General features: G+C 37.7%; 1 protein-coding gene across 2 annotated transcripts; it reads left to right on the top strand.

The window, feature by feature from the left end:
* Positions 1–7,984: 7,984 nt before the first annotated feature.
* Positions 7,985–57,553, top strand: IL6ST (interleukin 6 cytokine family signal transducer). Of its 2 annotated transcripts, XM_079917116.1 has the most exons (16): positions 7,985–8,198; positions 22,317–22,395; positions 27,978–28,283; positions 29,180–29,300; positions 33,201–33,367; positions 33,919–34,073; positions 35,879–36,038; positions 38,322–38,404; positions 39,609–39,819; positions 40,399–40,581; positions 42,372–42,473; positions 42,659–42,805; positions 43,077–43,217; positions 47,859–47,955; positions 51,638–51,719; positions 52,569–57,553. In XM_079917116.1, exons 2-16 carry the CDS (start codon positions 22,332–22,334, stop codon positions 53,304–53,306), a joined length of 2,757 nt encoding a protein of 918 aa, XP_079773242.1. In that variant the 5' UTR covers positions 7,985–8,198; positions 22,317–22,331; the 3' UTR covers positions 53,307–57,553. The 2 variants fall into 2 exon arrangements, with proteins under 2 accessions (XP_079773242.1, XP_079773243.1); XM_079917117.1 differs by lacking the exons at positions 7,985–8,198; positions 22,317–22,395; positions 27,978–28,283 and adding an exon at positions 28,322–28,390.
* Positions 57,554–64,749: the final 7,196 nt, after the last annotated feature.

The following is a 64,749-nucleotide window of genomic DNA, read 5'->3' as shown; positions in this document are numbered from 1 at the left end:
CCAGGTAGCTTTTTTAGTTTTTCCCTTTATTTACCACAATAGAAAGTGTGGGCTACCTTGAATGTCACTGGGAAATTTTCTACATGACCTATGAGGCTCAGCCCCCAAGTCAATCAACCCCTGGGAAAATATCCAGTTCTAAGCTCTGGCCCCAGGTACTTGAAAGCAAGTTTTCATCTAGTTGATCTCTCCCTTCTCACTACCCACATGGCAGAAATCCGACTAAAGAAGTAGACACTCTTCATTCCAATTTGGGGTTTCTTACCTATGACTGTCTTGGCCAATCTGAGAAGAGGGAGCATAGATTTGGAAGCACAAAAACTTTATTATGGTATATCAAGATATTTTAGTATTCACTCCAAATTATGCTTTTTCTCTCTGCATTCCCCTACTTACTAACTTTCCCCTATTGCTTTAGAAAAATTAGCACATCATTAGCAGAGAATAAAGGTGTCAAATTCTTCCAAGTTCAGAAGCCTTGGTCCAGGTATACGACAGAGATTTGGGAAGAGTGTTTGCTGACCAGTTTTAATTGTCCCTTCTGCTAACATCAACCTCCCACCCACCCCCACCTGCAGATTAGATAGAGACTTTCCAAGTTGAGGAGCACAAAAGGGGATAAATGAGGGTAAGCAAGAGAACTTGAGGTACTGAAGCTGTAAGAAAAGGTCCTCCACAATGCCCCTTACCTTGAGGTTAGATCTAAGGTGGGGAAAGATGATGAAGGCTCATGATGATGTTGGGGATATGTTACCATATGAAATCCTGGGAGGCAGCAGCCTAGCAGATGTTTCTTAGCCCACAATATCGTGACAGTAGTAAGTTAAAGATGGCCACATAGAGTGCCATAGGTAAGGAAAGCCTGAGGCAGCTCCTCTGAATCTCTAGTAGCCCCAGAGAGGCATAGGCAAAGAGAAGAGCAAAAGGCTACATAGTCAAGACAATGAGTCGTGAAAGTGGGAAGTGGAATGGAATATATATCGAGTCCAAGTGGGCCAAAGACATCTCCATAGGTGCCTAATGTGGCAATGATGACACCTAAGAGCCACATAAGGCTATTGTTCATCTCAACAGACACCAGGGCATGTCAAGACAGAGGACAGAAGCCCTCTCCTAATGACCCAGAAGTTAGCTCACTTTGGAAAAAAGGAAGTAGAGGAGATCACCTGGAATCATTTGCATTCATTTTTTAAAATTAATTTATTTATTTTTGGCTGCATTGGGTCTTTGTTGCTGCACATGGGCTTTCTCTACTTGAAGCGAGAGGGAGCTACTCTGCGTTGAGGTTTGCGGGCTCTTCATTACAGTGGCTTCTCCTGTTGCGGAGCATGGGCTCTAGGCACGTGGGCTTCAGTAGTTGCAGCACGCAGGCTCAGTAGCTGTGGCTCATGGGCTCTAGAGTGCAGGCTCAGTAGTTGTGGCGCACGGGCTTAGTTGCTCCGTGGCATGTGGGATCTTCCCAGGCCAGGGCTCGAACTCGTGTCCTGTGCATTGGCAGGTGGATTCTTAACCACTGCACCGCCAGGAAAGTCCCTCATTTGCATTCTTTTGCTGTGAGTTTCTCAGGGCCTAGAGCAGCGAGAAGTCAGAAAAGACTTCTGGAAGGAGGACATAACCTCTAAGACACTGAAGAAAGGTGGTCAAGTTAAATGAAGAAAATGAAGAAGGTGATGATAGGCCAAGGGAACAGCATAAGCTCTTTCTTTGGCATGGAAGCAGGAAACAGTATACTGGAGACTGGCCCAGGAACCATTAGCAAATTGGTAATGTGACAGCCAGGAGTTAGAGGTTATAGTAGAGATAAGGCTGGAGAAGTGAGTAGAGGTCAGGTGAAGGAGGATTTTTATGACATACAAAATGGGCTAAGGTGATAGGAAGGCATTGACAGACCTTCAAAGAATAAGATGGTCAGATTTCCAGCATTGTGCATGACGGATTTGAGGGTTTCATTCTGGTTATTTATTGCTCCTTAACAAAACTTAGTGACTTAAAACAACAAACATTTTACTATATCTCACAATATCGTGGGTCAGGAATTTGAGCAGGGCTCAGCAAGGAAATTCTTCTGCTCTCTGTAGCCCTGATTGGCATCACAGTAGTATTCACCTGGCAACTGATACAGTCTGGAAGTTTTAAGATGGCTTTATTTACATGCCTGGTGCCAGGACAGCTGGGCCACTGTCCCTCTCCATGTCACCTCAGCCCTCTCACATGGTCTATCAAGGTAGTAGGACTTCTTACACGATAGCTCAGGGCTTCTAGAGACCAAGGCAAAAGCTCCTCTTAAGGGCTAGCCCCCCCAACTGGCATAGTGTCACTTTTTCTGTACTCTATTTAATAATCAGTGCAGCACTCAAGCCTACCCAAGTTAAAGAGTAGGGGAAATAGAACTCATCTTCCACAGAGGAGTATTAAAGAATTTGTGGCCATCTTTATTATTATTATTTTTTTTTCGGTACGTGGGCCTCTCACTGTTGTGGCCTCTCCCGTTGCGGAGCACAGACTCCGGACGCGCAGGCTCAGCAGCCATGGCTCACAGGCCCAGCCGCTCCACGGCATGTGGGATCTTCCCAGACCGGGGCACGAACCCGTGTCCCCTGCATCGGCAGGCGGACTCTCAACCACTGCGCCACCAGGGAAGCCCTGTGGCCATCTTTAATCCACCACAAGGTCCGAGGATGTAAGATTGGAGGTAGAGATAAGCACAGAGTTCTTACAATCCCCAGTTTCTGAAGTATTCATGCAGGAGCACTCCCAGAATGCTCTTACATAGAATGCTCTATGACTTTACTATAATTGCTGGTTTATTTCTCTCTCTCTTTCTCTCATTAGACTTTGAGGGAAGAACAACACATGAGTCTTGTTTAGATCCAAATCTCAGTGTCTGGCAGATAGCTGATACTCAATAAATGTTTATGGAAAAAAAATTAACTGAATAAATTGGAATGGTTGAGATCCTCTTAATTCCTGGGTCTTCAGGACACCAGAGCAGCCTCCTGTTTGATATAATTTCCTTCACCAGATACAGATCTTCTTATTGATTTAAGAACTGCTTGATTTGAATATGTAAAAATAACATTCATTATGAACATTTACATGGATAGCTTTGAACTTTTGCCTGCTGTATTAGTCTTCTGTGCTGCATAACTTAGCATCTTAAAACAACACACATTTATCTCAGTTTCTGTGGGTCAGGATTCTGAGTACAGCTTGACTGGATTCCCTGCTTTGGAGTAAAGACAGTCTTTTCCACAAGTGGTGTTGGGAAAGTTGGACAGCCGCATGTAAAGCAATGAAGTCAGAACACAGCCTTACACCATACACAAAAATAAACTCAAAATGGCTTAAAGACTTAAATAAAAATATTACTGAAGAATAATATATATTCAGAAAAATGAGTATACTAAAAGAGTACAACTTGAAAATTTTTCACAAGCTGAACACAGCCATATAACTTGCATCTAGATCAAGAACCAGAACACGACCAGAATCTCAAAAAGCCCCTCCTCCTCCCTTCTAGTTATTGGAAGGCCACTTATAGTTATTGGTGACCATTATTCAGACTTATAATATCATAGTTTTATGACTATCATTTTAAAATTGAGAAGTTAGCAGAAACTTTACTCCATTGTATATTTTTGCTTCCTTTGTGGAAGATTAATTGACCATAGGTGTGTGGATATATTTCTGGGCTATTCTGTTCCAGTTATCCATGTCTGTTTTTGTGCCAATACCACAATGTTTTTGATTACTGTAGTTTTGTATTCAGTAGTATTTTCGAAATGGAGTCATAATGTTGCTAAGTTTTGTTGCTATGAAATGAATTTTTCCTGTTTTCTAGCTTGGAAATTTGGTTACAACTTGATTTAAGTTCATATTTCATTCCAAACTTTTTATTTATTTATTTATTTTTTGCGGTACACGGGCCTCTCACTGTTGTGGCCTCTCCCGTTGTGGAGCACAGGCTCCGGATGCGCAGGCTCAGTGGCCACAGCTCACGGGCCCAGCCGCTCCGCGGCATGTGGGATCTTCCCGGACCGGGGCACGAACCCGTGTCCCCTGCATCGGCAGGCGGACTCCCAACCACTGCGCCACCAGGGAAGCCCCCAAACTTATTAAGTGGTTTATAATGTGCCTTAAGCTGCTTCATTTTTTTGAAACATATATTGAATTAATTACTTTTAATTCTGTTCAGTGAATTAGATGTTATTAGGTTACAAAGATTTTAACACACAGAAAAGCTGTCCCCAACTCTTTGAGTTAATATTTAATTCTTTAAATTTTCTAAGGTATTTTATGCTAATAATGAAAAATATAAAACTAGGGGACTGAACCTGGTAAAGGCAGGACCAAGAACTTAGGAGGAAATCTTTTAAAAGAATAAGATTGTTCTTCCTCTTAGAGGAAAAGAAGATACTCACAAATGATGGTCTTGGTTTTTCCAGGGAATAATGAAACAAGGTTCTGCACTAAGAATAAATGTTGGGATAGAGTTGCTAGTTCAAGAAAAAGGGAAATAGTTAGGAAATAACATTGAGAAGGTAAACATGGCTGAAGGTCAAGGGAATTAAAGACACTAGTGAGAGTGCAGCTAAAATGGTTGATAAAAGGGTTCTCAGAGTTTAGGAAGATAAAAGAAGGTGTGGGAAAAAACTGATAAACTAGGAGAACAAAGATTGGAGGTCACACTGAGGACAAACTACAGACTCAGTGGGAGTAAGTAAGAGAGGTAGAGGGTAGGTGGCTGTGCGTAGAGAGGGAAACTCACAAGCCAAAATTTTGCAGATGGAGTAATTTCATCTGATGACTGGCTTCAAGGTGTGGCTACATCTGTGGGTTCCTGATATGAGTGAAGCTGAAGCTGACTGAAAAAGAGAAGGATGAGAAATTGCGAGGTCAGCGTGCTGAGTTGTTATCATGGATGCTGAAATCATTAGGTTAATGCAGGACAGGAGGATAATTCAAGGCTGACACAGAGTTTCAGAAACACAACTGAGCACAGGCAAGGAAGTCAATGGCCATCCTGGTCAGGGTCAGATTTATGCAAATAGCAAGGCAGGCAGAGTTTGTCTTCAACATTTATCACCTTTGTTCTATAGCATTTTCCCCTAGCTTTGTTCATTTACACTTGAGTAACCTCAGTGTCCTCTTTTTGCCCTCTCACTGTACAGGTTCCCCCTCTGCTGCTGACACATCTAAAATCCCAAATAAGTCCCAAAGCACAAATGGAAAGTTCTCAATTGATATGTCACTTTTCCCCACTTATCTTTGCATTTTGATAGGGCGTGCTAATGACAAATCCTTATCCTGAAAGTGGTTGTTTCAGGACCAGTATCCTACAGAGGTATCTGGAGAGTCATCTAATTCCAGCCAAGGAGAGATGGGCTCTTGCTATCCTGAAAAATCTTTCTCCAATATTGATTCATTGGTTTTTTAATTTATTTTTGGCTGCGTTGGGTCTTCGTTGCTGCGTACAGCCTTTCTCTAGTTGCAGCGAGCAGGGGCTACTCTTCATTGTGGTGCGCGGACTTCTCACTGGGTGGCTTCTCTTGTTGCAGAGCACAGGCTCTAGGTGCGCAGGCTTCAGTAGTTGTGGCAGGTATGCTCAGTAGTTGTGGCTTGTAGGCTCTAGAGCACAGGCTCAGTAGTTGTGGCGCACAGGCTTTGTTGTTCCACGGCATGTGGGATCTTCCCGGACCAGGGCTCGAACTCATGTCCCCTGCACTGGCAGGCAGATTCTTAACCACTGCACCACCAGCGAAGCCCTTGTTTCTTTGTTTTAACCTAGGACTTTAACCATTCTCCACAAAATGTGAGTTTCTTATGGGTTAGTGTTAGCCAATGCAAAGATATCCACAAAAGAACTAACTCAGTCCTTTGCTTTCCTGACCAGTGCATAAGGCAGGCTAGTGTGCTGTGTGATATTGTTCCCCTCTATCTTCTCCCTATGCCAGAGAAGAATCATCATTTTCAATATACACTGCAATACGAAAAGGTCGAGAAAGCACATTCAATAATGGTAACAGCTGACATTTATTGAGCACCTACTATGTGCCAAGCACTTCATGTATTTTAATTCATTTAACCCTCGAAGCAATCCTTTTAGGTTGGTACCATTATTCTCATTTGGTTGATGAAAAATCTGAGAAGACCTGCCCAAGATCATAGACATGGAAAGTAGCAGTACCAGGATTCAAACCCAGGCACTTTGGAAACAGAAGGTACATTTAACCTCTACACATTGTCCCTAAATAAATGTCCAATAGATCTAAATAAAACTTTTAATTTAACAACTTTATTTTTATTTTTCAAAGTATAGTTGATTTACAATATTGTGTTAGTTTCAGGTGTACAGCAAAGTGATTCAGCTATATGTATTTCAGATATTTTCATTTATAGGTTATTACAAAATACTGAGTATAGTTCCCTGTGCTATACAATATGTCTTTGTTGGTTATCTATTGTATATACAGGTAGTAGTGTGTATATGTTAATCCCAAACTCCTAATTTATCTCCTCCCCAATTTAACTTTTTTTTTTTTTTGCGGTACGCGGGCCTCTCCCGTTGCGGAGCACAGGCTCCGGACGCGCAGGCTCAGCGGCCATGGCTCACGGGCCCAGCCGCTCCGCGGCATGTGGGATCTTCCCGGACCGGGGCACGAACCCGTGTCCCCTGCATCGGCAGGAGGACTCTCAACCACAAGGGACTCTCAACCACAAGGGGCCACAAGGGAAGCCCCAATTTAACATTTTATAAGTTTGTTTTAAACACCTCCATAAATGGCAGAGCTACAATACAATCCAGTCACTCTCTACAGGTTAGATAACAGGATGACAGGGAGCAGCAAGAGTGGAACACAGTGGAGCTTTGTCTCTCCTGCAGCGCCAACCCCAAGTTTGCCTGGGACTCCCTTAGCACTAGGCACGTAGCAGGCCCACTTTTCTGTGCCTTTTAAAAATTATCTGATCAACTAAGAGATGATAATTTGGTCTGTGCTTTACTCTATCTGAATCCCAAATATAATGAAGAACCTTATAATTGTTAACTTATGGCTATAATTTGTTCAGGTCCATTAAACCATTATTGCCCTTCTATAGTCTGCCATTCTTCCACAAAAGGTTCTGGCCTTGGGCGTGCTTCTACACACACACACACACACACACACACACACACACACACACACGCTTATCTTCTAAGCTTCTCATCTTGCTTCGGAAAAAAACTGAATCAAAGTGAGCCTGAAGGTCCATTTTCCGGACCACGAGGGGGGAAGAAGGGGTTTTAACGAAATTGGTTTTTACTCCGTATTTTTGTCACAGATTGGGAGGTACAAACCGCAAGAAAAACTAGTTTCTTGGCATGTCACCAACTCTGGGGTTCATTGATCAATCACACCCAAACTCATTTACTAACTTAAATATATATATCGTGGCAAGGTTCGTTTACATAAAACTTGGACCGAAGCCGCCACAATCTGCGGTAATCTCGTGTGGAGTCATGGCCACCGAGCCCTTCACTTTCCCTCAGGAGCTCCCACGCCTCCCCGGTTCCCAAGGACACCCGGCTGTCCCTCGCGGCTCTGAGTACCCTGGGGAAGGCCTCGAAGGGAGGCCGAAGAGGCCACGTTAAGAAGGGAGGACGGCAGGCGCGGGCAGCACCCGGACTTCAGTTCACGACCCCGTTATTCCACGGAAAAATGGAACATTCTGCTCCTTCCGCCAGCAGAGGGGAGGTGGGGAGAATCCTTCGATCTCATCTGGGAGAGACGACGCGGACGCAGCAACCCGAATCCGGGACGCCGGGAACCGCGTTACGGGAATCGCAGCCGCTCGGAGGGCCTCCCCGTCGCCTTCGGGCAGCCGCTGAGCCAATGCCGGCGCGCGTCGGGTCTCGCGGGCGCCAATCAGCTTACAGATCCCAAGTCCGGGGGCGGGGCGTTACGGAGCGCCGCGGGGCGGGGTCAGGGGGCGCGTCGCCCCGCTGCGGGAGGAGGGCCGCGTGCCGCGTCTGCGGGAAGGAGCCGGGAGTGACCCGAGGACGGGGCGAGGAGCCTACGGGCCCGCGGAGCCCCGTTGGGAACGCACGGACGCAGCTGAGCTGGGGCCCGCGGCTGCCGGCCGAAGGGCCCGGCCCAGCCTGGCGCCGAGGGGGACGTGCACTGTGGACACGCGGAGAAGCGAGTCACCGCGGCCTTTAGGTGAGGAGGGGCCGTGGTCGAGTTGAAGGGCCGTGTAGCGGGAGGGGGAGGGCTGCGTCGGGGCGGCCAGGGGACCTGGCACTCGAGGGGGCCACCCTTCTCCGGGAGAGGGGCGCCCCGACAGCGCGCGCCCCAAACTTCTTGTTATCCCAGCCTGGAAATCCCCACATTCCTTCCTCTCCCTGTTCCCACACCTCCGAATTTGATCTCCACAACTTTATCACGGAGATTTAAGTACAAGCCTCACTTCCAAACACACACACACACACACACACACACACACACACACACACACACACGCCCTTCTGAACCATACCCCTTTTTGGTTACCAAATCCCCCACTTTTTCCCCAGTCCTCTTTCCATCTCCCCTTAAATTCCACTAGTCCCGCACTTGACCCTTCATTTTCAACTCGGAGGTGAATTTTCTTTCCCCAAAGCCATCTTTTCATACTTAAATGGTAACGTTTCAACGTTGCTGAAAGTTACACCATACTTATATAATTTCCAAGCTAATGTCTCTTTTCTTCTTTTGATCGCTTACATGGCCTGGCCCTAATGAACCCCGCATACCACTGTATCGTAAAGGCGCCGAATTCTGTCTTTTTAAATTCTCTCACCCGCTCCCTCAAGTTTAAAGATGATTCCAAGTAGCAAGGTTCTGTTTTTCAGTATTTTTTCAAACTGAAAAAAATATCACAGCTTAAAAATAAGACCTGCCACTTTTGTTCTTTTCTTTTTTTCTTCAGAAGGAAACCCATTTCGGTTTAATTTGTGTAGTATTGGGCATTTCAGCGATTATACTGCTTTAAAATAATTATTTGTTAGAATGCCAGGATGAATATTCTAAAAGATTGTAGTGTTTGGTTTAGTCAGTGCTGTAAACAAACCCTTTAGACTGTGTGACTGCCAGCTTCAAGTTGGAACAACTCTTAATTTGAAATTACTCAGATCATCCTATGAGCTATTCGCCATTATCATAATTTCTTAAATTCATGTTAATTCCTATTTGGAAGTATTTTTTAACTGTAAGCTGGAATACTGCAATGTTAGAACCAACTTGCTATTAAGTTAAATAGTGCTTTCCAAATATTTCTCTTTGGGGACAATTTTGAACACTTGTTTTTAATCACAAGTGGAAGAAAAATTTACAGGATGGAGAAAGTGTCAGAAAGGGAGGATGAATTTTGTAGTACAACTTTTCTTTCATCCCAATTCCATATTATTGACAACACTTGTTTAATTTTCTCATAGGTAATTTAGAATATTATAAATACACAGCTAATTTAATACATTTTCTTAGGTAATGAAAAATGTGTTCAGTTATTTACGAATTGCCGTGTTTTCAGTTTATTTAAAATTTTTTCAAGGGAATTTGCATTTCAGTTAAACGTTAGGGTGGATGTCGATTATCATATACCTGTAGGTGTTACAATACCCACTTTATAGAGAAGGAAATTGAAGCTCAGGGTCCCTGTGAAACCTAGATCTATGTAATTGCAAATCCTGTGCTCTCAATCAGTCACTGTGTGATGTTAACACATTTCTCATAGAGGATCCACTGCTACAATTTGGTTTGGGAACTTAAGAACTCCCCAAAACTCTTCTGTAGGGAGGGTTTTTTTCTCCCAGAAGCTATTTCAGAACAGCTTATTTTAATGAGAGTCAGAATTCCCTGGCGCTAATACATTTGCAGCTTGGCTCTTAGAGAAGCATGGAATGTTCTCACAGTCTTCTCCATTTCTTTGATTGCAGAGACATTTTGATCAGAGTTGAAGTTTCTACTGAGCTTTATTATTTTACATAACAAATACTAAGCACTTAGTACTTGCTGTAGGAACGGACAAAGATGCATGAGTCGTCCTTAGACCTTCAAAGAGTTTACAGAAATTGGGTAGACATTTTGTGAAAAATGACAAGGATGCAAGGCAGTTTTCATTATATGCAGAGTGATACAGAAGATGCTATAGGTATTTAAATTAGGGAGTAACCATTTAAGAATTGAAAGGATGAAAGGATTTAACAGAGGTCAGCCTTGAAACCTGGGTAAGATTTGGATAAAGGGAAAAATGAAAGGAGCCCATTCCAATAGAGGTATATGTGGAAAGGGTCATAAATAATCAAGGTATAGTAATTATAATAGTCAATATATGTATAATGCTTATTTTCTGTCAGTCACTGTTTTGAACACTCTGCTTATATTAATTCATTTAATCTTCATAACCTTATGAAGTAGATCTTACTATTCTCCTTTTATAAAGAAGGAAACCCAGGCATAGAGAGCTTAATTAACTCTCCCAGTGCCACACGGCTATTAAGTGGTAGATCCAGAATTTATACCTAGACAGCCTGGCTTCAGAATCTGAGCTCCTAAGGATGGTAAATATACTACCTCTTCATATAGTATACTTGAGTGACAGTTAACTAGAATAATATGGCCATTCCAGAAAGTCTTTTAAAACCCACTCTTAATTGTCCACTATGTGCTTCAGAGTATGTTAGATTCTCAGGATATCAAAACATATAAACAAAAATTACAATACAGTGTTATGAATCCTGTTAGGGAACTGTATACAAGTGCATTGGGAGCAAAGATGTTTGTGGGAGTTAGGGGGAATTCCACAGAAGAGATGATGTTTCATCTGAGATATAGACAGTGCAGAACAGTTTGGAGAAAGACATTCTAGAGCCAAGGAATAGCATTTGTAGAAGCCCAAACTCTGAAATAGTAAAGTGTGTTAGAGAAAGTCTAGTGGTTTGCTGTGACTTGAGCTTAAAGTCTGTAGGGGTAGCTGGTAGGGCATGATAAAAGGTAAGACCAAATTGTGTATGGCATGGTGAAGTCAAGTAAAATGAAGAGCTTAAATATTTGCTTTGCATTTGGGAAACTACAAAAATAATTTCAGCATGATCTGAGTAGAAACCAGATTGCTCGCTGTTTTCTCTAGAGCTTGAGGGCAAAATCTGAGTAGAGGGTTTTGGTTTTTTTTAGAATAGACTTAAATATTGAAGAAGATAGATTGGGCAGGCACACTGAAACCAAATTTTTAGGTTCTTAAATAGCTGAAATATTTGGCATTATTATTCACCCTTTTTAAAAAGCTTTTGAGGAAAAGAGTGACAAGTTTAAAGTATGCTTAGAGAGATTTCATCCATCAATAATAATGTTCAGAATGATTTGGAGGGAAAAAAGAGACTAGAAGCAGTTATAAGTATTGAGGTGAGCAGTGCCTAAATTAGGTTGGTCATGGTGGAGGGTAGAAAAGAAAAAACAAGTGGGAAGGATCATGAAGGAAGACTGAATAAGATTTGTAACTGAGAAAAGCTAGAATGTAATGGATAGGCAAGAGACAATGATGGACCCCATCGTGGTAGGAAATTCAAGAAGGGTGAGTGTTTTTAGATGGGGGGAAAAAAAGCACTGTGATTTTTTTTTTTTAAGTGCATGCATTTATGTATTTATGTGGGCATGAGTATGTGTATGTATATGTGTACGTTGTTTTTAGACCTGTTAAACTTATTTGAGTCAGAGACAGAATATCCAAGATGATGATACATAACTGAAATTAGAAGAAAGATCTCAGTCAGAATATTTGAAATTATTTTGTGTGAAGGTAATAGTTGAAGTCATACATTTTTGAAGAAGTTGGTATTTTAAAAGAATAGTAGACGCCAAATACTTTTGAGTACATTCATAGCCAGAAGATAAAACCTAGCAGAGAATTCAGTAAAGTAAATAAAGGAAAGAATATAACCACATGATATGGTTACATAGAAACCAAGAGATATGAGAAATTCAGAAAGCAGAGGTGGTCAACAATGTGAAATGCTTCAGAAATGCTTGTGATATTGTCACAATGGCTACAATCTCTTTTTTATTCTATCTAGTATATCTTAGTGAGATTTAATGAGAAGTGTTAGCCAATTGACATGAGTAAGAAAGCTACATCTCTTGAAACGTGGCTATAGTATAGATTATTGTTTTAAAGCTGAATGTATACGTATCCATAGCAAGAGCTTCATTCCTTTCAGCACAATAAATCTGTTGCCCTGTTAAAATTTGAATATTCAGCCTCCAAATTTTCATTTGCTCTTGATCCAAATTAATCAGTTTCACCCTTTGCTCTAAGGTAGATTAGTTTTATCATTACTTCTGAATAATGCATTTCATTACTGGTCTTCTGCACAATCTGTTTTTGTTTGGATGTTCTGTTGTATGTGTTCCCCTACGCACTCCCCCTAACACAAAGTGTTTCAGACAGCACAGCTCTGGTTTGTAGACTGGCATGCTCTGAGATTTTGCCATTGGTAATCTACAGTTATAAAGTCAAAGATGGTGTATAGTTCACGTGTATGCTACTCTCTCTGTCCAGAAAACCTTTACTCTTATTTCATGATGGGCTGTCCTGGACCCTGTCTGAATTGGGTATTCTTTTTACTCCTGTAGCACCCTGTACATATTCCACCTCTCTAAACTGAACTTCTTAAGGGCAAGAACTGTTTATTTGGCTTAAACTTTATTTGTAATGTTTTATTTCTTAAGCTATGGTGAGAACATGGATGGTCATCCAAGTACTCTTTAAACCTTTTCATAGATCTCAGACAGTCAAAGATAATTTGTAAAAGACCTGCTCTAACTATAAGGTCATAAGCATACTCTGTATTTTCTTCTAGTAGTCCTACAATTGTACTTTTACATTTATGTCCTTAATCAGTCTGGAGTGTATGTATCTGTGATGAAGTAGGGCTCTTTATTTTTTTGCTTGTGAAGACAGTTGTCGCAATACTATTTATTAAATAGTCCTTTATTTCCCCAGTGATACCAGTAGCTTTTTTTTCCATAAGATATTAAATTCTTATATATACTTGGGTCTGTTTCTGCACTTTTTGTTTTGTACTTGATTTAATTTTCTATTCCTATGCCAATGCCATGTTTTAATTACTATAACTTGATAGTATATCTTAATAGATGGTACATCAAGTATTCTGTTTTTTCTTTTTGAAAATTGGCTTTGGGCCATTTTCTAATATTTTATGTGAAATTTTAAATTGGTTTGTAAAGTAAACCACTTTGCAATTTAGATTAAAATTGTATTGCATTGATATATAAATTTGTGAAGAACTGATCTCTCTCCCTCTCTCTCCCTCTCTCCCTCTCTCCCTCTCTCCCTCTCTCTCTCTCTCTCTCTCTCTCTCTCTCTCTCTCTCTATATATATATATATTTGTTCCATGATATTTAAGTCTTACTAATGAACTTTTTAGTAAAGTTTTATAGTTTTCTCCATAAACTATTTGCATTGTTCTGATTTAATTGTTTTTCCTAGATATAGTTTAGTTTTTGATGCTATTGTCAATAGGATTTTTTTCTATTACATTTTCTAACTGGTTATTGCCGAGAGAGGGGTTTTTTGGTGATCTTTTGTTCAGCTGTTATGTTAAACTCTCAGTGGTTCTAATAGTTTGTTATTTGATTCTTTTTGTTTTCATATCATCTACAAGTTTTTCTTTTTCCATTTTTGTATCTTGTTTTTTGTTTATTATATTTTTGTTTAAGCCTTCTAGAACAATGTTGAATAAGTGATGACATCAAGCATCTTGTTTGAATCCTGACCTTAATAGGAATGCCTCTAATTTTTATCTTTAAATATGATGTTTACTATAGGTTTCTGATAAAGTACTGTGGCAGCAACACCAAGAGCTGCACTGATAACAGCTGTTAGCATTTACTGAGTATGTAGTATGCAGCAGATGTATACTACACTGCACTAGGTGTATACTGACTTATTTAATCTTTTTTTTTTAACATCTTTGTTGGAGTATAATTGCTTTACAATGGTGTGTTAGTTTCTGCTTTATAACAAAGTGAATCAGCTATACATATACATATATCCCCATATCTCCTCCCTCTTGTGTCTCCCTCCCACCCTCCCTATCCCACCCCTCTAGGTGGTCACAAAGCACCGAGCTGATCTCCCTATGCTATGTGGCTGCTTCCCACTAGCTATCTGTTTTACATTTGGTAGTGTATATATGTCCATGCCACTCTCTCGCTTTGTCCCAGCTTACCCTCTCCCCTCCCCTGACTTTTTTTTTTTTGCGGTGCGCGGGCTTCTCACTGTTGTGGCCTCTCCCGTGGCGGAGCACAGGCTCCAGATGTGCAGGCTCAGTGGCCATGGCTCACGGGCCCAGCCACTCCGCGGCATGTGGGATCTTCCCAGACTGGGGCTCGAACCCGTGTCCCGTGCATCGGCAGGCGGACTCTCAACCACTGCGCCACCAGGGAAGCCCCCCTCTGCCTTATTTAATCTTGACAGAAGTCCTACGAAAGTAGGTCGTGGGGTTATCCTTATTTTACAGATAAGGAAAATGAAAATTAGGGATATTAAATAACTTGCCTAAGATGTTTTACAAAAAATAGAGGAGCTGGGATTGAATACAGGCAGTCTGATTACAGAGTCCATCCTCTTATCTACTTCATGAATATAAAGATGGTCTCTTTCAGTCTAGTTTTCTAATACTTTGTTGTTATTTAAAAATTGTAGCTGAACAGTTGTTGAATATTATCAGATGCTTTTCAAGCATCTAGTGGAATGATTGTGTTATTTTTGTCTTTAATCTATTAGAAAATATAGTGGATAACATTGGTATCTTTTCTCATGTTGAACCATACTTGTATTTTTAGGCAAAATACTTGTTAGTATTTATGGCTTTTTTTTTCTTTTAAATACATTGCTAGAACAAATTTGCAAATGCTTTATTTAGGTTTTTTCACACCAATTCATAATAGTTTGACAATAGTTTTCTTGTGTAATCCTTGTTTGATTTGTTATCCAAATGACTCTGCAACTTCTGGCCGAAACGGGGAAACAAGGATAAGGTTTACCCTCATGTCTGAAACAACCATAAAACAGAAAAAATACATAAAACAGTGATAATCAAGACACTGGACACTGGATGATGAAAGGCAATGATCTTGTGAGATGGGAAACAAATGAGGTAGATCCTATGATTGAACTAGCGTACTACCTTGAGAGAGTTTCCAAACCATGTCAGAGGTTGGGGAAATCTAGGCTAAGCTCAGTGGATACTCTTTGAAGAGTACTGGAGAATACTGGAGAGAATACTGGAGAATCTTGAAACTCTTGAAACAACAGAATTCTTGAAAGCTTCAGAGTCCCCTTCAGTTATTTAGCTGAGTGCATGCATATAAAGAAACTACCGAGACTTCCCTGGCAGTCTAGTGATTGAGACTCCACACTTCCACTGCATCAGGTGTGGGTTCGATCCCTGTTCAGGGAACTAAGATCCCACATGCTATGAGGCGCAGCCAAAACAAAGCAAACAAAAAAACAACAACAAAAAAGAAACTGCTGAGAAAGAAGCTCATGAAAGGATTAGAGGTAACAGTGCTTAATGATTCCACAGGGTTAGTTAGGAATTGTGCCTGTCCTCACCAGCCAGATTGGAAACCATCTTGATTCATGAGACATTGGATAGAGTACACAGAAGGGTCTTGTGTCAGTAGTAGGGAATAATTAGTCCCAGAATAAGCACTGCTCCAATCCCACCCAACTTATCTTTAAAAGCAAGACCTGAAAGGATCAGATTGTTTTCAAGTAAGTTAACTTTGTCCTGGAACAGGACAGGATTCTGTGTTCAAGAATCTTTAATAGGAATACAGAAGTATCCAACACGCAACAAGGTAAAATTCACAGTGTCTGACATTTAATCAAAAATTACCAGGTATGCAAAGAACCATGAAAATATATGTATTAGAGAAAATTCAGTTAATCAAAACTAACCGAAAGCTGACACATATTATAATTATCAAAGACACTAAAGCAGTTGCCATAACTGTGTTCTATATGTTCAAAAAGTAGAGTTATGGAAGATATGAAAAAGACCCAAATTAAACTGTGCTAGGTATGATTTTAGATACTAGAAATATAGCAAGGAGCAAAACATACAAAATTTCCTACTTCATCTGCTCACATTCTATTTTGGGGACACCAACAGTGTATTAGTTTCCTAGGGCTGGTATAACAGAGTACCACAAACTTAAAACAAATTTATTCTTTTAAGTTTCTGGAGACCAAAAGTCCTTCTGAGACTCTGGATAGAATCCTTTGCCTCTTCATAACTTCTGGTAGTAGCTGATAGTCCTTGACATACCTTGGCTTACAGCTGCATCATTCTAATCTCTGCCTCTGTTGTCACATGGCATTCTTGCTGTGTATTTCTGTCTCATAGCAGACACCAGTCATATAGTAGTAGGGCCCCACCCTACTCCAGTATGACATCTTTTTCTTTTTTTTTTTTAATAAATTTATTTATTTATTTATTTTTGGCTGCATTGGGTCTTTGTTGCTGTGCGCGGGCTTTCTCTAGTTGTTGTGAGCAGGGGTACTCTTCGTTGTGGTGCATGGGCTTCTCATTGGGGTGGCTTTTCTTGTTGTGGAGCATGGGCTCTACACGCGGGCTTCAGTAGTTGTGGCTTGTGGGCTCAGTAGTTGTGGAGCGCAGGCTCAGCAGTTGTGGCACACAGCCTTAGTTGCTCCACGGCATGTGGGATCTTCCCAGACCAGGGCTCAAACCCGTGTCCCCTGCATTGATAGGTGGATTCTTAACCACTGTGCCACCAGGGAAGCCCCCCAGTATGACATCTTAACATCTGATTACATCTGTAACAGATTTATTTCCAAACAGGATCACATTTTGAGGTACTGGGGGTTAGGACTTCAACATATCTTTTGCGGGGACACAACTCAACCCATAACAGACTATAAGCAAAATAAGTTAATTAAATAGTATTTTAGAACAGGGATTGGCAAACAATGGTCTGCAGACTAAATCCAGCATGCATTCCCTTTTTATAAATAAAGTTTTATTGGAACTCAGCCATGCCAGTTTGTTTACATACTGTCACTGACTGCTTTTGCACTCCAAAAACAGAGTTTACTAGTTAGTTGCCACAGAGACCTGAAGGCCCACAAAGCCTAAAATATTTATTATCTGGCCCTTTACAAGAAATGTTTGCCAGCCTATTTTAGAAGGTTAAGTGCTAGTGAGAAAAAACAGGAAAGGGAGGATATGCAATATAGGCTAGTCAGAAAAGACTTGTATGAGAAGGTGAATTTGAGCAAAGACTACAAGGAATTTATCTTTATGTACTGACTTAGAAAGATGTCCAATACGTAGTGTTAAGGGAAAAAAAGTTACAGAACATTTTTGTGATCCCATTTTTGTAGACTGATAAAGTATATATTTATACAATATAAAGTTATACACATAGAAACTTTTGTAAGATTATACACCAAATTGTTCACAGTTACCTTGATGGGATTATAGGGGATTTTCACGTGACATATTGTCAATTCCTGTTCATTTGAAAGTTTTAAAATAATTATGTATTTTCTTTGCATTTAAAAATATCCTTGTTATAGATTAAATTTCTTATATGTTATTAAATTATATCAAAGGTTTAACGTGTGTGAAACAATAGTGGGGGATTCAATTCCTTATCTGAGTTTGAAGTTATCTTGTTACATTTCAAAGAGGAATGACCTCTCCTTATGCTAGAATTTAACCTAATACTGAGCAGATTTTAAAGTGAATTTTTACGTCTGTGTGCATATAATAATTTGGCAGTTGAGGAGTCAGTAGCCTTAACTTACTGCTAGTGTAAGACAAAAGGTATGATTTTGTGTAAGATTTGCTTTAACTGCTTTTGTCAGATTCAACAAAATGTTCCTTTCACATGTCTGTGACATACATGGATATCAAGGAGGTTTGGATTAAGCATGAGGGAGCCAATAATGTTTCCAAGCACGTAGCAAAACTACACTAGGATACTTGAATACTCTTATACAAGTGTTTATGGGAGTGCTTTATACTGAAACTCAGAAGATATCTAAAATGAGATGCTTTCTCAAAACCTGAAAGACCAGTAGGTGGCAGGAATTTAAGTACACATATAAAATATATTGTCAAAACCGTCTTTCTAAACAAGACTCTCCTCTCTACAGTGAGACCCAATGAAAAGAGTAAGAGTATGATATTTAGAAGCAGAAGACTTAGTTTCAAATCCCTGCTCTAGTTTCAGATCCCTGCTCTTTCACTTACTAATTTTGTGATTTGGGTAAGTACCTTACCCTGTCTGAATTTTTGTTTTTTCTTTTGTAAAGTTCCAATAATTAATCCCTGCCTTTCCAAACCCAAGAATGTACAATTCCAAGAGTGAACCCTAAAGTAAGCTAGAGATTTTAGGTGACTATAGAGTGTCAATGTAGGTTCATCCTTGGTGAAATGTACCATTCTGGTGAGAAGTGATGTTAATAATGCAAGAGGCTATATATGTGTGGGGACAGAGGGTCTGTGGGAAATCTCCTTACCTTCCTTTCAATTTTGTTGTAAACTTAAAACTACTGTAAAAAAAAAAAAAAAAAAACCTTTAAAAAAATAATAAAATAATGATCCCTACCCTATCCACCTGCTTCTCTAGGATATTAGGAGAATCAAGTGAAATAATTTACATGAAAGCAGTTTGTGTAATGTGAAATAGTATACAAGTATTAGTTATTATGAAGTCATGATTAGTACTAATGGAATAAAACAGAGTTGGATAACTTTTTAAATAATTAATTTGATAATCAGTTAATGTAGGCATGACTGACTTTTTGCGAATTTATCCATAATAACACTACTGTGTATGACATGATGTAAAAGGTACCATATTGAAATTTCCCCATCCTGATCCCTGCTCAGCTTATTTATTCAACAAATATTACTTTGCCTTCTATTTGGCAGTCGTAATTCATCTACTATTCTATAGTTATAGTAGTACTGTTTCTATAGTAATAAAGTTTATACTGACAGTCTTCCTCACATGCAGTGTAAATCTAAATTTATTATTCTTTTTCATTCTATCCTAATTTTTTATCAAATTAAAAGGGAAAAAACTCAAAAATCACAATCCATAGGAATAAAAATAATTTATAAAGGGTTAAACTATTAAATATTTATCAATTAAACTCCACTACTTTTTCTCCCACTTAAAACATCCATGGAAATTAAAGTAAGAATGAACAGCTATAAGGATAGCTTTGGATTTGTTCTAATTTTTTAGCTAAATCATCCATAAACTTTGTTACTTTAACATTAATAGTAGTGAATTATTTATGATGCACCTTAGGCCTCCTTTCAACACATTACCATATTGAAACCACCATAGTTGAGGAATTGCTGTTGTAGAACAACTGCTCAGTTCTTGAAAAAATCCTTTCCTGTATCTGTGGTTAGTGGTCATGTTTTGGCTTCATAGAACCTTGCAAAATAACATGCAAATTTCAAGGAAAATCAATATATACAGTATGTGCTTATAATATATGCATAGAATATTCTGCAAGAGATGAGGAGAAAGGATAGTGCTAATAATAGAATTTTAAATTGATTATTTGCTGTCAACAGAATGAAAGGGGAAAAATAAGCAGAGTACTATCAATTCAATCAATTTTAAAACAAGATAAGCCCCCAAATGAAGTGGACTGTATTGCATATAATATTTTAGATAGTATCAATACTATTGTGTCTCCATCTCTTAGGTTTGGACTATGATATCAAGTTCCTTAATAGATGTTCCTTTATCACATTTCAATGACAATCCTTTAAAAATTAGGAAACATTACTTTCTAACTGTTAAAATGCGAAACCTACCTTTGCCTGTTTTCCTTTTACTTGTGTTTCATGGCACTGCTCACATAAATCTAATTGCTTTGAAGTAATCATAAATACTTTCATGGGACTTCTTGTTTCAGAGTTTTGTTATAAGACTATAGTACATAAATAGAAAGATTGCCAGTTTTCAGAACTATAAAGAAACCTCTCTACAGTGTGAACGAGGTACTTGGTAAGGTAGGTGGTCAGGATGACATGACCACATACCACTCTACCAACATGCTCAGATATTTCTCTGTTCTGTTGTTTTGATGAACAGTTGAATGATGTGGTAGATTTTTCGACTCTGGGACTATTTAAAGTTGGGAAGTAAGGAATAAAATAGGTGGAGGAAAATGCATCCTGCACCTTAGTTCTTTTATAGCTTTACCTGAGACAGTCTAAGCAATTCATTATCAAATTATTTTGTTATAGAGTGACTGTTACCTGGTTAGGGAGTATAAAAGTATTTATATTTTGTAAAATAATACTATGTTTCACGTGTAGTACTATGAAGCCCTCATCAAGAAGTTAGTAGTTTTATCTTGGAGAGATACACATTAAGTACTTTTTATTTAAATTATATTTATTTTCTATTTTCTAAGTACTGAAGCCACAGGGTACAACATTGGAAAAGGTATAAAGAGCACACTGTAGAATCTCCCTCCCACTCTAGTGTCTCAAACAGCCAGTATTTGAATTTTTATCCTTCTAGAGATGTTTTATGCACATATAAGGAAATGAGTATATGTTTTGCCTTTTTTGTTGTGTTTTTGCCCATAAATAACAAATACACTGTTGTGTACCGTAGCAATGTATTTTAGATATGATTCTATATCTGTACATTTTTTTAATGACTACGTGTATACTGTGTTTGGATATGCCATAATTTACCTAGTCCCTTATTCATGAACATTTAGGTTGCTTCAGCCTTTTACTATTAAAAAGAATGCTGTAGGGCTTCCCTGGTGGCGCAGTGGCTGAGAGTCCGCCTGCCGATGCAGGGGACACGGGTTCGTGCCCCGGTCCGGGAAGATCCCACATGCCGCGGAGCGGCTGGGCCCGTGAGCCATGGCCGCTGAGCCTGCGCGTCCGGAGCCTGTGCTCCGCAACGGGAGAGGCCACAACAGTGAGAGGCCCACATACCGCAAAAGAAAAAAAAAAAAAAGAATGCTGTAGTGAATAACCTTGTACATGTGTTGTTTTGCTCATATTCATAGGATAACATACTAGAAGTAGAATCATTAGATTCAAACGTACATGTACTTTAATTTTGACTGATAGTGCAAAATTGGCCATACACCTTGTCTGGGTAGGGTTTTTGTTTTTAATTGAGGTCTCATTTACAAACAATAAAATTCATAGTTTTAGGTGTACAATTTGATGGGAAGGTTATGCCAGTTTATAACTGGCAGTGTATGAGAATGCCTTTATGTCATATTCTCATAACACTGTTGGTAACTTTTTAGTTTTTATATTTTTGCCAGTATTCAAGGTGAGAATGATATTGCAGTAGTTTTGTTTGTTTTATTATTTTTACTAACTACGACTTACATACAATAAAGTTCACAAATCATAAGTGTACGGCTCATGTTCAGTATCCCAGAATGCTCCCTTCTGTCCTCCCACCACCTTCCCTCCAAAAGAGAACCACTGTTCTGACCTATCCCCATAGATTAAGTTAGCCTGTTTTTGAACTTCATATAATTGTCAGTGTCAATGCTGAGGCTTATCATGTGCTTTTAACTTGGTAAAGAACTGCCACATTGTTTTCCAAAGTGTATCATCTTGCATTCCTATCTGGGTTGTTTTAATTTGTATCTCACTATGAGTGAGGTTGAAAGTATCATTTCATATGTTTGAGTTACTTGTATTTCCTTCTCTATAAACTGCCTGTTCAGCTCATCTTGCCTGTTTTCTTCTAAAAAGGCAAGATGAGGTGTTGGAATTTTTTTAGTGATTTGTAGGCATTCTTCATATGTCAGGAGATATTTTTGGTCAGGCTATGAATTACAAAAACTCTTTCCCCCATTTTGTCGATTATCTTTTGAAGTTGCTAATGCTGGGTTTTGCCATGTAGAATTTTGTCTCTCTGAAGCTCTCAGTCTCACAGAGTATTTACTAATAGTGCAAGACTTCATAATACGGAAACAGAATTGCTCTTTTAATTAACCTTAAAGTATAAATTGTTTCCCAGTAATATTTTATGTAGCCATAACTTTAGTGGGAATAAAGAAAAATATTCTGAAGACTTCAACTTGTTTTCTGCATTCTCATAAGAATTTTACCACCTTTTAGAAAACAGCTATACAGTGGAAACAAAAGAGCTTTAGAAATTGTGTCTGAATTTATTATGTGTAGTAAGAGTAAAAATATTTAAAATAATATTACATGTGTCTTTTACAGAAATATCTATGCAAGATGTTGACATTGCAAACTTGGATAGTGCAAGCCTTGTTTATTTTCCTCACCACTGAATCTGTAGGTAAGGTTCATGAAATATCCTACCTCCCAACCCCACAAATTAGGTTTGTGTATTTTTGTATAATTATATAACTAAGCTCATGTTGAATAATTAATTATGCTTATATATTTATTCTTTCTAGGATCATTATTGAGAGAATGATGTTGTCTTAAAAATGAATTTAAGAAGTAAAAAATACTCTTGATAAATTATAATTTGTATAATTTGAGTTGAAACACTCAATTACTCAGTAATCTTAAATCCTGTTTAGCTATACTAACAGTAACTTTAATGTAGAGAAGGAAAAAAAGGGTTTATTTTGTTTGTTTTTATAAATAAAGAAGTAGGAAATTTGTTAACTTTTAGCACTTCACTCCAAAGGTGTCACTGAGCAGCAGTGTGATTGTGATAACAGAAAAAAGAGGTCACCTAGAGCAATACTGCTCATACTAGACCACAGCCTGTCTGAGAACTGGTTGTTTTTGGTCCACAATGAGATGAGTACAGAAATTAAGAATAAATGTTTAGAAACTCTTTTAACAATTTGACATAGCCGTAACATCCAAGCATGTGATCAGTGGACTTGTCCCATTGAACATTAATATAAAACAAAAGTATAAGTTTGTGAAAGATTGGGAGAAGAAAACCTAAACTGATCCTTCACCACAGATAGTTTGAGAAGCACTGCTCTAAGTCAAACCCTCTTCAAGTTCAAGAATGCAGCCTCTTTTTAAACAGTTGAAATGATACAAACCTTATGTTGAAATTTTTCCTTATTTAAGTCTTTCCTTAGTCTTGAACCCAAATTTTCTTCCTTGTAACTTTTTCTCATTAATCCTAGAAATCCTTCTATAGTAGGCCCACATTCCTTTCCCATGTTCAACTCTTCAAGTATTGAAGGACTGCTTTCCTGTGTCTGTAACCCCTCTCTTCCCCAAACTAAATTTACCTAATTATTCTTCTATAGGACTTGGCTTCCAATCTATATGTGCTGATTACCCTCCTGACTCTTCTCTTAGTTTCCCATATCACATTTAAAATATAATACCATCCCACCTCTCCTACTTACCAACTATGAAACTTTAGCCATTCACTTAATCTGTGTCTCAGTTTCCTGATCTGTAAGATGGGGATAATAATGGTCCCTAACTCCTAGGGTTATTGTGAGAATTAAATGAGTTAATTAATACACAGAAGGCATTTGAGCAGTGCCTGGCCCACAGTAAGAATTATAAAAAGGATAGTAATAATGTATTATTATTTTATATATTTATTATTTTATTATTATTATTGAATAAAATGCACTTAAGAAAAAAATAAATGTATCAGAATTAGACATGGTCTGAATATAGTGATTTTATTACTTACTTTGATCTGAACATCATTTTTATTAAAGCAACATAGTTTTTTGCCCACTAAGATACACCATAGTTTCATGGTAAGCTACCTACCAGTCAGTGAAAATTCTCACATCTTTTTTTTTTTAACTTGATTTATTTTTGGCTGCATTGGGTGTTTGTCGCTGCACGCGGGCTTTCTCTAGTTGCAGCAAGCGGGGGCTACTCTTCGTTGCGGTGCGTGGGCTTCTCATTGCGGTGGCTTCTCTTGTTGCGGAGCACGGGCTCTAGGCACACAGGCTTCAGTAGCTGTGGCACACAGGCTCAGTAGCTGTGGCTCACAGGCTCTAGAGCACAGGCTCAGTAGTTGTGGTGCACGGGCTTAGTTGCTCCACAGCATGTGGGATCTTCCCGGACCAGGGCTCAAACCCGTGTCCCCTGCGTTGGCAGGCGGATTCTTAACCACTGCACCATCAGGGAAGCCCTCTCAGATCATTTTCACATGAGTTACCTTTTAAGCCATTTCTTCCTCATATATTTATTTCTTATCAACCTAATTAGGAGATAATTTTCTCTCTTGCAAAATCCATTAGCCTATCAGTCTAATCTTTCAACATAATTTTGAATCCTAATGTTATCATCCAAATTGTTGGCAATCCATTATAGTCTTGTCCCTTGCTGATTTGATAAATATGTGTGTGTGTCTCTCTCTCTGTCTCTCTCTCTGTTTTTCCCCAAGTTGTTGATAAAAATGTTGAAAATAACAGGACTACATTATCTATTACTGCCACACAGATTACTCTAAAACTTCATGCCTTAAAATGACATTACTTATTATTTCTCATGGTTTATGTGGGTCAGGAATACAGACAGGCACAGTCAGACTGATTCTTTGCTCTGATATCTGGGGCCTCAGCTAAAATATTCAAAGATTGGGGGCTGGAATCATCTGAAGGCTCATTTACTTATATGTCTGATATTGATGCTGGCTGTAGACTGAGGGCTTTGCTGGGGCGCTTGGCCAGAACACCACACGTGGTCTCCACGTGCCCTTGGCTTCCTTGCATGTGGCTGGGTTCCAAGGGCAAATGTCCCAAGAGGAAAAGAGAGCTAGTCAGAAGTTGTATTTTTTTGATGATCTAGCCTTGGAAGTCACTTAGCACACTCTGTTGGCTGGAGCAGGCATAAGCACCCTTACAGATCTGAGGACAGGAGGGGAATACAGACCCCATTCTTTGTAGAAGGAGTATCAGTCACTTTGTAAGCTGAGCATGTTCAATGGGATACATATATAGGTATGACCTTCGTTGGAAAATACAGTCTGCCCCAAGGACTGAGGGCAGGCACTTCAGCTTACTACTTAAGTCTCCCTCTCATTGACATTTTTAGTCAGTGATTTTTTTATGTATGAGTAATTAACCAATTAAAAATCTATTAGTTTGAAGCTATGAAATTTCTGTTTTGTAGAACAAGAATAGCTAAATATCAGCCGTTTCATAATGTTCATTCTAATATCTGTTTTGTTTTTGTTTTTTTTATAAATTTATTTATTTTATTTTTGACCTCATTGGGTCTTCATTGCTGCGCGCGGGCTTTGTCTAGTTGCAGCGAGTGGGGGCTACTCTTCATTGCGGTGCATGGGCTTCTCATTGTGGTGGCTTCTCTTGTTGTGGAGCACGGGCTCTAAGGTGCACGGGCTTCAGTAGTTGTGGCGCATGGGCTCTAGAGCGCAGGCTTAGTAGTTGTGGCACATGGGCTTAGTTGCTCCACAACATGTGGGATCTTCCCGGACTAGGGCTCGAACCCGTGTCCCTTGCAGTGGCAGGCAGATTCTTAACCACTGCACCACCAGGAAAGCCCCTAATATCTGTTATAGTATATTCTAATCCACAGTTCTTCATCTTGTCTACATGAATATCCCAACTAACTTTATTAAATACCTTTATTTAAATTAAAATACTCTTTTTAAAATTTGATCTCAAGTAGCCTAATAGTCCTATAAAAATGAGTTTAGTTTGGTATGGGGTGGTTTTAGTGAGCCTGTGTTTCACTTTGAAAACTGGAACATTTGCCCATTTCTAGTATTTCTCTTATTCCATGTGATTAAAAATTGTTATTTAGTCTCTGGTTATGTCTTAACGTTCTTTAGTACTCTGAAGTATATATTTCATAGGTACTGTTCCCTCTAAATATTATAGAGAAATTAAAACAGGAATGATTTTACCAAGGAATAAAGTAAGGTCAAGGGAGTTTTAAGGACTGGCTCAGTATCACAAGGTAACTTATTAGTATGCCACAGATAGAAATTTAGAGTAGTTTGTGCACTGGGACTTGCCATAGACATGTATAAATAATGGCAAGGTCATGTAAATAGGCCACATCACAGGTTTTGAAACAAAGAAATAAACATTCTGACTCTGGGCCTTATGGGTTTTATGAGAGATATGGAATAAGAAGATAATTGTTTAGCTTTTTAAAGTAGTTTTATCCTTTGTGCAGTCTAACTTGGGACCAAGTTGGGAATTGAAAGAATCTGCCTGGTACTTGAGGTTGACTCGGTAAAAGTATCTCAGTGTTCTTTATAAAATAAAGGGTTGAAGTAAATGATCTCCAAGGTTTTTCTCAGTTTCGTAATTCTCTGATTCTGTATGTCTTCTACCTTAACCGCTAGAACCAGTCACCTCTAAGAGACCCTTCCAGACCCCATCAATGTGACTAGATTACTTGTGTCTGGAGAGTAGTAGTAATGATGATAGGCTACCATTTATTGGAGGCCTGTTGAATACCAGGCATTGTAGTAGGTTCTTTACATAACTAATTTCTAATCTCAAAAATCTTTTCAAGATAGCCATTATTAGGGAGGGTGGGGGGGAGGGAGACGCAAGAGGGAAGAGATATGAGATATGTGTATGTATAACTGATTCACTTTGTTATAAAGCAGAAACTAACACGCCATTGTAAAGCAATTTACTCCAATAAAGATGTTAAAAATAAATAAATAAAAATAAATTTTAAAAAAAAGATAGCATTATTAACTTCATTTTCCAAGTGAAGAAATTGAAGCTCAGATAGAACTTCAAATCCCATTGGTAAATGGCATTCACCAGAGAAAGCTGCCTTAAGTTTCTAGACAGTGAGAACAGAGAAAGAGAATAGAATCATGCCAAATATTTTAGGATTTTATTTTGATCGTACTAGATAGCCATTAAATAATTTAAAATAGGGAAATGGCATATTCATTTTTGAACAGTAACTCTGGCAGCTGTATGTAAGATAAACTAGAAGGAGATCAGACTGTGGTATAATATGATGGCCTAAGCACCAGAAGCCAAAATAGGGTTGATGAGAAGAGGTTGATATACATACTAAGAATACAGAAGACTCAGGGGAGGAGGCTAATTAGAGAGAGGGGACTAAAGGTTATCCGGCCTAGATGGCTGGATGGGAGTGGTGTTGTTAGCAGAGGTAGAGAAATAAGAATAAGAAAGAATAAATTTGGAAGGGACTATGATGCATATAGCTTTAGACATGTTCATTTTAAAGTACTTACAGAATATCTCAGGTGGATGTCTTATAAGCCATTGAAAACTTAGGAAGTTAGAGCCAGAGACAGGGGTTTAGATGTCATCAACATGGAGTAGGTGATAGATGAAGCATATGGTTGTATTTTATTTTTTTATACAATTTAATTTTTTGTTTTTTAATATGAGATTTTATCCCATATACTTATTGTGAAAACCAATGTATTTGGCCATCTTATTCTAGTCTTTCTGTTTCTTACTGCTCCCTTGCTCTTTCCTTTTTGTCTGATTTTGATACATGAACAATGTAGACTATCTTTCCATGCCCCCATTCGCACCTCCAAAGGAATTCAGGACTGATGAAGAGCAGAGACCACTGCCTGTCTTCTGGAGAGTCTAATTTAGACACTGGGTCTGAATCTAGAAACAGGATTGGGGGCAGAGCAAATATGAATCATGCTGCAGGCAAACTGTTTCCTAAACAAAGTTAAAATATTATAAAAAGGGCTGAAGATTGCATAGGTTTTTTTTTTTAAATCCAGCTCCATCTGCCATATAATTTGTATATTTCTTTACAAATTTAGACATTAAGTGCTGATCATATTAAATTTCACAGTGTTTCTTCTTTTTTTGTGTCTTTAGAGATATTTTAATGAAGATTGAGGAACTGCATTGATACAGAATATCATTTTGTACCAGAAAAGTTCAGTCCATTTTTATATTTTCTGTTATTGTTCCTTTTCAGGAGAACTTCTAGATCCATGTGGTCATATCCACCCTGAATCTTCAGTTGTACAACTTGGTTCTAATTTCACAGCAGTTTGTGTGCTAAAGGAAAAATGTATGGATTATTTTCATGTGAATGCTAATTACATTTTCTGGAAAACAAACCATGTTATTGTTCCTTTTGAACAATATACTGTCATAAACAGAACAGCATCTAGTGTCACATTTACAGATATATCTTTATTAAATATTCAACTCACTTGCAACATTCGCACATTTGGACAAATTGATCAGAATGTTTATGGAATCAGAATAATTTCAGGCCGTAAGTGTTTTACTTTTTTCTCATTTCAGACTTTGTCATGACTGTTGAATTACAACTTTAATGTCTGTTGTCTATTGGTCTTATGAAATGCAGAAACTGTCAGCTCAGTGAGTTTTGGACTTTTTTTAATGAGCTTAGAAGTAGAACTGCATTTGCATTACAAATATACAAAAAACCTAAAGAGTAACACAAGTTTTATATTTTTCCTGAAAGCCAAGTATCTGTCAGTTTTCTGGAAAATTATTTTGACATTAGACACCCCCAAAAAATGTTGAATTGAAATCTGTGACTGTATTCATAGTAAGTTTCAATTTCCCTTAGTTGCTGAGAAAGTGCAGTGTAAAGCAACTACCTGAAGAAGGTGAATAAATACTGGAGAGAGTCCTTCTTCCATGTTGAGGCAAATAAGTAAACTTAGTATGATCCAAGAATGGATTACCAAATTTGTGGATCACCTAAAACTATAATTTTGGCATTTGCTTTTCCTGCAGCAGAGTTTGGGAAGGCAATAGGGAGAGAAATATAAATGAATCATTTTTGCTTCTATTTAATTGCCTCTTCCTAACATTCAAATATTATTTTAAAATACATTTAATGGAGAAGTCAGTTGATAATGTCCAGCTATAAATGAAAGTTGATTTTGTGTAGAAAATTAATTTGAAACATACCTATTGATGATAATTATGATAGAAAATGTATGTTACTATCTAAAAGATTTGAATTTAAATAGAAAAGAAATTAATTTTTTAATCACCAGTCTTTCATTATGTCCTTTTTTCTTGGGTTTGTTTTATTCTATCTAATTTAGGTTGTTTTAAATGTCTAGAGTAGTATATAAATTGCATGTTATTTGTGAATATAAAGCTTTTTGAAAATTTCTAATTTCTCCCTTTTAGTGCCTCCAGAAAAACCTAAAAATTTGAGTTGCATTGTGAACGAAGGAAAGAAAATGATGTGTCAGTGGGATCCTGGAAGGGAAACGCACCTGGAAACAAACTACACTTTAAAATCTGAATGGCAAGTTATTTTAAATTTGTTATGCATTGCATTTATTAAGTTAGCCTTTGGTGCTAGAATTTTTATTTTGTCAAGTAGTAATACTAAATGCAAAGTTTTAAACATTTTATTTAACTTTTTATTTTAGAATATCTGAAACATGAAAGTAGAAAGAATCGTGTAAGAAATCCTCATGTGCTCATCATCCACCTTCAATAATGATCCGCTCATGACCAGTCTTATTTTATATATACCCCACCCCAGATTGTTTTAAAGAAAATCTAGACACCATATTGTCATATCCATAAATATTTTAGTACATCTATCTAAAAGATAAGGACACTTTTTAAAAAAACATGATGACATACCTAAATGAAATTGAAAATACTTTCATATTGTCACATTTTTAATCAGTGTTCAGATTTTCCCGCTTGTCTCATAGCTATATGTATGTATTTTTACATTTGTTCAAGATGTAAATAGTCACCATATATTGCCAATTCATATGTTTTGTCTCTCTTACCCGTAGTTTCCACCTCTCTCTCTCTTCTTTCTCTGTGCAATTCAGTTATTAAAATAATGGTTACACATTATTTAATACATTCCTCTGTCCCTTTTTTTCCTAAAACTTGCCATTAGATCTAGAATCTTAATCAGATTTTCTTTTTCTTTTCAAAAATAATTCATGGGAGTATGTGTACTTCCATTAGGAACAACCACATAATGTTTGATTGATTTTCTTATGCTAAGTTTGAGCAATGGTTTCAGGTATTTTAAAATTCCCCATTAGTTTTTTTTCAAACATAAAGAAAAGTTGAAAGAATTTTACAGTGAACGTTTATACATACTCATTACCTAGATTCTACAATTAACATTTTACTATATTTGCTTTATCACATACCTATTTATCTGTGCATCTTTGTCTCCATCTACCAATCTTTTTTTAATGCATTTCAAAGTGAGTTACAGACGTTTATATACTTCACCCTTAATCACTTCAGCATTTACACCATTAATTAGATTAATTAACTAGATGTTTACAAAAACAGGAACGTTTTTGTTTTTAGGTAAAATTTATGTATCAGTATCTCTTGGGACTTCGCTGGCAGTCCAGTGGTTAGACTCCCGCTTCCACTGCAGGGGGCGCAGGTTCGATCCCTGGTCAGGGAACTAAGATCCTGCAAGCTGCATGGTGTGGCCAAAAAAGAAAAGAAGAAAATTTATTTTTCTTTCAAGATATACTTACATATCTTAAGTGTATTATTCAGTGAGTTTTGACTAGTGCATATACATCTGTGTAACTTAAACCCCTGTCAAGATATAGAACACTACTGTACTATTACACCCTCATGCCCCTTCCCGGTCAATCCCAACCACCACCCTATTTCACCACATTCCACAAGGCGACTACTTGTCTCATTTCTTCCCTATAGACTTTTGCCTGTTCCAGAATGTCATATAAATGGAATCATAAAGTATGTGCTCTTTTTGTGAAAGGATTAATGACTCAGCAGAATGGTTTTGGAATTTAACCATGTTGTTTCACATTAGTTTTTCACTTAAAGGTTTGAGCATTCATCAGTGATCATTATTTATATATGAGGTACAAAATAATGGTATTTTATCCTTTTCTTCTTTTTTTTTTTCACTCGAAATACTTAAAGAAAGCTTTTCTCCATCAACTATTGGTTACCCTGACGTACAGTTCATATAAGAGAAGCAAAATGGTGTTAATATTTTCCCTTTATTAACCAGTTTTATAAGTTAGTTCCCTACCATCCTCCAAAGGTAGATGTAAGGGGTTTTTCTCCTCATTATGGATTCATATTTAAACATATTTGATGTGTTTTAATCCATTACAGTTATTATTCTTCTTAAACTTAAATCGCCCCATCTTTGGTTAGTGGGAACTTTTCACATTGGCTCATCCTTTTGACACAGCTTCATTAGTCTTTGATAGCTTCCTGATTTCTGAAGTGACATGATGTTCCAGGTTCATCTTAATATCAACCATTTCCTAAGTAGTCATGGTTCCAGTTAGTGTGAAGTACTATTTAGAGATTACAGTCTGGGTGTTGGGAATCTCATTGCTACTGGGTTGTTGTTTCTAGGGTTTCTCAGTGGAAAGAACTAAGAATGTTTTTAAGATAAAATACATCATGAATTCATACTGGTATTTCCAATTTAAAATCCAGACTATAGGTTTTTACTTAATTCATCTATCTAACATCTATATCGCCTTTCTTCTATGCTGAAAACCTTAGTTCCCAGCAACACCAACATAATTATTCATTTGCTTTATTCCACAGTAAACAAAACAGCTACAGAGTAACAATTCCAGTATTAGCACCAACAATGTGATTACTAAAAAGAATTTTAAAGTTGTTTTTCTCTCACTAAGGACATAATTAAGTTACTCTTTTAGAGTTACTTGGAATAGTTCCTTTCTGTGTGTTACACCACCAACTCAATACAAGAATTCATATGTTTCATTTTGCTTTCCGTTTTTAAGAATTTTCTTCATTGTGTAAAATAATAAATTAACCCACACAAACTTCTAAGACAAGATATGTTCACAGAGGTCTCTGTTCCCTGTGTCCTTTACCTTATTTCTTCCCTCCCTCTAGAGCAGGGGTCCCCAACCCCCAGGCCACGGACCAGGTCTGTGGCCTGTTAGGAGCCGGGCTGCACAGCAGGAGGTGAGCCGCAGGCAAGCGAGCGAATCTTCATGTGTATTTACAGCTGCTCCCCTCCCCTTGCATTACCGCCTGAGCTCTACCTCCTGTCAGATGAGCAGCAGAATTAGATTCTCATAGGAGCGCAAATCCTACTATGAACTGCACATGTGAGGGATCTAGGTTGCGAGCTCCTTATGAGAATCTAACGCCTGATGATCTGAGGTGGAGCTGAGGCAGTGATGCTAGCGCTGGGGAGCGGCTGCAAACACAGATTATCATCAGCAGAGAGGTTTGACTGCACAGAGACCATAATAAATCAACTGCTTGCAGACTCACATCAAAACCCTATCAGTGAGTGGCAAGTGAAAACAAGCTCAGGGCTCCAGTTGTATAATTATTTCATTATATATTATTGTAATAATAATAGAAATAAAGTGCACAATAAATGTAATGTGCTTGAGTCATCCTGAAACCACCACCCCACCACCCCCGGTTTGTGGAAAAATTGCCTTCCGCGAAACTGGTCCCTGGTGCCAAAAAGGTTGGGGACCACTGCTCTAGAAGTTGCCTGTTTTGGTTTAGTTTTGATTTATCCTTCTGTTTTAAAAAATAGCAAGTATATATATAAATATTCTTAATTGATACATAATTTAAACATGTGAATAAATATAGCCACATCACTTGAAATTTTCTATGGTGATAGAAATCAGAAAGTGGTTTCCAGAGTTTGACTGGAAAGGGATTGAAGGAATTTTCTGGGGTGATAGAAATTCTTATCCCTACCCTATCACCTCCTAGCATACTGTGCTCTGAAAAAGCATACTGTGCTTAAAGAAAGACATTGCTGGTACAATAAAGATTTTGTTTCAGGAAAGGAAAGAAACAGTACTAATATCACAGGAAATGAATAATTTTTAGAGAAAGGTCAGTGGGGATAGAGCATAACATTCTCAATGTGATATTCTTGGAGTAAAATTTTGAAAATAATTTTGTGTTTTAAGATACAGGTCAAACTCAGTTTTAAAGAAAAACAGGTGAACTTTTAACAAATTTTGATTTTAGTGTTCAACAGTTTATTCTAAACTTATTGGAATTAACTTTTTTATTCTAAGCTATAATAATTAACTTTTTTATTCTAAGCTATAATAATCTGGGTCTCATCAAACTCTTTTCAAGTAACCTTTTTCACTCTAATTTTTTCAAATCTATTTTTAATGACTGATTCTACCATTTTTGTATTTAGGGCAACAGAGAAGTTTGATGATTGTAAAGCAAAACGTGACACCCGCACCTCATGTACTGTTGATTATTCTCCTGTGTATTTTGTCAACATTGAAGTCTGGGTAGAAGCAGAGAATGCTCTTGGGAAGGTTACCTCAGATCATATCAATTTTGATCCTGTAGATAAAGGTAGTTATAAACCTAAATTTGAGAATTTATTAGAATATACAGTGGTTTATAAATTAGTTTTAAGTTTAATTAATGTAGAAACAAGCATTTATTTTATTATCTTAGTGACTTTTACAAATTCACTTTATCAACAGCATTAAAAAAAATTTGGAAAAAGAAAAATATCCATAATCCAACCACACTCACAGCTGTTTTCACTTTGACTGTTATCTTCTGGTATTTGTCCAACTATCAAACATTTTATAGCATTGTAATCATAATATACATGTTCTATTTTTATTCTTTTTTAAAATTTCATATATCATAAATACTTAACTGTCTTTTAATATCTGAACCTGAAAAGATTAACACACGTAATAAACTGACAAGGAAAAAAACTAGAGTTTCTTTAGGAGCCTTTCCTTTCCATTAATATAGTATGGCATAGCATTGCTTTTAGAGAAATTATTTCATTTGGTGAGAATAAAAGAATACTGTGAAATAAAATCTAAAGAGTATATTTGCCTTTGTATAAGAAGTTATAATCTATTGGATCTATTTTAATTTTTTAGTGAAGCCCAATCCACCACATAATTTATCAGTCAGCAACTCAGAGGAACTGTCTAGTATTTTAAAATTGACATGGATCAACTCAAGTATTAAGAGTTTTATAAGACTGAAATATAACATTCAATATAGGACCAGAGATGCCTCAACTTGGAACCAGGTAAATTGAAAGTTACTGTTTATTCAAATAGTCTTTCTTGCAACCCACTAACCTAAAAATCCCAATCATTTTCTGAATGTCTTAAGTTTCTGGTTATGTGAAGTATTTTGCTTGACACTTCTTCTAGATCTGTATCTCAAGCAAGGACCAACAGGAAGACATCCAGATAGAAAATACAATTTTGCTCAGTACAGTAGCTTTTAAGTGAAATATGGAAGTGATGCAGGATGTTAGGGAATAGCATTTTTGACAAGAGGTGAAAGGACCACAAATAACAGGAAGTAGATTAAGTAGAGGAGTAAAAATGAAGAGATTATGCAGATAAGGTAGAGCAGGAGTTAGCAAATGACATCTGCAGGCCAAATTCAGCCTGTCATCTGTTTTTGTAAATAAAGTTTTCTTGGAACACAGCCACACACGTTTGTTTACATATTGTCTGACAGTTTTTGTGCTACATAGAAAGAGTTGAGTAGTTGCAACAGAGACCATCTGGCCCACAGCCTAAAATGTTTACAATCTAGCCCTTTATAGAAAGTTTGCCAGCCCATGAGGAAGGGATTGTAAGACTGAAAAGGAAAAGGACAGTGTACCCAAAGATGATGATATCAGCAAAAGAAGTACTTGGAACTTTTCAAAAGGCTATCATCATAGCATTGAGCTCCCCATACTATTCTTTGTTGTAACTCCATTTATCACTAACAAAATGCTTTTGCTTTGTTTCTCTGGTTGCAATAATGAGCTTAGAAGGGAATTGAGCCCATGACCTTCCTACTGCTGTCCTCCATTCCACTTATCTAAAGGGCTCAGAATACAATCAGAAAAAGCAACAAACCAAAATGGATTAATGCTTCATGTTGTACATGAGGATTGTACAGAGAGGATACATACCAGAAGTTCTTCAAAATATTTTTTAATATCATAGAATCTTAATTCATTGGTACAAAAAAGACTCGACACCTATTTGGTATTCAGTTTTGAAATCTCAGAGCAGAGTGGTAGAAAGAACCTGTTACTTATCTGTCTTTATTTCCTGAAAACCAAGTTTATCTACAAAGATAGCTTTTGTTTTTCTTAATTGGGCTGGATATCTTCCTTTTGCCTATCTAGATCTACACTGTACCCTTCTCCACCCTACTCTTTGTCTTGAGATGCTGACCTGTATGGACTTTATCTGTTGGTTCTCTCTAGTTTCCTAGTGAGTTCCTAGCTAATGGGAGGAGGGGTCCTGGCAAGAGAGAGGAGAGAGAGAAGTGAGATCAGCATATTTATTTTCCCTGCTTCCTCCCTGGAGCTTTCCTGTCTCAACCTGAGGTCACTGCTCCTCTCAAGTTAACCCTTTGTGACCCTGTTCTTCCAGGTTCTGGTACCACCCCTCATCCCTTTGGGTCTAAAGGTGGTAGCACCTAGAAGCCCCAGAGTACTGCCTATACTATCTAAGGTTTCCCTACACTCTGCCCATACTTCCTATAGTAAACCCTCCTTGAATTAAATTCTAATTGGAATTTCCATCTTTTTCCTGCTGAGACCCTGAGTGTTATAAGAGCATAGAAGAAAGAGAGAAAGAAAAGAAAGGATGAAAGGATTAGTAATAGATGTTTCTGTATTTCCCAAACCTATTAACTTTACTGATTTTGACTGCTTATTCACTTGCATTTATTTCTCTCCAGAGCTTGAGTCAAATTAGTCTTCTTTCATTAGTTGTTAGTCTTATTTCATTAATTAGCTTTTAAAATCTTAGGCAGTTTAGAAGACCTATAATAAATACCTTTGGGGTTTTTTTTTTGGTCAATTTGCTTTGTTTTCAGATTCCTCCTGAAGATACAGCATCTACCCGATCTTCATTCACTGTCCAGGACCTTAAACCTTTTACAGAGTATGTGTTTAGGATTCGTTGTATGAAGGAAGATGGTAAAGGGTTTTGGAGTGACTGGAGTGAAGAAGCGAGTGGGATCACATATGAAGATAGTAAGTAAATAAGTATATGAAGAAAAAAGCATTGGAATTCTGACTATAAATTATGTCTGGTTTTAATAATACAGATCTCATTGCTTCTTATTTTGTGATCATTTTATTCAAACTGATATTTTACACTTCTTAAAGGATATCAAGTATAAAATCTAATATGCATTATTGATAGTACAAATCTTTTTGATACCTAATTAAAGAAAATTATGGAATAGTGTCTTAGATACCACGAGAAAACCATTAACGGTTTGTAAATCCAGAACATTTTATTAAAGGAGAGTAGTCCAGAAATATCTCTAACTAGAGAATCATATCCTGAATCATTAAAATCACCATCTAGCAAAATGTGTTTTAGACCCTCACTATCAAAAAGATATTTGTACTATTGTTTTTATTTATTTTTTCTTTTTTATCAGTACTTAATAAGCCTCTGGAAAAGCATCCTGGCATTTTGGTTGGTTGATTTATTTTCATTTTCCCTTTTTTTCTCATGATAATACAGTGTATATTATTATAGAATCCAAAAGGCATAAAAAGATACACAATGTAAAATCAAATTCCTTCCCCAAAGCAGCTAATGTTAATAATTTCTTCTGTAGCCATCAAGAAATAATCCTATGGCATAGTATTTTTTTTTGTTTTTTGGGGGTTTTTTTGGAACATTTTCCTATCATGGTCACCCTCTTTAGGTGTCAGTGGCAGCAGCCATGGCTTTAAAACCTTCCCTACCACCTGTATCCCTTCACTTCCATGGAGCTCTTCCAGAGGTTTCATGAGAGTTACATGAATTGAGAATGTCAAAGGCAGAAAAGTAAAGTACCCCTTCTCCACCAAGAATTTTCTCTCATTTTGATAAATGCCAGGAAAGAAAGTAATCCTACTATTGCTTGTTTGGGAATCCTCGATCAGATCCCTTTGTCTTGGTCAGGAATTCTTTTCTTTTTTTTTAAATTAATTAATTAATTAATTTATTTTGGGCTGTGTTGGGTCTTCATTTCTGTGCGAGGGCTTTCTCTAGTTGTGGCAAGCGGGGGCCACTCTTCATCGCAGTGCACGGGCCTCTCAGTGTCGCGGCCTCTTTTGTTGCGGAACACAGGCTCTGGACTCGCAGGCTCAGTAATTGTGGTTCACGGGCCCAGCTGCCCCGCGGCATGTGGGATCTTCCCAGACCAGGGATCAAACCCATGTCCCCTGCATTAGCAGGCAGATTCTCAACCACTGCACCACCAGGGAAGCCGCAGTCAGGAATTCTTAAGCTGATATTCTTGGGGCCTTTAAAAGTACTTGGGTCAGTTTGGGGGAGTTCTTGAACTACTTCAAAATGTTGGCAAAATATTGTGGTTAGTACTTGTGTGAATTTTCTGGAGCGATGGTACATAACCTTGTCAAATCAAAGAGATATTTGGTGTCCAAAAAGTTATGAACCATTGGATTATGCTTTTCTTCAAATTAGTGAAAGAAGCTCCTAGGTCCTCTTTATGTTAGGAACCATTTCCAGCCCATAAAATTTCCTTTATAACTTAATGTTCTTTATTCTTTTGGGGCTCTGCACTGTACTCATGTATATATCTATTTGAACTCCCTGTACCAGCAGCTTTTTCCCCAGCCTTCCTGGTCTGCCTTTCCTCTTTTCTCTGTTTTGTCACCTGTAGTTATCTCTTCATGATCAGCACATCACGGCTTAGATTTTATTCAGATCCTTTTTTATTCTGTTGAATACCATATTTTGCAATTATATTTATAAAAATTTTGAATTTTTAAAACCTAATTATCAGCATTTGATGTTTTGTAAAGTGCTTTTTCACATGGTTGGTGATTATTACAACAATCCTGTGAATTCATTTTTATAATATCCCATTACATTGACTCATCCCAACATAAGGTAGTAAACTTATACTACATTTAACTCCATTTATTTTAATTTGTCTTCTGTTCTTAAATGTATGCATTTAGGGGTTTTAAGCATGTATTTAAATATGATTTTTCAGTTTGATTTTTAGCAATAAGAAATAGTGATACATCTTTGGTTATTGCTTAGGATATATTTGTACCTTTAAAATTTTAAGATTACAAAAGAGTTTCAATGTACTCTAAATCATCAAGCTATCACCCTGACTAAAGGAAGACCCAGGCATATCATGCTGGGATGGGAAAAGGCTGGTATAAAGAAAGAGTTAGAGACACCATATGATTGGAGGGCAAGAATATTAAAAACAAAGTAAGAGAATAATTTCTAGGACTTTATTTTACTGTTATAATAAAAAGTTTATGTCATTTCTTTAGGACCATCCAAGGCACCAAGCTTCTGGTATAAGATAGAGCCATCTCATACTCATGGCTGTAGATCTGTACAACTCATATGGAAGGTAAAAAAAAATTGCCTATTTATATTCTTCTATTTCATATAATATATTTTATATGGTGTTATGAGTGGAGCTTAATTTTTGATATCTATTTGATAACTATAATAAATAGAAACACAAAGCTTTATATATACTATTAAAAAGTCAGGTTCCTAAACTACAGGTGATACCTCATATATATTTCAGTGTAGTTCCGTGAAAGTTATGTGAGAAGAGGGGCCTTGTTGTTGTTTTTTTATAAATTTATTTATTTATTTTTGGTTGCGTTGGGTCTTCGTTGCTGTGCATAGGCTTTTTTCTAGTTGTGGTGAACGGGGGCTGCTCTTTGTTGTGGTGCGTGGGCTTTTCATTGCGGTGGCTTCTCTTGTTGCAGGACACAGGCTCCAGGTGCGCGGGCTTCAGTAGTTGTGGCACGTGGGCTCAGTAGTTGTAGCTCATGGGCTTAGTTGCTCCGCAACATGTGGGATCTTTCCTGGATAAGGGCTCGAACCCGTGTCCCCTGCATTGGCAGGCGGATTCTTAACCACTGCACCACCAGGGAAGTCCTAGCAGCCTTGATTTTACCAAACTTTTCTCAGTGCCTCATAGAAAATAATTAATCGATGTTTTGGGTAATCAAAGTGTATGCTGGTAATAGGAAATAAAGTTGTTGTGCACTCCATAAATGTTCATGAGTGGATCATACTAAAGTAAGGTAGAAAGAAAAATACTCAAGACATAAAATAATTTAGGCCAACATAGCCACAGTGCAGAATTGTGTAGAGAACAAAAGGCTAAGAGAATGGTGCTTTCCCTCGTAGTTGACGTCATGCTTTTTTTTTTTTTTTTGCGTTATGCGGGCCTCTCACTGTTGTGGCCTCTCCTGTTGCGGAGCACAGGCTCCACAGCCATGGCTCAGGGGCCCAGCCGCTCTGCGGCACGTGGGATCCTCCCGGACTGGGGCACGAACCTGCGTCCCCTGCATCGGCAGGCGGACTCCCAACCACTGCGCCACCAGGGAACCCCCGTCATGCTTTTTAAAGTCAGTCTTCATTCAGTGTATAGTAGTTTTACTTCAGTAGTGAGTTCAAAGTAAGGTTGCCAGTCCCTTCCAATTAAATATTTAGAGATTTGACATAATAGCAGAATTTGTGAACATGAAGAAAAACTGATTAACTTTATTCAAGATTTATGAAACACATTTTTAAAATAAATTATTTTATTACAGACATTGCCTCCTTTTGAAGCCAATGGAAAAATCTTGGATTATGAAGTGACTCTCACAAGATGGAAATCACGTTTACAAAAGTACACAGTTAACGACACAAAACTGACAGTAAACCTCACAAATGATCGCTACATAGCAACTCTGACAGCAAGAAATCTGGTTGGCAAATCAGATGCATCTGTTTTAACTATCCCTGCCTGGGGCTTTCAAGGTTTGTGTCCCTTAGATGGAGCCTGACTTATGAATGGGAAAGGGTAGTTAGGTATGGACAGGGCTCCTGTAAAAAAATTGTAAAGTATTCTAAGACTGTCTCTTCAGCATCAACAGTGATCATATTTTTAGAAGTCAGTCAGCAGCCAAACCTGGTCGATCATTTTGTGGCTCACTTAAACTTTGCAGTGAGCTACTTAATTCATTTAAGCATTTTCTGATTATCTTTTTTAAAATATATTTTTAATGTTTTAGGAACTTTATATGTATATGACTTAAATATATTGTTTTTCTATAGCTTTATCTGTAGCTTTCAAAGAAAAAAACATTACAACTTACGTACACAAAACACTTGAAGAACTTTGGGAAAGGAAGAATTTAAGTTCCAAAATAAATCGACTATTTACTTTACATGTAAATTATAATAAAGTGCTTTTATTCATGTAAATACATGTTAATATTATATGCTACAAAAACGTGATAGCAAGATCACATGGTTATGGAAAAGAATGTAAAATATTGGAATATCAAATTTTTAAATGTTCATTTATCATATCAGTATTCAAACTTTGTTTTAAAGCTACTCACCCCATAACGGATCTTAAAGCATTTCCCAAAGACAATGTGCTTTGGGTAGAATGGACTGCTCCAGATGAATCTGTAAACAGATATATACTTGAGTGGTGTGTGTTATCAGATAAATCGCCCTGTATCCCAGACTGGCAACAAGAAGATGGTACTGTACATCGCACCTATTTAAGAGGTATACCTGGCTACAAACATTTAAGTTGCTGTCCTTTTTCTAGCTCTTCAGACAAATTTTTCTTTCACATATTCTTTTCTGCTTTGTGGTCCATTGAAAAGATACCCAGTTTATCATAGTTGCTAGTTACGTCTTGTGTACTAGATTTGTGACTTTCAGCAAGCCACACTTAACCTCTCTAAACTGCAGCCTGTTTATGGACTAAGTGGGGTTAATACTATCTTCTTGTAATATTCCACTGTTGTTTTGATCATCAAAGGAATGTTCACAAAACTAAAGTAAGATAAATACAAGATAATTCAACCTCTGTTGCTAATAGTATCTCTGTACCTTATTAAATTCCCTCATCCTTTAATGAGAAAATATTTTCCCTGAGCATCTAGATGGCTTATTAACTTCTTATAGCTGTTGAAGAAGCGAAGCAGAACTAGAACTTAGATTTCCTTGTCTTTTAAACTGCAAGTACTAATGAAGGACAGAAAGTAATGTATTATAGAGCTCCAAAATGGGTTGCTCTCATTTTGTAAGATTCTACTTATCAAGTGATACAACAACTTTAAAGAGAAAACAAAGCATTCAGTTTGTATGTGTGTAAAGAAGGAAAACCATTAGAATACAGCTTCAAATAATATGATTAATCAGAGAAAACATGTTAACAAAGATATACCATATATCTTTATATATAGCCATAAACTTAATGAGCTTTATTCATAATATAGGCTGTTTGGCCCTCATTAACCTATTATTTAATATATAGTTTTACTAATCCTGGTTGTCTAGTTTATCAACCTTATCCAAATAAAAGCAAGGTGGAGCTAGAGAGGAGATAGATTGATAATAACTGGACAATAGGAACTTGTACTATAGCATAGCATAGGCTCTGGAGACCTTCAGGTTTTGCAGGTATCCCCACATAGCTCAGTAGGCCTGATAAAACATCACTGTATTACAGCAGAATATAAAAATACTGTCTTCTTGATAGTATTGAATCATCAAGAAAATTACTCTTTAAGAAATCGAAAAAGCGTATGTCACTTCATGCATAATAGTTAAGGAAATGTAATTCTTATTGAAAGTATAAACTTTAGTATAACAAAAAGAAACTTTTTGCTGTTGCGTGCTGAAGGGATAGATAGATTGCTTTGTTAATCTGGAGAGATTATAAATAAAGGAAACGTTTAAGATAATTTTTTCTTTTAAAATTATGTTACTTTCTGGGAGAAGTAACACTAATTCTTTTTTTCCCAGTCACCTGACAAACCACAGCCATTAGCGCTTTCCCTAGCTCTGATTAGTGACATCTTGCACTTAGGCAGTTCTCAGAGAAGTAGGTAAAATGTACAAAAATTGCCAAACTCTAAGGAAGACCCAGGATAATTTGAGATCAGTGTTTTATAAATCCTGAATATAAATGCAATCATTACTTTTATTGACAGTATAAATATTTTTTATTCACTGTATTGGCAATAAAAGTAACCTTTTATTTTCAAACAGTTTTATTCTGTTAAGCTTGAATCCAGTAAACAAAAGGCAATGCTTACTTTAAAAGTTGCAGTTTTAAAAAAAGGAAAGTTCAGTGGTAATAATTTCATAATGTATGCAAACGTCAAATCATTATTTAGTATACCTGAAATATGTTGTTCATCAACTATATTTCAATTTTTAAAAATGAATAAAAATAAAAGAAAGTTCAGTGGTCATGAAATTATAATGTAAAAGTAAGTAATGGAATTAATTAGGTTTTTTTCACTATAGGGAAAAAAATGCTTAATCCACTATTCTTACTTTAGGAAACCTAGCAGAGAGCAAATGTTATTTGATAACAGTCACTCCAGTGTATGCTGATGGACCAGGACTCCCCGAGTCTATAAAGGCATACCTTAAACAAGCTCGTAAGTCCAGACCTATTTTCTTTGAAAAATGTTGTTTTTTAACTAACAAAGACATTTTATCCCTTTTAAATAAGGATATGTCTTACTATGTTCAAATAATTTCATGATAATGAAATTTTACGAAGTCTTAATGATTTACTAAATTCTAATGATTTTCATTTGGTAAATACCCTATTCTGTTTCAGCACCTTCCAAAGGACCTACTGTCCGGACAAAAAAAGTGGGGAAAAATGAAGCTGTCTTAGAGTGGGACCAACTTCCTGTTGATGTTCAGAATGGATTTATCAGAAATTATACTATATTTTATAGAACCATCATTGGAAATGAAACTGGTAATAAAACTATATCAGCTATTAAGAATCAGGTGTTTTTTCTTAAGCTTTTAAATACTAATTTGTCTCACCTTCTTGTGTTATACATCTTAGTATAGCATATTATCCTCAGAAAGGAGATACCTGAGAATATGCTTTATGGTTGCTTTCATGGTCCTATTAAAGAAACATTGTTTTCTAGTAAAATATGTTTTAAGACACTCACAATGTCAAATATAGGCCAAACCAAGCAAGAGTAGTTGAATAAAGCACACTTATTGATTTCTTCCAGCTGTGAATGTGGATTCTTCACACACAGAATATACGCTGTCCTCTTTGACTAGTGACACTTTGTATATGGTACGAATGGCAGCATATACAGACGAAGGTGGAAAGGATGGTCCAGAATTCACTTTTACTACACCAAAGTTTGGTAAGAAATAATGATGTTTGATCTTTCTTCTTTTCTTTTTTCTTTTTAAAATTTAATCAGACTAAAAATGGGCTTAGTTTATATGCTAAAATTTTGTTTAAAGTGCATCTTTGGATTCATATAAATGAAGTGTTCATAAATTATGATTTTTATATTGTTGTTTATCTGGTTTTGGTTATTTCTTTACAGAAAATTTTTTCCTTACTTTTTTGTTGTTTCTTTAATTGTCTCTGACTGATTTCACTTGTACTCTGTAAATCCCAAAAGAATCGTGTATCTTTCTAAATGAGTTTACTTTTTCACTGGCAAAACTTGGATGTGGTCTCTTTCTTCACTTGTTCTTCCTCTTACGGGCAGGTTGCTGTAAAGACTAGTCCACCCTTGAAGTCTCATTTCCATACCTCCAGCTCAGTCTTTAACCTGCTCAAACCAGGCTTCCAACCCACCACTCCACTGAAACCTCTCTAGTGTCACTCACAGAAGACCCCTTACTTGTCCTATCCAATGCATGCTTTTTAGTCATCTTTTTTTTCCTACGCTTCCCAGCATTTGACCCTGTTGGCCTGTTCATCCTTGAAACTGTCTCTTCCCTTCGTTTGTTTTTCTAACAGCACTCTCCTGAGTCTTCTCCCTGTCTGGTACTTTCTTCTTGGTCTCTTTTAAATGCTCTATATTCTCCAGAGCACTGTTCTTGGCACTGTTTTCTGATTTGCCTATTCAAATTCCCTGCCTATGACTTCAGCCATCCTCTCTTCCCTTCTCAAATACATTTTTCCTTCTTTGTTCCATGCCACAACCCTTTGCCAAAGCCAGAAATTTAGGTGCAATTGTAGTAAGTTTCTTCATATCTTTTTCACTTACATAAACCAAGTATCAGGTCCAGTAGATCATGCCTTCTAATTACTGCTTGTGCATGTGCTTTCATAATCTCTTTCTTTGACCCTAAACTTCTTGTCATTTTCCCCACCTTTTTGTCTTTTCCCAGTATGTGGCCCTATACCTTTTCTTGTTTTGGCTATTCCTGTAGCCTCCCTAAAGCAGACTTAAACTGCATTCTTTCCTGTATCTACTACATTTTGAATCATTATAGAAATTACCTTATTTTATTGTAATTGTATTTGTAACACCCACACCCAAGCACCAAGATCTGTGAGTGATAAATAATAAGCTGTTTATCATATAAATAAATAAATCATTCAACCATATTCCTCATTGGTTGAATGATTGCTGAGAGAGCAAATAAGTAGATAAGTGACTACATAAGATGGATATTAAAAGATCCTGAGCTTTGCTGTGATGGCCAATAATAAATATAGGCTATGGGATAAGATTTGTGGTGACATGTTTTGTAGAATATATATGTAACAAATACAGGTTTCCCCCACCATCCAAAAGTAGAGCATTCCTATGAAACCTTTCATAAGCCAAAGTGGTATAGAGCAAAGAGTATTCCCCACTTTTGGAAAGTTCACATTATGCCACTTCACTTTCACAAAAGACCTATGTTAGTACGCTAACAAGCTTTTTTCATAAATTTATTTCTGTTAGCAAAAACAGACATTAATGTAATTTATGAAAAAAGCTTGTACTATACTGATGTAGGTCTTTCCTGAAAGTGAAGTGGCATAATGTGAACTTTCCAAAAGTGGGGGGATACCTGTAATATTTGAAATAAAACTTTGTGCCATGATCTTTAAAAAATAGTAATAATAAACTTTAAAAATATTATCCTGATTATAAAAATAGTGTTCATTATAAGGAATTTAGACTATACAGTAAAATACAAAGAGGAAGAAAAATCACTCCTGATCCCTCATCCAAAATAATCTCAACATATTTATATATCCTTCTAGTCTTTTCTGTGCATACATTTTTTTCCAAAAACGAAATCATACTTATTACTTCATCATCTGCTTTTTCCTCTGGCCTATCTATTGTTGTATGGATTCATTATGGCTACTTCACATGGCATGGAATTTGCTCCCAAGGACCATATAGCTTAGTTGAAGAAATATGGTACAAGTAAACAAAACAGAGAGACATTTGAGCCATGTAGATAGTAAATAGAGCAGAAATTTAAAGATATCTGAAGTGGGGAGTTTTACCTTTGAAGATTTTGTGGGGAAGACAATACTTGAGCCTTGAAGTTAAGATGTGGACAGATAGGAAGAAGAAGGCATCTTAGTTCAGCATGAGCAAAGGCCCAAGGCATGAAAACATAGTAAGCAGAAGTTCAGCACCAATAAAGGAGAGGATCTTCCTGAATTTGATTTGGCATATGTATGAGAACCTTAGCATTCAGGAATTAATATTTTCCAACCTATAGTTTATTCCTGAGACTTTATCTGATTTCTTGGTTCCTATCATGCTTTGTAGGAGGTAAAGTTACTTACAAAGGGATGCGTGTGGTGGAAAGATAAGACTAAGTGAATACTGTATTACTGTAGTACTACTTTCATACTACTTTTTCCTGTAAAAGACTAGTTACAGGGGGCTGGAGGAGTTAACCAGAAACAACCATAGGTAAATCATTAAAAAAATCTCTAGGGCTTCCCTGGTGGCGCAGTGGTTGGGAGTCCGCCTGCCGATGCAGGGGACACGGGTTTGCGCCCCGGTCCGGGAAGATCCCACATGCCGCGGAGCGGCTGGGCCCGTGAGCCATGGCCGCTGAGCCTGCGCGTCCGGAGCCTGTGCTCCGCAACGGGAGAGGCCCGCATACCGCAAAAAAAAAAAAAAAAAAAAAATCTCTAATATAAATTGTCCCAATTAGTGATTCATTTGATTAATAAGTCCTCTTTTATTTTTTTATACATCTTTATTGCAGTATAATTGCTTCACAATACTGTGTTAGTTTCTGTTGCACAACAAAACGAATCAGCCACATGCATATACTTGTCCCCATATCCCCTCCCTCTTGAGCCTCCCTCCCCTCCTCCCTATCCCACCCCTCTAGGTCATTGCAGAGCACTGAGCTGATCTCCCTGTGCTATGCGGCTGCTTCCCACCAGCCAACTATTTTACGTTCAGTAGTGTATATATGTCGATGCTACTCTCACTTCACCCCAGCTTCGCCCTCCCACCCCATGTCCTCAAATCCACTTTCTATGTCTACCTCTTTATTCCTGCTGTGCAACTAGGTTTATCAGTACCATTTTTTTTTAAGATTCCATATATATGCATTGGCATACAGTATTTGTTTTTCTCTTTCTGACTTATTTCACTCTGTATGACAGCCTCTAGGTCCATCCACCTCACTACAAATAACTCAGTTTCATTTCTTTTTATGGCTGAGTAATATTCCATTGTATATATGTGCCACATCTTCTTTATCCATTCATCTGTCAGTGGACATTTAGGTTGGTTCCATGTCCTGGCTATTGTAAATAGTGCTGCAGTGAACATTGTGGTACATGTCTCTTTTTCAATTACAGTTTTCTCAGGGTATATGTCCAGTAGTGGGATTGCTGGGTCATATGGTAGTTCTATTTTTAGTTTTTTAAGGAACCCCCATACTGTTTTCCATATTGGTTGTATCAATTTACATTCCCACCAACAGTTCAGGAGGGTTCCCTTTTCACCACACCCTGTCCAGCATTTACTGTTTCTAGATTTTTGATAATGGCCATTCTGACCGGCGTGAGGTGACCCCTTATTGTATTTTTGATTGCAGATAGGGATTCATGTGGTATTTAGGAATCTCAGGCTTGCTGCGTTTTAGATATTATTCCTACTTCTGCCACTCCTTGTGCCTGTTAAGATTCTCCTAAAATTCTTAGCCCTATGTTAGATTTATCATCTTTTTGAAAATAGTAAATAACTATTAAAAATTTTGCCTGAATTTCACATTTTTATTCCTTATAGAAGATTACATTTATAGTGCAATTATTGAGATTGTTTAAAGCTTTTCCAGGGACTTCCCTGGTGGCGCAGTGGTTAAGAATCCACCTGCCAATGCAGGGGACACAGGTTCGATCCCTGGTCCAGGAAGATCCCACATGCCGCGGAGCAGCGAAGCCCGTGCGCCACAACTACTGAGCCTGCTCTCTAGAGCCCGTGTGCCACAACTACTGAAGCCCGCATGCCTAGAGCCCGTGCTCTGCAACAGGAGAAGGCACCACAATGAGAAGCCTGCGCACCACAACAAAGAGCAGCCCCCGCTCACAGCAGCTAGAGAAAGCCAGCACGCAACAACAAAGACCCATCGCAGCCAAAAATTAATTAATTTTAAAAAAGAAAAAACTTTTCCAATTCTACCCATTAGTTCTAGAATTCAGAGATAAGCTTTTGCTAAGATTCTGCTGAGTGCAGACCGAAATAAAATAAATAGGTTTGAAAGCTCTTACCAGGTAGATAGATTATCTATCCAATAAACTGAACTAATCAATTTATTCCCCCAGCCAACATATATTTTATGCATACTATGTGGTCAGGTTACTGTGTAAGGTGTAAGTAGCTAGGATATGATTTACCAAGGGGGAAGGGAGGGGGGAGAGAAACACCTTTAAGTTTGAAAAGGTTGTAAAAAAATATTAGGATGGCATTTCATCTTTTCAACAGTAATCTGGTTGGGAAGTTGCATAATTTCTCTTTAGCATATGTGTCAACAGTTATTTTCTTTCTTTCCCCTTTCTTTTTCTTTAGCTCAAGGAGAAATTGAAGCTATTGTTGTACCTGTTTGCTTAGCATTCCTATTGACAACCCTTTTGGGAGTATTATTCTGCTTTAATAAGCGAGACCTGTAAGTACCCATATTCATAATTTTGCCTTTTCCCCCACTTTTATTGATCTATAATTTACATGCAGTGAAATTCATCCATCTTAAGTGTACAGTTTAATGAATTTTTGTAACTGTATATAGATGTATAACTACCACCACACTCAAGATAGAGAACATTTCCATCACTCTAAAAAGTTTCTTCATTCTGCTTTGTACTGTGTCCTCTCCCTCAGCCCCTGGCCGCAGCAATCACTGATCTACTTTCTCTGGTTGCAGTTTTACCTTTTCTGGGATTTCACATATATGGAATCAAACAACATGTAATTTTTTGTGTTTGATGTCTTTCACTTGACATATTTTTGAGATTCATCCATGTTGCATAAATTAGTATTTTTCTTTTTATTGCTGAATAGTATTCTATAGTATAGAGATATCAAAATTTGTTTACCTGTACACCTATTATGAAAGTTTAGGTTGTTTCTTTGATTTTTGGCTGTGATGAATAGCTAAAATATGTATGTGTTGTTATGAACATTCACATACAGATCTTTGTGTGACGATATATTATCATTTATCTTGAGTAAATACTTAGTAGTGAGATTGCTGGGTCATACAGTAAGTGCATATTTAACTTTATAAGAAGCTGTCAAACTGTTTTCCAAAGTGTTTGTACCATCTTGTATTCCCAAGAGCAATGTGAGCGTTCCATTTGTTCCATATCATCCTCAATTCTTGGTACTGACAAGGTTTTTAATTTTAGCTATTCTTTCTCATGGGTTTGTAGTGCTATCTCATTGTGGTTGTAACTTCTGTTTCCATGATAACTAGTAATAGATCTTTTCATGTGCTACCTATACATCTTCTTTTGTGGTGTGTCTTTTGAAATCTTTTGCCCATTTTTAAATTGGGTGATTTGTCTTGTAAATATTGAGGTTTAAGAGTTCTTTATATATCTGGTTACAAACTTTTTGTCAAATATATGTTTTGCAAATTCTGAACTGTGGCTTGCCTTTTTATTCTCTTAACTGTGACTTTAGAAAAGCAAAAGTTTAATTTTGATCAAGTCCATTTTATCAGGGTTTTTTTTTTTAATGGTTCTTGCTTTTTATGTCCTGTTTAAGAAATCTTTGCCTAACCCAGTGTCACAAATATGTTCTCCTATATTTTCCTCTAGAAGTTTAATCATTTTAGCTCTGTGCTGTGATCTATTTAGAATAAATTTTTGTGCATGTTGTGAAGTCAGGGTCAAAGTTTTTTTCCATAGATATCTAGTCATTCCCAGCATCATTTATTGAAAAGGCTATCTTTTCCTATTGAATTATCTTGCCAAAATCAATTATCCATATAAGTCTGGATCTGTTTGTGGACTCTCAATCCTGTTCCATTGTTCTATATGTCTATTCATCCTGATAACACGTGGTCTTGATTTATTATAGCTCTATAGTAAGTTTTGAGACCAGGTGGTAGAATTCCTCCAATATTTTTTTCAAAATTATTTTTGCTAGGTTCTTTGCCTTTTCATATAAATTTTAATATCAGCTTATAAATTTCCTTTAAAAATCTGTTAGAATTTTTATTGGAATTTTATTGAATCTGTCCATCAGTTTAGGGTAAAAGGCAATCTGAACATGAGTTCACATGTTCATGAGTCAAATAAATCTTTCAGTACGTGAATGTGGTATATCTCTACACTTATCTTGGTTCCTTTTGCAATGTTTTGTAGTTTTCAGGCCTTGCACATCTTATGTTACATTTATTCCTTCCTAAGTGTTTTTTTTCCTATGTGCTATTATAAATAGAATTTCAAATTTTTTACTTTCTAATTGTTCATTGCTAGTATATTGAAAAGTGCAATTGATCTTGTAAATATATTGGTCTTGTATACTGAGATCTTCATAAATTAATTTAGTCACTTTTTGGATTTTCAACATGCACAGTCATGCTGCCTGCAAGTAAAGATTCCAGTCTTTATACTTTTAGTTCTTTTCATCATTGTACTGGCTAAGACCTTCAGTACTATGTTGAATAGAAGTAAGAGCCAACATCTTTCCATTATTCCCAATCTTAGGCGAAAAAACGTTCAGTCTACACCATTGCATGTTATATTAGCTGTAAGTTGAGGAAGTTCTTATATTTATGTTTTGCTAAGAGTTTTTGTCATGAATGGATATTGAATTTTGTCAAATGCTTTTTCTGCATCTGTTGAGATGAGCTTATGATTTTTCTCCTTTCATAAATATGAATTTTATTCATTGATTTTCAGGTGTTATACCTTGCATCCCTTGGATTTTGCTAGATTCGGTGTGTTAATTTTTGCATTTTTATGTTCATGAGTGATAATTGGTTTGTCCTTTTTGTGGTGTCATTGTGTAGTTTTAGACTCAGGGTAATACTAATTATCTCATAAAATGAATGGCCTCAGGACATATTACCTCTAGTTTCTGGGAGAGTGTGTAGGGTTGGTATTATTTCCTCTTTAAATGTTTGATAGAATTCACAAATGAAGCCATCTGGGCCTGCTGTTTTCTTTGTGGGGAGGTTTTTAATTAAAAATTGAATTTCTTACAAGTATAGGGCTATTGAAGTTTTCTTTTTCAATCTGTTTTGGTAATTGGTGTCTTACAAGGGATTCATCCATTTTTTCTTTTTGGTTGGTCAGTTCATTTAGGTTGTTAACGTTATTGCTTTTTATATTATGTCCAGATTTCATAGTTGTTCCTGCAGGACAGTCTGTTAGGATCTTATTACTCATCTTTATTTGAACTTATTCTCAAGATGACTCATTTCCTGTGTACCTGTGTACACTATGGACCTCTAATGTTGGGCTAGGGACTGTATTAAGGTAAACATATTTAAATAGATTTTTTATGATGGGGGATATCCTGAATTTATTGTTAGCCTTTTCTTCCTTGTGAAAAATCAAATTTATCTTGTACCAATGTGAAAATTGAACATTTTTGGGGTTCTGTTTTGGGGAGAGAAGGTATACCACAATTTTTTGTGACCCTGGCTAAAGTTTTTAAGTGTTATTGTTGTTGTTTGTTTGTTTTAATTTATTTATTTTATTTATTTTTGGCTGCATTGGGTCTTCGTTCCTGCGCACAGGCTTTCTCTAGTTGCGAGCAGGGGCTACTCTTCGTTGCAATGCATGGACTTCTCATTGTGGTGGCTTCTCTTGTTGTGGAGCATGGGCTCTAGGCGCACAGACTTCAGTCGTTGTGGCACACGGGCTCAGTAGTTGTGGCTCGTGGGCTCTAGAGCACAGGCTCGGTGGTTGTGGCACACCGACTTAGTTGTTCCACAGCATGTGGGATCTTCTCAGACCAGGGCTCGAACCCGTGTCCCCTGCATTGGCAGGCAGATTCATAACCGCTGCACCACCAGGGAAGCCCTTTAAGTGGTTTTTATTGCAGGATTTAATTTCAGAGATTTTTAAAAATTGAATACTGATTACCAGCTTTAGTCTTATAAACAAACAGTTTTTCTTTAAGGATAAAGATCCTTATGCATTTTCAACAGTATTTCTTTTTCTATTGGTTACAAGAAAAATAATGTTTTTGTTAGCTTTGGGATACAGTAGGTATTTTTTGTTTATTTAATTGGTTTGATTCTTAAGATTCTTGGATAATAATGTTTAGAAATAGGGACTATTCATTGTTTATTACATGTGGGTCTACATATGCGATATTTCTTTTCTCTCCAGAATTAAAAAACACATCTGGCCTAATGTTCCAGATCCTTCAAAGAGTCATATTGCCCAGTGGTCACCTCACACACCTCCAAGGGTAAGATAAAATATTTCTGACTTACTTGTAATACACAAGCATATTAGGATATATTGTAGAGTTCAAGCAAAAGATAATCAGACTGAATCGAAAAGTAGATGAAAATAGTACATAAATGAGAATTTTAGTCAAAATTTAAAATACTACTTATGTATTCTAGGAGTTTATTATCACCATAGCATATTTGTCCTTATATTCCCAATTCTATTTAGTATACATTAAAAATATTTGATTGAACTTGTAAGTTGAAAACCTATGTTTTAATGCTGCTGTGTGATAACTCTGTTGTAAGGCAAGCATTTTAGATTATATATTAAAATAAAATTTTAAATCTACCATTTTAACATGATTAAATGGCTTCTGGAAACCTACAGTAAATTCCTTGAACGTCCCTAAAGGGGGAATGATTTGTACTTATTATCTTCTGACAGTCCTTTAATTTTAGATTAGCAGATTGACATGTATATCCTATGAAACTTCAGTCATTTGAGTTTGATTTAATGTTTTCCTCATTTTTCTATCCAATTAATCCTAGGCTGCCCAGACTAGGCATGAAATATGAAATTTTATTTCTAGACCTTTAAGTTTATCAAAATGTAACACCAACAATATTGACTTAGAATTCTGAGGAAATACAGTCTAATTCATACTTTTTAGAATCATTTCACAATATCCGTGATTCACGTGATTTAATTAGTGATATAGATTATCTCTGCACCATTAAAAGCTACTGAGAAGTTTCAGAGATTCATTACTCTGTGGCTTTAACTAATATGTCATATGTAATTATTTCAGAGTTTCTAAATGAACATGCACCATAGGTAATAATTCATTTTCTCTCTTTCTTAGCATTTTAATTCAAAAGATCAAATGTATCCAGATGGCAATTTCACTGATGTAAGTGTTGTGGAAATAGAAGCAAATGACAAAAAGCCTTTCCCAGAAGATCTAAAATCATTGGACCTATTCAAGAAGGAAAAAATTAATACTGAAGGACACAGCAGTGGTATTGGAGGGTCTTCATGCATGTCATCTTCTAGGCCAAGCATTTCTAGCAGTGATGAAAATGAATCTGCACAGAACACTTCGAGTACTGTCCAGTATTCCACTGTGGTACATAGTGGCTACAGACACCAGGTGCCATCGGTCCAAGTCTTCTCAAGATCCGAGTCCACCCAGCCCTTGTTAGATTCTGAAGAACGGCCAGAAGATCTACAGCTGGTAGATAATGTAGATGGCAGTGACAGCATTTTGCCCAGGCAACAGTATTTCAAACAGAACTGCAGTCAACATGAAACCAGTCCAGATATTTCGCATTTTGAAAGGTCAAAGCAAGTTTCATCAGTCAATGAAGGAGATTTTGTTAGACTTAAACAGCAACAGATTTCAGATCATATTTCACAGCCCTATGGATCTGGGCAGATGAAAATGTTTCAGGAAGTTCCTGCAGCAGATGCTTTTGGTCCAGGCATCGAAGGACAAGTAGAGAGATTTGAAACAGTTGGGATGGAGGCTACAATTGATGAAGGAATGCCTAAAAGTTACTTGCCACAGACTGTAAGACGAGGTGGCTACATGCCTCAGTGACGGACTAACTCCTGTTACAACTTTGGAAGTACCTGTAAAGTAAAGCTAAAAGTATTTTATCTGTGATTTCAGATCTTCACTCACTGAAGATGATCATTTGCCCTTAAGGACAAGAAGGTACTGTCCTCCCATGTGGGCTGTTTCCATTCCAGAATATCTGGGATTTGACTTAAAGCACTACATAAACTGACTTCATCCTCCAAATAGCTGAATGACTTTGTGCTGTTTCAGGATGTTTGCACTGAAGAAAAACAAAGCTTGTCTGAAATTTATAAAGTGAAACTTTTGGTTTTGCTATCTAGAAAACAGAGGGTATTTAAATTAAAAGCAGTGGTAAACTTAGTGAGCACAGCTATACTGATTTTAACGAGAATAGTCATCAAATATCAAATCTTGGGGAGAATTAGCATAAAAATTGGGGGAGCAAGATCTAGACCCTCTACTTCAAGTGACAACATAATTTAAAAAGAGTCCAGATGGTACAACTAATATGAGCCCAGGTTTTGTTGTCTGACAAAAAAAAAAAAAAAATTGGGCTCATTTATAATCATACCAACATATAAAATATTAGTTCTCGTCCATTGGTAATGATGCTGCCAGTTACTGGAGAAAAGGAATTCTGGAGTTTTAACTTGGCAAACTAAAAATATTAATTTTTTAATATTAGACAGTTAAGTAAATTTTCAAACATTTGCTTTCTATCACTATTGACAACCTCCGAAGATCCATTTCACAAACTCAGCAGAGGGTCCAGATAAGAGCTAGGAATGAATGTGACGAACTATCTTAAACATTTAAAAAATCCTTTGCCATTTATAAAGGCTTAAATTGTTAACACTTTTCTGTACATGTATATAAACATTATTGACCCTTCTTGTTAAGACGTCAGAGAATTTGGTTGATGAGGCACTTTATACAGTATGTCTTCACCTTAAAATGTGTTTTGATTTAATATGCTTTGTTTTTTAAGTAGGCCAAGACTGAGTTTTTTCTTTCTTTCTAGTAGGTGTTTGAAGCAGACTAATAAGTTAGAAGACTTGGGCAATACTCACCAAAACAAACAAAGCACCACCCCAAAAATGTACATATTGATCTTAGGAAATCTCGCAGTTAGCAAATATCCTTATTGTAGAGGCACTTAATGAAGAGAGAGTATTTTAATGTCTGCCTGTTCTGAGGTAGGTGGAACTTAGTTCTACATGATGATTTAGGAATATTTTAAACCTTTTCCCACATGTTCTGTTCTTCAGGGGAAAAGTGAGTTGGGCTTCCAGAGTTTAGCACTAAACTCACTTTCGCATTTATGTTATTCCCTACCCACCACGTTTGACGAGGAGGCAGGGGCTAAAAACTAGGAGCTGAGTAAGTAAGAAGAAATTGTCATGTGGTTGACTACTGCTGTCAAGTAAGTTTGTGTTGTTTTTCTGTCATATTTAATTTACAGAAACCAAGCCAACTTAAAATAGTTTGTAGAGGTTACTGAAGAATAAAAGGCTGAGAAAAATTAGTACACATTTACAGTTGAGATGTAATTCGACTCATTACTGTCTCAATATTGTTCGCATTAGACTTGCTGTTATGCTTTATCCCTTGTATTCTTGCCTGATACTTTTCAGAGTTCTTTCTCATTATATGGTCTTTGCGAGACAGAGCAGATGCTTTATTCTGATATATCCTGTTCTACTTTAGGCAAAACCAACATGAGATTGGTAGAATGTCAGAATCAGTAGTAGATGAGGAAAATTAGGCACAGACAGGTCAGGTTGGAACAGAGAGACCCCAAACTCACACACACTACACACTACAAGGTAATAAGCATTACCACCGTTTAAGTTGGTTATCAAAGGCTGGTCCAAATCAGGACAGGATTTATCTTGCTAAATGTCAACAAATTTATATCTATTACATTTTTCATTTCCTCAAAATAAGTAGTCATGTTGTTATAACCATGTTTAGCTCTAACCTTCCTCCTAACAAATAGCAGTGTTGTGGAGAACATTTTAGTGTGGAGATTGTACATGGGAGGTGGGCAGTTATAAAATGTGAACTCATGATCTCTGGGAATCAGAACAAATAGTTATTTAAGAAAGGACATCATATAAGCAAATTTCTATGTTGAAACTTGTGTAGAACATGGTGCAGTGAGTGAATGCCCCCCCAGCCACAAAAGCACTTTAGGCATATTAAATGGATATAGTTACTGTGCAAAAATTCATTCAGGAAATAAATATATTTATGTAATATACATCTTTGCCCCCAAAAAGAAAAGCAATCATGAAACTTAAGTACAAAATTACTTTCATAAGGCATGTCTTAGAATAATCTGTCTTGATATATGTAAATTATATTTTAGGTAGGCCCAGAAACAAATCCAGTTAATTTATGTGAAAATTAGACTATGTTTAAGATAGTGGATAAACTACTCATTAAATATATAGTATCCAAAAATTTGATGCAGTTGCCCTCTTGTAAGACTAAAAAAATAATAAGCATATGTTACATGTGTTGTTATTGTAATTTGATTGTTACTGGTGTCTTTGGTATCCTACCCTCATCCTTCATAAAGGCATGAGGCTAAATAACTGTTGGAAAACTATCAGACTTCAAACCCACTAAAATCTAAAAGTTTAATTCTTTTTTAACATGGATCATTCAGCACTAGGGAACATACCCAACATGTGACCAGAAGCAAGGGAAAAAGCAGAATCATTCACATGTTTTGTGTTCACATCTGTTCTGTGCCTACTTGTTTGTTTAATTTCAACCTTTTTCTTTGATAAGAGATTTTTTTTTACACACGAAGTCATCCAGGACCCTAGCTTATTGTGAAGTTAAGGGTTAATGAAGTGGAAATATACTTTTAAAACATATATTTATGAAAAGTCAAATTTAAAGTGGAACATCTAAAATAGCACTATAAATAGAAATCAAATTTAAAAGATGTCTTTTTTCTACTCACGTAGTTTAGTTAAAATCATGACATAAATTTAGAAATAGAATAACTATATAGTAGAATTCCCTAAAATATTTCTGTTAACTGGCATGTACTAACCAACTATAAATTAAGTAGGAGAACTCTTCCTAGTCTATTCCGTTATATTCCACACCAACCTCCTCCTCTCTTTGGTGTTAGGAACAAATTTCTATACCATACATTTCTGTTTCAGTAGTTTTTTTGTTGAAATGGGTAAAGTGTCAAAATAATAAGCTACATAAAACTTAAAGTTCAATTGTTTAAAAATATTGGGATAGCTTTCTGTTGGAGGTCATGTTAGATTCTATTGCCCAGGTAAGATTACTTTAAAAATTTCTTTGCACTTTTGTAAATTAAAAGAATATGAAGCCATAAAATGGCAAGATATTTAGGTTTAAGAAATTTTAAACTAGCAAACTTACAGCCTAATTCTATAAACTGGTCCTTGGTAGCCGTTCCTTTTCAGATTATTTATAAACAGAATTTAGATGTATGTCAAAACAAAACTTTCCAAAGCTAAATGTAGTATCTTTTGGGTTAATCTATTTTTTTTCATTGTATATACTACTTGTATGTGTATTCCCACGATATTCTAATATACATTGCATTAAAAATAAAAAGGCAGCTCTGGATGAGCTCTTTTGTTACCTATTTCTAAATTTTTTAATAAGGCTTTTTGTAGTCAGTTCCTTAAAACGGGTTAAACTTCATTACACAGTTCTTTAAAGTTGATAGATCATGATGAAAATGAATTTAAGGCCAACGGTGATAGATGTTACAGACCTTTTATCCCTTAAACATAAGCTTTGAGAATGATAACTACATGCTTCAGATGCTGTTACATGAATATCAAAATGTGATGTGTCAGAAATAAAGGGATAGTTTAAAGGTGGATATTTGAAAATTCTTTAGTCTTAGTCTCTCTCTCTCTCTATATATATATATTGAATAGTATACTCTAAAAATAAGTGTGCAATTTGCTAGTACTACAGTACAGTGAGTAGCATTAGGTATGTCTCCTATTTATACCCTATGTCCCATTTAATTGTAAGTGCAATCCTTTTAAGTTCACTTGCTCTTCTACCCCGACCTAATCTAACTTCATATAGAAGGCTTGTCTAGAAAGACTATTGTATGTATTTTCACTTTTGCACAGTGAATTGCATGTGCAACTTGTAACCACAGCTATTGTTTTTATGTTGACATAACTCTAAATGTTCTCTTATATATCAGCTCGCATCCTTTAAGTAAATTTAATAAATTCTTAACTCAGTTTTTTTCTGGGTGTGGTCACTACCAGATGTCATTAAACATAATGTTTAAGGTAACAGGATTTATCATTACTGGTGTTGGGCCTTTGTGTAAACTAGGTGCTTTTTGAGGGTTCTGTGGCTTTTTAAATGCTCATTTAGCATAATGGATAGGGTTTAGAAGAAAATCAATACCCTATCTCGGCCTTAATAAATACAGACTTGGAGGTGGCAAATTCATTTACCATTTTTCTGGATTTACTGAGATGATTTCTGGAATCCCAGCATCTTACCTCCCAATGGATATTTTTTAACTGGGTTGCCAGGGGACCAACCAAGTACAGAGGTGCTGTGCCCACACTCTACTAGAGTCTTGTCACAGTGAGGCGCGAAGCGGGTTGACCCATAGCATCCCACTGCTGCCCCCTGAGGTTGCTGAGTAGTAGTGTATGAAAGTAACAGCTCCACCTGGAAGGAAATCCGAACTACTAGATTTGTGTCTTCACACTGTGCTTTTATCTTAAATATGCAGTAAATGAAAAATCCACAAACACACAAGTTAACTTCATCCCTTCACATATATACTAAAGGTTGTAGAAATAGCGTCTTGGCTTTGGGCTATGTGTTTGTTTAAAGTCTTTGGCTGTGGCTCTTAGAGGCTCAGCCTGACTTCTTTGTGGTACCTCTTGTCTTACGCTAATTTATATTATGGATCCAATCCATCCTACTGCAAAAAGATTACAGAGTTCCCTCGGCATTCAGTTTCCCTAGCCCAGAGACACAGAAACAATTTTAACTTCTGGTTTAAACTTTTTTCTTTTTAAATTAATATAAAACATTCCTTCCATGCTTTCAAAATATAAACAAGAGGACAACAAACTGTGCTCTTACATAGATGTTTAAGTCTAGTTAAACATGCTCTGGTTACTTAATAGAGTACAGAAGAGGAGGAGAAAAAGAGACCTGAGGTGGAAAGAGAAGGAAGTGTGGAGAAGCAGAGGGAAGCAGGTAGTGAGTGACCCCAGGTCAACAGCCCATGCCCCCATTGCTGCTCCTTTAGGTTGGCTGCTGGCCAACCTAGAAAGACCTTCAAAAGGCTACTTGGTTCCTCAACAGCTTAAAACAGTTCTATCTACTCTGAGGGAGAAAAACCTACCTTTAAATTCAAAGTTCAAAATTTTTTAGATTATAGTTATTTTTTCCCAATTGCTAAAGGTTTCAAACATGGGAAGGCATAGCTTAGTTTTAGAAATCTCTGGACATTCAAAACCCAATTCTTTTACATTTATCCCTTGTGACTCTGGTTTTGTCGTTTTACATGTCAGAAAAGTATAACTAGAATTGTCTTTTCTCATTCTTGAACATTTTTTAAAAAACATTAAATGGTTTTTATTTATACATTTATGCATTTGTTGAAATTAGAATCCTTCCAGGATAATGTGGTGAGATACATAGTGGGAATCCTCACACACAAAAATAAAAGGGGAAAAAGAAGACAACTCAGATCAAGCATTTCTCGCTCCGGCTACCTCATCAGCTAGGGCTGTGGATGGTCCTTTTGATAGAGTGGCCAGATTAACCAAGCGGTCAAGTGATTTATTCCCCAGAGCACTGCTTCAAACACTGAATGAGATCCCACCCCTTGACTCAGTCCAGGCTTCCTTTGCTAGAAGAATCTTTTTTTTTAGCATCTTTATTGGAGTATAATTGCTTTACATTGTTGCGTTAGTTTCTGCTTCCTAACAGTGAAATCAGCTATACGTATACAGATATCCCCATATCCCCTCCCCCTTGCGTCTCCCTCCCACCCTCCCTATCCCACCCCTCTAGGTGGTCACAAAGCACCGAGCTGATCTCCCTGTGCTATGCGGCTGCTTCCCACTAGCTATCTATTTTACATTTGGTAGTGTATATATGTCAGTGCCACTCTCTCTGCTAGAAGAATCTTAACGGTTAAAGATAAAACTCATAAGTACACACCTGGATCCTGTCCTTATAGGAAATTGTTTTCCCTACAGTTTTGGCTGAAGTCAGAAAAAGCCTGTTGACTAGTGGTAGCTTTTAAATGAATTAATGTCAACTTCTCTGGAACTGGTTCTGTACGCTTCCAGAAAGGGGATCATGGTTTTAAATGAATGGCCTGAAAGAGAATATTTAAGTAAAAAGGTACTCTAAGGCACTGAGATTCTGACCACAGAAAGAACTCTGCAGGAACATTTAAAGAATGAAATAGCAGGGACTCCCCTGGTGGCTCAGTGGATAAGACTCCACACTCCCTGGTCAGGGAAGCAGATCCCACATGCATGCCGCAACTAAGAGTTTGCGTGCCACAACTAAGGAGCCCAAGTGCTGCAACTAAGGAGCCTGGGACCCGCAACTAAGGATCCCGCCTGCCACAACAAAGGCCCACGTGCTGCAACTAAGGAGCCCGCTTGCCGCAACTAAGACCTGGTGCAACCAAATAATTAAAATGAAAGAAACCCCCCAAAAACAGGAATGAAAAGGCAGCCACTCTTCACTATAGGTCAAAGTCAGTGTGGATTTTGCCCAATGTTCAATCTAGACTTAGAAACACCTGAGTTACCAGCAGGCATCAGAGCCCAGGAAAGGACCTCTGAGAACATCTAAGTTCCACGTTCAGAACTGTGACTAGAAATTGTTGGCTGCTCACGTTGCTGCGGCGAGGGGCCCTTCCTTGCCCAAGACATTTCTGATCACCTACTGGGGGCCATGCTGGTGCAGGGTGTATACAGGTTAACAAATGGACACCATCTATGGAATGTTCACTTGGGGTCATTAAATCCTTGAAAAACTCTTAAGAGGTAGATACCAGAACCATTTAGACTCGTAGGCTCAGAAAAGTTGAACAACTCACTCAGGGTCTTATGGTTGACAGAGGGGAGAAGGGGCTCCAACTCCAGCCTGACTGCAAAGCCTATATTCTCTGCCATGTATACCAACTGTACCCAACCACTCTTAGCAAAACCCTGGATGGTGGGCATGCTGGAAGGCCAGCTCGTACAGGAATGCACTTCTGTTTCCCAGACGTTGCTAACTTCTTTCTGAGTTTCTGTCCCCCTCCTCGTCCTTTCCTCCCTACCCCAGGACCTCACGGTCACCCCCTCCCCGACGGACCACTTCAAAGCATCCTAACTGGGCCTTGAGCCCAGAGTACAGTTCCTTAATCAGGATCTCTCCCCTTATGCCCTCATCTGAGTTAGCTCTGAAGCCTGCCTTCCCTCCCCACAGCACATGCATTTATAGGAACACCTAAAAGAGAGGTAAAGATGTCACACTTTCCTGAGCAGAATGCATGCTGACACAACTCCTACAGTCTCATTATTTGGGGGCAGGGATGGGGGGGAACCTCTAACGGTGGGATCTGGCGACTGCAGCCGGTGACCAAAGGATCTGGGGGCAGGGCATCTTTCCTGAGTGCTCAGATCACCTGTCCCAGGTGGTTCTGCCACAGACTTCCCGGGTCTGCTGCCGACCGCAGGGACCCACTTCCAGCCTGTCCACCTCTGGGGCCTTCCCTTTAACATGGTTTCCAGCAGCTCCTGCCCATCTCCTGCTGCTCCACTAGGGGGTAGCATTGGCAGCATGAAGGGCCTGCGGAGGTCCTGCTACTCTGACCAAACTGCCAGCATTTGCTTTTCAGGCTCCATCTTCTTTCCTGGTCCTGCTGGGCCTCTCTTTCCAGCCTCATATAGCCCCCTCTCCAGGTACACACTCCCTCGTTTCCGGAATATACTGTGTTTCTTCCTACCTCCCAGCCCATGCATATGATTTCCTCTCCTAAAATGTTCTCCTGCCCCCAGTCTGTAGCTCAGCTGAAAAATTCTTACCTACTCACCAGTAGTAGCCTCAAACAGATCCTCCTGGGTGAGACCTTCCATTCTCCTCCTCTTTCCTTCCCTGCAGAGTTAAGGGCCTTCTGTGTCCTGAGACCAGGCTAATGGCCAGTGTTTGTCTATCTCTGACTTAGGAGCCAAACCCCCTGGAGGCAGGGTCCCTGTCTTATTCAACTCTGAGTCCCTGGCACCTAGCACAGTGTTTGGTATTTACAGGTGCTTCATAAATCTTGTTTATAGAAAGAGCTGGATGGATGAAGAGACAGAACAGACTTTTTAATTTGTTATTGAAACTTTTCTTTTTTTAATTTTTAGCATGTGTCTCAGATTTCATTTTACCCAGAGTTGCATAGTGCCATGGCAAGTTAGGAATCCGCCCTCTCTTCACCTCCAACATGAAAGCATCTCCTGATTGCCATCCCCAGCACACTTCCACCCCCACCAAGGGCAAAACTTTTTTAAAGCAACACATATACTTGGTGAGTCAAAAAACAAAAATTCAAGGACTTCCCTGGTGGCGCAGTGGTTAAGAATCTTCCTGCCAGTGCAGGGGACACGGGTTTGAGCCCTGGTTCGGGAAGATCCCACATGCCGCAGAGCAACTAATCCCGTGTGCTGCAACTACTGAGCCTGTGCTCTAGAGCCCACAAGCCACAACTACTGGGCCCGTGTGATGCAACTACTTAAGCCCGCATGCCTAGAGCCCGTGCTCCACAACAAGAGAAGCCACTGCAGTGAGAAGCGCGTGCACCACAACGAAGAGTAGCCCTCCTGCTCACAGCAGCTGGAGAAAGCCTGTGTGCAGCAAAGAAGACCCAACGCAGCGAAAAATAAATAAATAATTATTATTTTTTTTTAATTTCAAGAAAAAATTAAAGCCAGTATGGATCCTTACAAACTAGCTTATTCAATCTTATCATCCTGCAGACAAGGAAAATGATGAATGAGTGAACTTTCCAACACCTCAAGAGGAAAAAACTCGATCAGGAGGGTTCTAATAGAAAAAGAGGACAGCCCTGCCCTCAGAAGTCATTGTCTGGAAAAAAAGATGAAATAAACAGGCTTAGGATCAGGCGTATCCTTAAAAAAGAACACATCAGGGCTTCCCTGGTGGCACAGTGGTTGAGAGTCTGCCTGCCGATGCAGCGGACACGGGTTCGTGCCCTGGTCCGGGAAGATCCCACATGCCACAGAGCAGCTACGCCCGTGAGCCATGGCCGCTGAGCCTGCGCGTCCGGAGCCTGTGCTCCGCAATGGGAGAGGCCACAACAGTGAGACGCCCGCGAACCATAAAAAAAAAAAAAAAAGAACACATCAGAAAAGTCAAATAAATCCAAGCCATGCACCAGGCTCTGAGTTATCTCCAGACTAAACGATGAGACGGCCCCAAATGTAGAGTTATACCCCAATTTCTAATGAGAAGATCCTAAAGAAAAAAATGTGGACACCTTGAATGTTTAAATTTCAGAGATGTTGATTAAATAGTCAGATGTCTAACTACAGTCCATATTTTAAGTCAGACTATATAGAATATATGAATATAGACAATTGTTTTTTTCACTCATACCTTATGAAATAATTCTATCCAAATCTTTGTATGCTCTTGGACAGCAAGACCTTTCCTCGTCATCACAAGCTCCCCTTTTTGAATCATCAGCATCTTTCCAGAGCTCAGCCCATCTAGTTTGAGACACAGCATGATGAAGCTGCCAATGGAAACAGCATTCCAAGCCCTAAGTACCACTTGTGTAATATTAACACAGTTTCCCCCAATTATCTTAGAAATGCCTATGTATCATCTCTAATGTAACCTCTTATCATTTTGTTTTTTAAAGGAATCTTTTAAAAGTTTGTTTACAATGAAATCTAACACATTAAAAATTGAGATCTTACTGCAGGAGTTACTTATTGCTAAATCTTTGGCGTTTGCCTTTGGTTCCTTTTATGGAAATTCTCCTGGTGATCTCCACATGCTTTCCAAACTAGTGTGAATTTTGATGAATGGGTTTTTCCTAAACAGAACTTATTTTCAAAGTAATTGAGAGAGAACCTGTAAAATGAGAAACCTGATAAGAAATTTACTACTGGGGGATTCTTCCTTTCCTAGGAAATGATTTTACGGGAAACACTCATTTTCTATTCAGGCAAAAAGCTGTATTCATCAGGCATGCCTTCCTGGAAGAAAATAATTTTCTGTGGAAATTTTGAACAAGTAATGGGCATGAACTGGTGAAAAGGAGAGGGACTAGTGTGTGCAAACTGTTCTCATATTAATGTTGCCTTGGTTTTGGGGGTCAGATTGAACTATAATTCTTTTTGTGATGTATGATTTAAATTGCAGAATTGGGCAAAATAATTTTTGTTAACCTCTCTGAGCAACATCCAGATATTACCTGCCCTGCTTCCAGCCCTTGGCCGAAAGTAATCAAGGATCCCAGTTGTCACATCTCCATTTTTCTCAGCATGGCCACAGTCAGGTTGATCTACAACCCGCAGTCAAGTACTAGGGGGAGGGAATCCCAAGACAGATACAGAAATGCCCAAGATGACATCTAATCAAAAATCTCTGACCTCGGGGCTTCCCTGGTGGCGCAGTGGTTAAGAATCCACCTGCCAATGCAGGGGACATGGGTTCGAGCCGTGGTCCAGGTAGATTCCCACATGCCGTGGAACAACTAAGCCCATGTGCCACAACTACTGAGCCTGTGCTCTAGAGCCCGCGAGCCACAACTACTGAAGCCCATGTGCCTAGAGCCCGTGCTCTGCAACAAGAGAAGCCACTGCAATGAGAAGCCTGCTCACCGCAACGAAGAGTAGCCCCCACTCTCCACAACTAGAGAAAGCCAGCGCCCAGCAACGAAGACCCAACACAGCCAAAAGTAAATAATTAATTAAAAAAAAATTTCTGACCTAAATTAAGGAAAGTTCAATAGAAACATCCAATCATCACATTTTTACTGAATTTGAGGCAGCATGGAGCAGATTTCTCTCTTCTCCAATAGAATCATGGAAAGCAAGCCATTCCCATTTCCAAACAAGGAGGGCTTGTGCAAACAGTCCTGCAGGTGTCAGATTCTCTCCTGATCCCATGAAAAATGAAGTGTCATGACTCCATGATGTCAGAGACCTCCCCAGGGCCTCCCATAGCACAGAGCGGATAGTAAGAAATAAAGTGAGTGGGACAGACAGGAGCTTGGTGACAGGGCTGATGCTCAGATGAGGCCAGCGAGGTGCCCAGGGCACAGAGCCAAAGGAGACATTCAGTGCACATGCTCAACCCTGGGGGTGAACTCCACCCTGCTTGGTGACCATGTAGCCAGCTGGGAGCCAGGTTTCCTGTCATCATATGAGGTTGCAAGTTGTCC

Source organism: Stenella coeruleoalba (assembly GCF_951394435.1).
Source record: "Stenella coeruleoalba genome assembly, chromosome: 3".
In the NCBI taxonomy this organism is placed as follows: domain Eukaryota; kingdom Metazoa; phylum Chordata; class Mammalia; order Artiodactyla; family Delphinidae; genus Stenella; species Stenella coeruleoalba.
This window is presented reverse-complemented; position numbering and strand designations above follow the sequence as displayed.

Coding starts and splice junctions, on each gene's coding strand:
- IL6ST (XM_079917116.1), top strand. CDS start 22,332: ATGTTGACATTGCAAACTTGGATAGTGCAAGCCTTGTTTATTTTCCTC. Junction 36,039..38,321: donor TGGGATCACATATGAAGATA/GTAAGTAAATAA, acceptor TCATTTCTTTAG/GACCATCCAAGGCACCAAGC. Junction 43,218..47,858: donor TTTTACTACACCAAAGTTTG/GTAAGAAATAAT, acceptor CTTTTTCTTTAG/CTCAAGGAGAAATTGAAGCT.